At 34.5% G+C, this 60948-nt stretch overlaps 3 protein-coding genes across 10 annotated transcripts; all 3 read left to right on the top strand.

Moving 5' to 3' along the window:
- The first annotated feature begins 2719 nt into the window (after window positions 1-2719).
- LOC122297810 (transmembrane 9 superfamily member 3) lies at window positions 2720-8848 on the top strand. 3 transcript variants are annotated; one of them, XM_043108003.1, is made up of 8 exons: window positions 2720-3008; window positions 4182-4222; window positions 4315-4897; window positions 5025-5162; window positions 5288-5444; window positions 5547-6031; window positions 7564-7813; window positions 8388-8848. In XM_043108003.1, the coding sequence occupies exons 1-7, from the start codon at window positions 2857-2859 to the stop codon at window positions 7781-7783; spliced, it is 1776 nt and encodes a 591-aa protein (XP_042963937.1). In that variant the 5' UTR covers window positions 2720-2856; the 3' UTR covers window positions 7784-7813; window positions 8388-8848. The 3 variants fall into 3 exon arrangements, with proteins under 3 accessions (XP_042963937.1, XP_042963936.1, XP_042963935.1); XM_043108002.1 differs by lacking the exon at window positions 8388-8848 and adding an exon at window positions 7898-8037; XM_043108001.1 differs by lacking the exon at window positions 8388-8848 and having other exon boundaries at window positions 7564-8037.
- A 502-nt stretch (window positions 8849-9350) lies between these two features.
- On the top strand, window positions 9351-16808 carry LOC122297811. Of its 6 annotated transcripts, none has more exons than XR_006238899.1 (13): window positions 9352-9725; window positions 9915-9993; window positions 10118-10205; window positions 10560-10709; window positions 10979-11110; window positions 13683-13821; window positions 13920-13958; window positions 14035-14109; window positions 14483-14542; window positions 14753-14817; window positions 14902-15007; window positions 16086-16176; window positions 16513-16808. XR_006238899.1 is itself a non-coding variant. In XM_043108005.1 (13 exons), exons 1-12 carry the CDS (start codon window positions 9630-9632, stop codon window positions 16134-16136), a joined length of 1020 nt encoding a protein of 339 aa, XP_042963939.1. In that variant the 5' UTR covers window positions 9352-9629; the 3' UTR covers window positions 16137-16176; window positions 16513-16808. The 6 variants fall into 6 exon arrangements, 4 of the variants coding, with proteins under 4 accessions (XP_042963942.1, XP_042963939.1, XP_042963940.1 ...); XR_006238900.1 differs by lacking the exon at window positions 16513-16808 and adding an exon at window positions 15849-15894; XM_043108005.1 differs by lacking the exon at window positions 14902-15007 and adding an exon at window positions 15849-15894.
- Window positions 16809-35290: 18482 nt separating this feature from the next.
- LOC122297274 (zinc finger protein SHOOT GRAVITROPISM 5-like) lies at window positions 35291-38380 on the top strand. Its single transcript, XM_043107293.1, has 3 exons — window positions 35291-35844; window positions 35965-36364; window positions 37304-38380. The coding sequence occupies exons 1-3, from the start codon at window positions 35739-35741 to the stop codon at window positions 38157-38159; spliced, it is 1362 nt and encodes a 453-aa protein (XP_042963227.1). The 5' UTR covers window positions 35291-35738; the 3' UTR covers window positions 38160-38380.
- The last annotated feature ends 22568 nt before the right edge of the window (window positions 38381-60948 follow it).

The raw sequence follows: 60948 nt of genomic DNA, 5'->3' as shown, positions 1-60948 counted from the left end.
CGGTCCAGTCCAGAGTGGGAAAACCCTAGACTGAACTCCCTGAACTGAATAGGTCCGGTTCGGTCCAGTCCACAAAACCTCTCCAAACTAGACCGGACGTGGCCGAACTCCCCCTAACCATATGAATGCCGAAACCATTATCGTAAGCCATCTGACCAAATTGTTGGGCTTCAGTCACACCAAAAAGTTACATCAACAGATTTAAATACTAAGTTTGTTAACTATTTTAATTAAACCAAGATGAAGGCCACAAGAAGGAGTGTTAGATTCATAATGAAATTTCATAAAAGTAAAATTCACAAATTAATATAGCTAGGTATAATACGTTAATTTACTTTATCATATTTTTTTTTTTACAATTTGACGTATCACACTAAATTATATCAATTTGTAAATTTTATTTCGTGAGATGTTTCATGTCTCAACCTTCCAAAAATTTAATTGTAAAAATAAGAGGAACACAACATCACAATGCAATTTTCAATTGTACCTATACAATGGCAGCCTAACTAGTTTGAAGAGTGGAAAGGCCATTACAATAAATTAAAAAAACTCAATAATATTTTTTAATTTATTTTTTTTACTTAATGATTAAAGAAGTGACTATTAATAAAGAATAATTTTACATACAACTGTAAAGTACATAAACGTCACATAATCATTTTAAAAAAACGTGAGGTATATTATTAAAAAATTAATTTTTTTATTATTTTTAATGATCAATAATGTTAAAAATATATTTTATAAAAATAAAAATAAAAACTTTTGGAGTAACGATTCCATTTCCATCACAAAAGATAAAAATAAAAAATAAAAAATAAATAAAAATTTTTGAATTGCAAGTAGATTTTGTAAAAGCAAAAAAAATGTCATATTAAAATATTATTAAATGTGAATTCAATACTCTTTCTTTGTGGTCATATATACACTGCATTGGTCATTTGTTTGACCTTTATCACCTCCAAGAATTTATGATTGTTTGTTTTTATTCTCCTCCTCCTTTTTCTTCGGAATTGAATTCAAATTCTCTCATTTTAAATCCACATCTTTGCAGTTAGCCATCAAATTCCGATCCACGTCGGAAAGATGGAAGGTAGTGATCATCCCCCAATGCGTTTGACTGCCCATATCACACCGGATCTCACAATATCGCCACCATTCACGTGGCTCCACTTATACATAATTATAAATGTTTTAATAATAAAAAATATTTTATAAAAATATACTCACGAATCGATGTAGATTAATATGATAAGTTAGATTATAAAATAGATATAACATGTTCAATGACAAAACTACGATAGATTTTAATACGTAAATCTATAAATACTCTAAAATTTATACATAATTATACAAATATATAAAATGGTCCTCTCAAAAATTTATAATTTTCATATGCTCACTAAAATTTTTAAAATTTTCAATATACTAGAAATACCTCTCTCCAATGTTTTTTTTTATTTTTTATTTTTTATTTTTTTATAGTCCCAAAATTTTATTTAATTTCTATATATTATCTATTTTCAAGAATGTGGCCTCTTCAAAATCAAGATTAAAACTAGTTTAAGATAAATAATAAACTTCTTAATATAATTCTAAAATTTTTTGATATATAATATTGAACTTCTTAATATAGAATTTAAAGTAAAAATATAAGAAAAATTATTTAAAATTGATGATCAATATGAAAAATAGTAAAAAATTTTATCATCTAGATTTTATTGAATAAAAAAATAATTTATTTGAACTCTCAATATAGCATTATATGTTTAATGTGACATAAAAATATCTAAATTTTGCATTAAATATGATAAAGTAACTTCCATAATAGAATAAAAGATGACATTCTGAAATTTCCTTGATAGTTTATATGAAAAAAATAAATTTTAAATATTTTATTATAAAAATAATAATAGATGAATATTATTATCAGAAATATGAAACATATATTAAGTTGGGTTTTTAAAATTTTATTTTTATGTATATATAGCAAATTACCGAGAGATAATTTAAATATAGTTATGTTTGTATGATATTTCAATCTTTATTTAGTTTACATAAGTGAAATGATATTTTTAGTCCTAAAAAGTACAAACTCCACATATTTTATTTGAAAAAAAAAAGGTAAATTTAGGAACAGCATGAAAAACTTATTTTTTAACAATAGACCCAATTTTTTTTTTTTTTTTTTCAAATGGAGTGCATAGAGCTTGTATACTATAAGATTGTTTTAGCATTACTATTTATACAAATATGTCACACAATAGAAAAGTTAACCTTCCTCAACACAATTGCTCGTTTCGCCGTTGAAAGTGATATATAAAAATATGTCAGTTTGTGAATTTATTTTTGTAAAATTTTTTTGAGATTGTAACACTTCTTATATGGAAAAAGCGGATTATTAAAAAAGTTAAAAAAAAGAAGTGTTAGTTTGATAAAGAAATATTATGAAAGCAAGTCTACAAACTTATATTTACAATCTAACCTACTATCAATTTATAAACTTTACTAAAAAAAAAAAAAAGAGTAAAATTATTCAGTAGTAACTCTCTCTCTCAAGACACGGTATATACGGTGGGCAGGAGAAAGTGAAAACAAAGAAACGGCCCCGTTTAGGTGAGATATCACACATCCGAGTGAGGCACTACGTGTCTTTCAGTGTGTTTTCAAAGACTTCTTTTTTTAATTTTTTTCCGAACGCTTTATTATTTATCTCCTACCGTTTTCGCTTCAGAAGAGGTGCCCCAACTACTCATTTTCACACCCAGATCTCTCTCTCTCTCTCCCTCTATCAATCTCTCTCTCTCTCTGGTTTTCTCTGTAGATTTGGTTTTTAGGGTTTGGGTTCGGGGAGAAATGGAGAAGACTCTGGCGATGGTGGTGGTCATCGCCTTGCTGGTGTTGTTTGCTGCGGATCAGGTCAGGTCTGATGCATCGGATCACCGGTATAAAGATGGAGATCCAGTGCCTCTCTACGCCAATAAGGTCGGCCCTTTTCACAATCCCAGGTAAGCTCTTCTTTGCAAAGCCTTACGAGCTCGATCTGCGAGCTCCTATGCCTGTCGTTTAGTCATGGACTCGTACATTATTGGCTGTTGTTTCAGCTGGATCTGAGCTGATTATTACTGGCACTGTTTCACCGTGAATTGTCACCTGGAATCCCTTTTTTCCAGAGGGACAAGAAATTAAGTTGTAACGTGAGAAAGTTTTGTTTTTAATGCTTTATGGCATTAAGATATGGTTTTCAAAGCTTAGTCTTACTATAATGCTTTAGCTCCGACGATGTTTGAGATTTGAATTACGTTCTTCTGGTAAAATACGTTTTTGCGGGTTACCAAACGGAGTATAATGTCAGATGGGGGGGGAGACATTGTGGGCCTGGGAATGTTGATGTGGAACGCGGGTTTCTTTCTTTTTTTACAATAATATTTGTCTTTTATTTGATCCATAACTGGATCTAGTCTTTAATAGTTTGTGATGGTCCCACACATTTGAGAGAAGCCTCTTTTTTTCTAGTTATAATTCTATAGCTCCGTAAATCTTTTGAGATGTGAATTCAGGTTTTTCTGCAAAAATTCATTTTTTGTGCGGTTCCAAACACAGTATAATGTAAGAAAGGGAGAAATTGCGGGTTTGGGAATGTTGATGTGGATCACGGACTTGTATTTTTTTCCTTCTGAAAATATTATTCGTCTGTTATTTGATCCCAGAGCCGGATCTAGTCTTTAAAAATTTGTGGTGCTTCTACACATTTCAGAGAAGCCTCTGTTTTTCTTTGCGCAAATGACATCCTTTGTTTCGTTTTCAAGAACCATATAGGTTTTCTCCTACATAGATGGGAAAAACGAATATAACCCTGCTCCTGATCTTACTTTGGTAAAGACGATAGTCTGATCCTAAAATAAGCTATTTGTATTTTCATTTTCATTTATAGTTCAAGAGGAACAAAGCAGCAGATAGTTATGATAAGATAAACTGTTTTTGCCATCTTTTCTGATGTAAATTTAGAAGTTCAATTGTGTTTTTCATTCATTGAATAGGAGTTATAAGTTTTCCACAGGTCGTTCATGGTAGAATCTGCTGAATCGAACTGTGGCTAGTTTAATGTTTGATTCTTTGAACATGGGGAAAATTTCTGTTCTAATTTTGCTAATAATATATATTTTGTTTTCTCTTTGCAGTGAAACATACCGCTATTTTGATCTTCCATTCTGTATACCAGGTTTGTATCAGTTCAGTAAGGTATTTTTGTTCCATTGGCACATAAATTAATTTTCTGGAGAAACTTGTTTAATTAACTGGATCCAATTGCAGATCATCTGAAAGAGAAAAAGGAAGCTCTTGGTGAAGTGCTAAATGGTGATCGTTTAGTTGATGCCCCCTACAAACTTGATTTCCGGAGTGAGAAAGATTCTGAGGTTGTTTGCCGTAAAAAACTCAAAAAGGAAGATGTGGCCCAGTTCCGAGCTGCCGTTATCAAGGATTACTACTTTCAGATGTATTATGATGACTTACCCATTTGGGGTTTCATAGGGAAGGTCGACAAGGAGGGCAAAGACCCAAGCGAGTACAGATATTATCTTTATAAGCATATTCATTTCGATATCTTTTATAACAAGGACCGTGTGATTGAAATCAATGTCCGAACAGACCCACGTGCCCTTGTAGACCTTACAGAGGATAAAGCAGTTGATGTGGAATTTTTGTATACTGTGAAATGGAAGGAAACAAATACCCCGTTTGACAAGAGGATGGATAAGTACTCACATTCTTCTTCGCTTCCTCATCATCTGGAGATCCATTGGTTCTCCATTATAAATTCATGTGTAACAGTGCTTCTTCTAACTGGGTTTCTTGCCACAATTCTCATGCGAGTCCTTAAGAATGATTTTGTCAAGTAAGAATCATTTATAATTTACCTGTGTATTGGATCTGCCTGTTTGCTTTGAGTGTACTAGCTTAGTAGGTTTTATCTTGTCTTTCTTCACTCATTGCTAAGTTATACTTTTGGTTCTCTATAAAAGATATGCCCATGATGAGGAATCAGCTGAAGACCAGGAAGAGACTGGGTGGAAATACATCCATGGAGATGTATTCAGGTACCCCAAGTACAAGTCTCTATTCGCAGCTGCCCTGGGTTCTGGTACCCAACTATTTGCCCTGTAAGTTACTTTTTGATCTAACTGTTTAATAGCGCCAAAGCTAAATTTTAGGACATTCCCCATACGAATAAACATATTCGTGTTGTTTAATATTTACTTAGTGTGGGTTTTTGCTTCCCATGCAGTACGGTGTTCATTTTTATTCTGGCACTTGTTGGTGTATTTTATCCCTACAACCGTGGGGCTCTATTTACGGCACTGGTTGTCATATATGCACTCACATCAGGAATTGCAGGCTATATTGCAACCTCCTTTTATTGTCAGCTAGAGGGAACAAACTGGGTATGTGCATGAATTCGTTCTTCAAACAATTTGATTATGAGCTGAAATCTGTTAAATTTTATGCAATTCATTAATCTGATATTCAATCTTTTGACATGACAGGTTAGGAACCTATTGTTGACTGGATGCCTCTTTTGCGGACCTCTGTTTCTAATGTTCTGCTTTCTGAACACTGTTGCAATTGCATATAATGCTACTGCTGCTCTTCCATTTGGCACAATTGTGGTGATAGTTCTTATATGGACACTAGTAACATCACCTTTGCTGGTCTTGGGTGGGATTGCTGGGAAGAATAGCAAGGCTGAATTCCAAGCTCCTTGCCGCACTACCAAATATCCCAGAGAGATTCCACCTTTGCCATGGTACCGGGGAGCAATTCCACAGATGGCAATGGCAGGCTTTCTGCCTTTCAGTGCTATATACATAGAACTTTACTATATATTTGCTAGTGTCTGGGGTCACAGGATATATACGATTTACAGCATCTTGTTTATTGTCTTTATTATTCTACTAATAGTTACTGCTTTCATTACCGTGGCACTGACATACTTCCAACTTGCTGCTGAGGATCACGAGTGGTGGTGGAGGTAAGCATCCATTGTCATTTTTCTGTGTTGATGTTTTACTGACTTTTAGAATTTTGTCAGCGGGTTCATCTAGTTTTGGATCCATTTGATTTTGCTCACTACTCTACCTTGAGTTCTTACCATTACTGCTTTATTTACTATTTTTCTTATTGTTTTAATGGCATTTCATATAATCACGTGTCTGTATTCTTCTTGCTCATTATGCATTTTGAAGCCTGAAAATGAAGCATTGATGTGTGATGTTTGCTCAAAATTCATGAAATTATATTGAGATGAAATTGAATAATCAAGCAGCTCCATATGCTGGTGTTTTGCAATTATGTAGAGACTGATTAGATAAGTATGGCTGGAAAAATTTGGATAAATTTTCCTACACATGATCTTAGCCACAAGGTCAAGAAAGGTACATTTGGATGACTTTTTCTACACCTTTTTTAGCACTTAATTATCTTCAATAAATTCAGATTGTCCAAAAGATGCGAGTGGTAAATATAATCACAATTCGCCATCTCTCAAGTGCCCAAATCTTTATAGAGTAATATTGGAAAATACCTTTGTGGCTGGTTTTTCCCCATCAAGAGCACTTGGTAATGAAATATGTTGCTTTTTTTTTCCTATACTCCATTTTTCAGTTGTTTCTCATCGCTTTGGAATTTCTAAGCTGTTCTTGACTTCAAGAAAATCTTAACGTTTCTTTGGACTTTGGATTGTTTTTCTTTTGTTAAGCTTGGGTAGTTAATATGGAAGGATTTTGCCCATTGCTTATTTATTATTTCTTCCTCTGTGTACTCACTTTTGAGCAACTTACTTGGGGTTGGGTGTTACAACTGCAAAATCTTTTTCAGTCAGGGATTTGGTTTTTAAATTGTAAGAATGTGAAACACATCCTGAGATTTAGAGAGCTAGTAAATAAATTTGAAATATAGGTTTTGAAGGAAGAAGAGTTCACAGTTGTAATGTTGGTGGTACATCAAAGCTCGAAAGCAATTGCTAATGAAAAATTACTATGTGAAACCCCGTTGAAGTTCTGCTAATTTTATAATTACTTTTTTTGCTATGTCAATATTGTTTAATTTATTACCATGTGAAGCCTTTCCTAAATTTTGTAGCAATTGAAGATAAGAGGTCAAAGTTTCTATTTAGATTGGTAGTGGCAAAAAATTGCTGAGCAGTCGTGTTTGCTGAAGTTGTTTTGAGTTATAAATACATGTAGGTATGATAATTTTGCAGTCTCGATGATTTTTGATTGGCTTGTATAGCTATTGGTCAATCTGTAAAGGCTTATGTGTACGAGAATGATTTGACTCTTGGCTTGAATTTTGAGAGATGGATCGCATGGTAGTTGGATAATTTATCTTCCATTTTTTTTTTCTCTGAATTTTCCTGTGAATAGAGTTGGCCTTGCTTGAATTTTTAAAATATTAAATTCTTCCATGCCTTCATTAAAATTAAAGATTTTGTATGCCTAGAGTGGAGTCTCTGATTCATTGTTTCCAAGATTGATCCTTTTAATGCTTGATTTTGTTACACAGGTCTTTTCTATGCGGTGGATCAACTGGCATATTTATCTATGCCTATTGCCTATATTACTACTATGCACGCTCCGATATGTCCGGGTTTATGCAAACCTCATTTTTCTTTGGTTACATGGGTTGCATCTGCTATGGTTTCTTCCTCATGCTTGGAACTGTAGGTTTTCGAGCGGCTTTGCTGTTTGTCCGCCACATTTATCAGTCGATCAAGTGCGAGTAGTTAGTTGACCCCCTTGTCAAGTGTCATCTGGTATTGCCTTTCTTTCTCCTCTTTCATAGGTGTTGTGTAGAGAAGTTATCAACCGTAATTTTGTAGTGCCTGTACTGAAAACAGGAGCAGGGTTCATCAGATATCTTGCTTCAAGAGCAGCATGTTAAAAAAACGATATGCTCCACAGTGCAGCGAAAAAGTTTGTATCATTCTCAAATCAAAACTCAAATACAATATTCAGCATCTTCTATGGTTTCTCTTTATTCTAATAATCTGCCAGTGTGTGCGCCTGTGGAAAAGATCTAGAGTCAGCATTTGTTGCACTTTTATTGACTACCAATGTCGATTCTCTTCAACTTCTTAATCAAATTTGGATGGTATGATGTAGAAGTGATACATTAAATGCTCATGTAGTGCTAAATATCGTAGAGATCACACGATATGCTTATTTTTCTCTCTAGAATTGGACCATCCAATTTGATCTGCAAATTGAAGAGGATCTCTATTGGGGCTGATGAATATCATTGTGGATGACACTATCAATGAGATACATCTTCTGCCCCTTTCCTTTTTCATGCCTCATCTCAGTATGTTCTTCCTATCCTTACTGCAGACACATTGGTTATTGTTGTCCTGAACCCTCGATTCATTGTGCAAGAAAGCGATCATTGAAATTTGCTACATTTAAAAGGAGAATATTCTGATGATCAAGGCAGTGAGGACTCACAGATAAATCAGATGATCAAGAGAGTAGAGGGGGTTTGGATGGTGAATTGAGATAATATGAGATAAAAGTTGAGTAAAATAGTCTTGTTTTGAGATTTGAAAAAGTTAATTGTTAATTCTATTTTGTACAAAAGCTGTGAAAGTTATAATGATTAGAGATAAGATGAGATTAGTTGGGGATGAATTTTGAATCCAAAACTCTCTTGAAAGGGAGCCTAGATGTTTTTCTTTGTATACTCTCTTGAGAAGTGGTTCCTCGATGGATATTCTCAAGAGGCTAGCTTTTTACCATTCTATTTTTATGAGTTTTGTTATGTATAGTTATTTTTACATATTTTTTGAGCATAACTGATGTGTTGGCCTAAATAGTTATTTTTTTATAATATTACAAAAAAATAAAATAATCAATCATATTAGTAGAGTGTACAGTTATTATACCCTCACCATCCTTAAGCAAATGGGCTAAGACATATAATCTCTATCAGGTATCCCACCATCATACTTACGGCAAGTTTTTAATTTTTAATTTTTAGCTAAATTGATGATTAATGGGACCAAAGATTATGAGAAAACAAAAATCTCTTAAAGAAAACAAAAACCAAGCATTTGGGCATGGAAGATTTGGTTTAGCAAAAGAAAATAATAAGACTTTCAAAATCTCCAATAGAAATAAATTACTGCTATGGATTTAATTTGCAACTTAAATTATATCGAACTTAATACCCATTAAAATAATATTTTAGATGATAAAAAATAACAAAGATTTTAGAGAGATTTTTAATTAAATTATTTTACATTTCCATAATAATAAATTCTATCATATTATATATATTTATAGAGAGAGAGAGAGAGAGAGAGAGAGAGAGAGAGCAAATTTATCTACAAAGCTGCACTGCGATCTAATTCAGTGGCCAGCTGATGCGGAGCAGAGTACATACGGAAGGGTGGCATACGGGATTTCATACAGAAATTCACCGGGCGAAACACAGCGAAATCAAAAAGCCAAAACTTGGATCTCGATTTCATACCGCCATCGAGCTCGTTTCCGGTCTTCTTCAATCGTCATTTTTCGAGAGTGAAAAAATAGGGAGTATCTTAGCTATCAATTACGAACACTCGGGGAAGGCGAATGACTAGTGCAGCAGCAGCATCAGCAGCAGCTCTGCCACTCATTTTCTCCTCCGCTTCTCCAATTACAAACACCACCGCGAAATTCACATACCCAGTAAGTTTCTTTTGCTTCTCATAATTCTATCTTGATCACGAATAGCTGTTGGTTTGGTTTCGGCCTAGTGGAGAGGTTCTTTTTTTCTTTTGGGTCCTCTATAATGTGCAATCTTAAGCACCACAAGTGCCATAGTTTGAAGACTTTCGTACGCTTTCTTAGCTGCCAAATGGGGTCTTGATTTTTCAGGGTTTTGGTTCACCCAGACATAGAAATGGTCTGAGACTTGTGGCTTGTGCTTATACTGCCATTTCAAGAAGAGGGCAAGGTGCTTCTCTCTCTCTCTCTCTCTCTCTCTCTCTCTCTCTCTCTCTCTCTCTCTCTCTCTCTCTCGGGGTTATGTTGTCCAGTTTGGATTTTGTTATTTTAAAACTGCGCGGTGAATTATACAGGTGCATCTGACCCAGAGCTTCGGAGAGTTCTTGAACTTGCCTCGGACTCTGAGTTATATGAGCTTGAAAGGATCCTTTTTGGCCCCAGGTAAATCCCTTTTTTTCTAATTAAAATTTCTACGTTTTTCACCTGTGAGTAGTGAGTACGCTCTGTTTGGCTACTGAGAAACAGTTTGAGACAGATCTTTTTTATTTTTATTTTTAAGTGTTAATTTGTACTCTTCCAATAAATGAAGGTATATTTCAATCGAATCAAAGACTTTGCGTTAGTCTATTTTTAGATGCTGTTATTTGTTTCCAGGATTTTAAATAATGGAAATAAAAGTAATTTTCACTCATTTTCTTGGTGAACAAACGTAGAGTTATGTTTTAACAATCTGAATTCACCATATGATGCTGATACATTAAGTCTTTAATGGTTTTGAATATTGTTGACGGTCAGCTACTTCAGCCCTTTAATAAAATCAATAACAAGTAGAGCTGATGTGGACCATGTCATGATTGAAGAAGATCTTGAAGAGCGAGAAGACTTTATAGCAGAACTAGAGTCGCGATTTTTATTCCTTGCTGCTGATGCCCGTTCTACATTAAGGTAATTTGGTGCTGGCACCTGAAGTTGACTATGTTGGTGTGTTGCTAGCATTGATATTTAAAAACTCAACGAGTTGGCTAACTTATTGGAGTCATTTGCAGCTTGTGTTGATATGAATTAAGATGCTGAACTTTTGCTTGGTCATGGTTGTGGAAAGTGGTCATTGAATCTATATGCTTGTAGTTTAAATCATACTGTACATAATTATTGCAAGAGGAGCTTCATTTGAGTATCTGCTTGATTTCACTTCATTTGGTGCTATTTTGTAGGGGGTGGAGACCATCATACAGAAATGTCTTGCTCTCTGTGAGAAAAAAGTTAAACATTCGTTGCTCAAGCAAATTGTCAACTGAAGACCTTGAAATCGAAATTTTTCTTCATCTATTGCAGAATTACTCAAGGTAATTTTCCTACTTAATTCTCCAGCCTTTCAAAATCATAATTGTAGTAGAATGATTATCCCATTTGATATCTTAATCCCATTTATCTTTAGGAGGTAGGGATTGAAAAAAACTTTACGGATGGAACTTGAGCAAGAAGACTGAAATATGCTTGCAAGTGACTTGTGATCTTCAAAAACCTAGACTGCCACATATTTTAAGTTTTTGTATTAAAATAATTTTTTTAATTTTTAGATGAAATGTGTCTCGTGGTATTCCTCACTGGTGATGGTGTGGAATTTTAATGCATTTGTAAAGGTTTTTTAATGGAGGGATCGATTTGATCAAAGTTAATAGTTTGGGGATTATAAAGTTCAAAATTAAACCCTCATGAGCAGTAGGTTAAAAGGCTCCCCAGAAACCCCAATCTGGGCGAGGAAGGCATCGAAAGGAGACCCTACAGGTGGGTTGCTCCTGGTTGATCTCTGGTCCTTGCGAACAAGGCACCGTGGTGAAGGTGACAAATTTGTTGGCGGAGACGTCTTTTACCTCGGGATTAGTCGAGAACCAGAGCTTTATCTAGGGCAATGAAAGTTCTTGGATACCTCGTCATCAAAAAAAGTTCAAAATTAAAGTTCTGGGATTAATTTGTCTTAGGAGCAAAGCGCGGGGACTAAAATAGTAATTAACCCAAAAGAAAAATAAAATCTGCCCAAAAAAATTATATTCAAGAACCACTTCCACAAACCCCAATGCAAAACAGATTTCAATTTTTTTATTCAGATTTTCCTATCTATCACAAATCCCAGTAAACAACGCATCTTAAAAAAAAATTCTAAAAAATTATCAATGATTCTCAAAATCTCTCTTAACCAAACATACCCTTTGGGCCTTTGTGTTCAATGTTTTCAACATTACTTGGGTGATGCCCCAAAGGGTTGTGATTACTTTGTTGTTTGGAGAAATTAGGATGAGGGTCACTGTAGGGTGGAAGCTTGGAGGCTGGTAGCTTGGAGGCTGGTTCCTTGATGTTGAATGTGGTGTCTATGGATAAAATGAAATGAAGAACTTTCAAGTTTGGTAGAAAACGTGGTGGTGCTAAAAATGTTGCATGTCATTTTGGAGTAATTATGGCTTCTGTATATTTTTCCCCCTCCTTGGATGGTGAACTAGGAAATCTTTATGAAAGGAGACGGGGACCGCCTGAGGCAATACTGAAGCTGCAATCCGGAACTTCTACATTTTCTGACCATTGGTTATCTTTGGAGATCGTCAATAATGGAGGTGAGAGAACCAGATAGTGATTGCCATGGCAAGGAGGTTATGCATAAGCTCCACACACCTAACAAAATGGTGGTGAGATTGCAGGGGGTGGAGGATTGGCTCGTGAAGCAATGCTGAAGCTGCAATCTGGAACTTCTACATTTTCTGATCATTGGTTATCTCTGGAGATTGTCAATAATGGATGTGAGAGAACCAGATAGACTGGTGGTTGCCATGGAAAGGAGGTTGTGAATAAGCTCCACACACCTAACATAATGGTGGTGAAATTGAAGGGGGTGGAGGACTGGCTTGTGGGGGAGAGAGGCAGAGTGGCACTTGGCTTCTAGAAATGAAATAAAACGGTCAGATCTGAGGCAGGGTGGAGGAAAACAAGATAATAATTAGAAAAAAGGGGGGGAGGTTAGGAGATCAGGTGGTTGCCTTGCTTTGGAGGTGGGCGAACCTTAGACCACGGGTAAATGACAATGAGAGAAAATGGAGGGAATCAAGAGTCTGAGTTGTCGAAAAGGAAGGAGAGGTGACAATGATGCTGGGGAGGGGGGAAGAAGGGGCTCATCTCTCCCTGTAGCAGCTGGAAGGTGTGCTGAAGGAGGAGGCTTCACAGTTTGCAAACCAGAGCAACTAGAGAGAAAGGTATCCTTACAGATATTTCATTGTTCAAGTAACATAGCACGCCACTAAATGGCTCCATGCTGATTAGGGGGGAAAAGGGCTGCCTCCCCTCTGGATCAGCTGGAAGGTGCACTGAAGGAGGAGGCTTCATGGTTTGCCAACCAGAGCAACTAGAGAGAAATGTCTTTTAACAGATAGTTGATTGTTCAAGTATTTTTTTTTTATCAGTGATTGTTCAAGTAACATAGGATGCCATTAAATGGCTCCAGGCTAATGCAATGTATTATGCACTGTGTGCCAGTCTTCATGACTGCTGAAACAATGCTTTGTATAGATTTCCCAGTTCAAACTAGCACTGTGCTGATAGCCTTTAGTTAACCTTCTTTTGTAATTTTGTTTCAGTTCTATAATTTCATGAATGGAGCTTGTTTCTTTGCCATTTATCATGATATTATGAAGTATTAGAGGACAATTAGTTCTAAGAAAGTTTCAAGTGAGCTGTAACTCAAATGGTATCTCACCCTCCATCATGTTTTATAGGTGAAGAGATTCTTCCACCTGTGAGAACAGGAGGAAGTTGAGGTTGTGGGTTCAAGACCGCCGGCTTACATTCTTACAATAAAAAACTAATTAATTTGAAAATTAATTTTTGTACTGTACTTTCATAATTTAAAACTTTTAATTGCCCCTCTTGTAGTGAAGAACTGGGATATTTTCCGAGCTCATTGGAACCCTCTAAGACATCTAATGATAAAGGAAGTCTAGAACTTGGACTTGATCGGGGGAAGGTGCACACCCTTGATGCTGTGAAAGAGCTTTGGTCAATGATTTTGAAGGTACTGTCTGATTTACTAGACTGCCTCATTTATTGTTGAACTCTCTGCCTATTTGATCTTGATCCCCTTTTGCCCTTTTTTTTTTTTTTATTGTGAAGGGTGGTGGTATGCTTACTTTGGCAAAGATCTATGAATTGGTAAGTGAAGGGTATGTCAGTTTATTTAGTTGGGTCTCCTGGTTGAATCTCTGAACTGGTCTTCTCTTTTTGATAGTTAGCAAGGAGATTATCGGGGAAGGTGTTTGTAGAAGCTGCCAACTATCAGATTAAAAAGGAATTCATTAAAAAGGTACAAATTTGACATCATAGATATGTAGTTGTGCATGCAACCATAATAAAGTTTTGTCCGATATTAATATGTGTGGATGGAACCAATATATCTGTTTAGTTTGATTGATGATCCGGTTCTGTTTCTGCTGCAAAATATGATTCAGTGGTCTCTCTCTCAACTTTACTTAAATGTGAGAAACTTCATGTGATAATACAATTTTTATCAATTATACTCATTTATTGTGTTCCTTTAGTCATTTGGACTATGATTAACTTTGGCATGCTACTGATCAATCAGCTCTGTTTAACTTGTCTATGACTCTTCTACATGTCTGAATTCTGGAGTAATCAATTTATGGAGATTACTGGATGATCTTCTTCTTTGTTTTTAGGGTGGACAATTAGCTGTGATTAACCTAGAGTCAAGAGCAGCCTTGCTTGCAGCAAAACAGGTCAATAGTTTTTTCTAATCATCGACAACAATTTTTTGAAAACTTTGTAGTAATTTTTAGATGATAATTATAGCAGCTCAATTTGAAAAAATAATCATGGTAATTTATGTCTTTTTATTTGTATGTTTATATATAGGACAACTAGATGGACGCATTTTGCATTTTTTTTTTTCCTGAATCAGAACTTCTTCTTTCTGTTACTGTGGACAGGGCCTTTCTGGTGCTGCATCAAGATATCTGGGTTTTAGAAGCATGATGGCTTTACTTGGCCCAGTGTATTGACTCTTTCTGCTCTGACTTCTCTGATAAATTGTCCTCATGTGTTGTTTAATTATTATTATTTTGTTTCTTGAATGAAGGAGATTTGGTTACTTCAAAGAACATGCAAGATTCATTGCAACTGAAGTTTCAAATTGGGGTGTGAAGTGTTGAAACTGATAATTCAAATGTCACATTGAAAAAGAGGTAGTACTTTTGGAGGGGAGGTTGGGGGGACAGAAAAAAGGGGTTTTGGGGGGGGGGGGGGGGGGGGGGGGGGGGGGGGGGCGGCTAGGTGTGATTTTCCCTTTATTTTGTTTTAATTATTAATTCTTTAAGAGACTGTAGTAGCGTTATAATATGAACTAGGCCCATTAAGTGTGAAGGCCGCCTGGAGCTGAGGCACAAAGTGCAAAGCATGGGCCTGACAAGAATAAAATGTACATTCTTTAAATATAGGTATAATATATTCTAAAGAGAAATAATATATAAAAAAAGGTTTTGTTCTTTTTATTTATTTGTTTTATTTTATTTTTTAAACATTTAGACTATGAACTCAACTTGTCGAGAGCCTTGTGCTTGTGCTAAAGAAGTTTGTGCCATTAATTAAACAACTAAACAATGAGTACAATATTCTGTATTTAGGTGTTTTCTTTTGCATACTCCCTTTATACTTGGGCAACACCTATTTCATTCTCATTAATAGTTATTTTTACCTATAAAAAAAATATTCAGTATGATTAAAGTTCTCATTAATAAAGTTATTTTTACCCATAAAAAAAATATTCTGTATGGTTAACGTTGCTTATCTGCTCAAGTATTTAACATGTTCTTTAACAAAAGAGAACTAAACCTGCTACCTTCTTGGGTTAAAAAGTGCTCTGCTTTTGGGTTTCAGAGAGCAAAGAGAGATGAAGACAATAGTTTGAGGGCAAAATAATAAAAGATACTACTCTTGTTTTATTTATTTATTTATTTTTTATTTATTTATTTTATTTTTATTTTTTTTATTGGGTTTTTTCTTTGCCACGACGGGGTGGAGGACCAGGGACAGATTTTTGGCTTTTTTGAGTAGTGCAGGAAATGTGTCTCAGGTGCGCTTCAATAAATGCACTTCAGTCTTGAGGCTTTTGTGCTTTATGCACATTTTAAACACTGGAATGTAGCCTTGAAATTTGAATCAAGTACTGTTGACTGCTTGCCTGCTCATGAAGTCCCCCCCTTTCTTTTTCTCTCTTCTTTTGGGATATTGTCATAAAATTTTATCCGTTGATGTCTAATGCAGGCTTTGGGGGACACTTCTGGCAGACGTTGTCATTCAAATGCTTGGAACTGATTATGCTAGAATCTTGCGAGCAATTTATGCTTTTGCACAGGTAATATGTTATTAGATCATCTTCATACCTTAGTTATGGACTTGGATTATCTAGTTTGTTAGTGTTTTGGCCATCAGCATGCTCTTAACTTCAGTTGCACGCTCTGTTGTATGTAAGTTGCAAGATCTCTGTCTTGGTGTTGCTATCAGGTTTATACTGCAACAGAAGAAAAGCATTTGTACAAATGAACATCATTAATGTCAAAACATTTATTTTTTGCTTAGAATTGATTTCTGACTTGCAAATTGGCGTGAAGCCAAACAAGAAAAAAAAGAGCTTAGAGAATCTTTTTGGTTTTGGTCTTCTAACAACTATTAAATCATTGTTTTGCTCCAGATCCGCATCACCCGCACCTATGGATAACCGTCTGAGGCTGACTGAAATTTGGGTTTTTGGAGAGTTGCTTTTTACTATTTTCAGATGGTAGATTGAGAGCTTAGGTTGGTCTTTGAGCTGCTTTAAAATGAAGGTATATTCTGGTTTGGCAGACAAATTCACTGCGTGACAACCAGCTTTTTGGACATTTGTTCATAATTTTTGAAACTGTGTATATATTGTTAGACTTAGATACATCTCTGCGGCTTCAGACTATTATTATATGGTGCAAATGAACTCTGAATTCCCATTTTTTATGGTCTGCTCTTGCACATTGGGGCCGACTTTTCTTCCATGGCTTCAAAACCAGACCGTCACATCTCGATATGTCTAATGTAGGAATCTCAAACACCATCCCCAACTATTTTGAGAACCTCTCTTCTAACATGAAGTTAACAAATCTCTCCTGCAACCAGATCAAGGGTATCATACCTCTTCAATCATTTTCATCAAGCTTCATTATCTTAGTGGAATGTTGCCACTACTTTACGGTGAAATAATTTTTGTACCCAAAGGATTTATTTCATCTATCTGTGACACAAATGATTCTCTTGAATTAGAGGGATCTGAATAACCTTAATCTTTTTGGTAACTTGTTATATGGAGAACTCCCTGACTCTTGGGAAAATATGTCCACTAATCGTTCTTAATATTGCCAACAACTCCAGGGGAAGTTGCCTGAATCCTGATTTTAGCAGAACCTTGAGTTTTGGTTGAATGCCATAGATTAAAAGTGAGCTGAGACTACAAAGCCATCTGTCAAGGTTAGGCATAGTCCAGTTTTAAGGCCAGCCAGCCAAGACAGTCACAAAGGGGATGGGCCCTGTGAACAATCTCATAACCTCTCACGCTCTGAGTAAGCCATACAGCAGGCTTTTGTTGGGTATCTGAAATTATAAGTAGTATGCTTTCCTTTCATTTGGGCCACTATACAGTAAAGCTCGGCTCATCTGGATTATGTGCTATTCAAAGAAGGTAGTGACGATAAGCAACACGAGATTTAGAATTTTAGATGAAACCCTATATCTTATTTTGCCAGCTTGACTGACAATAAGCACCACGAGATTTGGGGTGACTCGTCCCATGCATGCATGCATGCATTGAGAGTGGCACTAGAAATAGGCACCCTGCAGGAAAGAGAGAGATGCCTGTGTATTCAAGAGAGCCTGTTTTGGTAGGGTTTTTTTTTTGGATTGATGAAGATGACAGCAGCAAAAGGTATACATAGTAATATAAGCTAATATATAGGCCCTTAAAAATTAAATTGTTCAATCGTGTTTTGGCAGAATATATACATCTTTCATGGCCGCCCTTACTGCATATTTTTCTTCTCGAGCCTTAAAAATTAGATCCGGCCGGCAACTACTGCTCAATTCTAATAGCTATACCTATCCGTGACTGTTCTTATTTTTCAAGATCAAGTAAGAAATACTACCCCCCACATGATGAACTAAAAGAGAATCATGAACACATAACCATTAATTCAAACAGGTTGATCAGCAAGCAAAATCATCACAGACAGCAGCAATTAATATTTAGCCTGCTGGCAGGTTCTGTACGTCGTAAAATAAAACGTAGAGATCCATATATAGCATTTTTGCTTCCATTTAAGGAAAGTAACAAAACTTCAGCAAATTTATGAACATGTCCTCCTGATCGATCCTAACCCAAGTACGAACGGATCCAAACTCGATCTATAATTAATTAAGGGAGCTAGCTAGCTAGCTAGGGATATGAGATGGAGAGATGCATGCATCATGTAACACAAGAGAGTACTAGAACAAAAAGTTGGGCACGAAACTTCGATCTCTCTTTTCTTTTGCATGCTTTCTCTCTCCCTCTCGTTTTAAATGTTGTCCACAGGACCACAAGGCTGCTTCTTCGAAGACGTGTTGCACTTAACAAAGTAGAATCGCATTCTCTTTGGACGTACAGACTATAGTTCTTGCCTGATCTCTCCATCACAAGTACTCATGAACATGCATGAACCGATCGAGATCATGACGAGTCCAATATTAGGACAAGAAAATCATATTTCTATATATATAAATGATCCACTTGATCCATATATATATATATATTCTTTTGCCATCTAACATTAATAAAAGTACAAGCTAGCTAGCTAGGAGACAATATTATCTAATATTACAACCCTATATAGTACTACTTCAACATGAACAAGTAAACGCATATTAATGTCCATATCTCAGTTTCTCCGTTCCTTCTGAGCCTGCAAAAACAAAAGTGTGGGTAGTGTAAATTAAGGTCCTACGTACCAGTTTTTGTTTTTGTTGGTTGGCAATCTGTTGTTATATATTATCACGTTATCATATTAAGAAGCATCGAGATGATCAGATCATGAAAGACTAAGCCGCAAAGATCATCTTTATTTGTTCTTTGTTTGATCTTGGAAATATCTTTTTTATTTTTCTTATGACCACATTTACAGACTAGAGAGAGAGAGAGAGTAGGTTATGAAAGTTATTCATGGTCAACATGAAGCTGTTTGCTGAAGTAGTGGTCCTTAAAATGAGGAGTAATAATTAGAAGGCCAGGAGGTGGGACAAAGGTTTAAATCAGGGCTTCATGATTCATATGGGAAGTGCTAGAGATTTGGTATTGCTATAATATCTCTGGTAGCTATCACACCTATCCTCCCCCCCACCACACCATCAAATAAAGTAGTTTACGATCACTATACGCAAAAAATACCCGTTTCATGAATTATCTGTACGAATCTCTGATCCAGTGAGCTCTGACAATATATGCAATACACTCGAGGCATTGGCAAACTAGTGTTTCCATCTCTAACATGCAGTTAGAGAGAGAGAGAGAGAGAGAGAGGGTATGTATTTATCAATTGTCATGGATATGTTGTGCACGCGTGCATGATGCTCAAATTAAGCTGCCATGTAGTACGTACATGAAGCTAGCTAAACTTTGAAATCAATTCCCTGTTTGGGGATGTCAAAAAATAAATACATGTTACTCCAATGAATATAAAGAAACGACCAAAATCTCCCACGTTAATTTATGACCCTAGAACCAAGCTGTCCATGCCTGTTTCCTTCTTGTTTTTACTATTTACGTGCAACGAAGGCTGCAATGTCTAATTGGATCGATATGTGCTTGTTTGTTTTTGTTTTTTTTGTTTTTGGTTATATAAAAAAGAGGGGCTTTTTGATCTTTTGAATTTGATGCTTTGACTTTCGGACTTTGCACAGGGCATGCAAACTTCTCTTTTTGGATTTGAAGATAAGTCTCCCCCACTCACATGGTTTGTTTCTTGAGATATCACTATTCTACTTTGGAAGCTGAGAAAATTATTATGAGAGCTGTGGATAAAAGAAGGCCGGGCCCAACATCCCAATTGATGATTAGGGTTTGTTGGACAAACTTTTTCTCATTACTTAACATATATATATATATATTTTCTGAACCCAGGAAAGAGAAAAGAAAAAGAAAAAGAAAAATTAAATTAAACATGTATATATATATATGTGTGTGTGTATAACAGTTGATCCAAGCTCTTTATAGATCCTTCCCTGCAAAGCATGTGTCAATTCATGGAAGCTTTTTTGTTGTAAATAACACCTTTATTATCTTTATTCTTTCTAGTGTATGTGACATGTTAGCACTTATGGCTTCTTTTTGGACTCTTTTTGTTTTTTACTTTCTTTAAAATGCCTCACGACCATAGAAAGCATGCAAGTTTTATGCTTTTGGCACTGAGGAGCGACACGTGTGATCTCAAAGAGATGTATAACATATTCTCTCAACCTCCATTTTATCTGAGTGTTTCGTGCACTCCTTGGGGAAGTTATCTCCATACTTTTTAGGTACTGTTTGTCTTTCATGTGAGATGATCCACTACCTTGTGTTATGAAGGTGATGGAGAGGCACATGGAGACTAAAAAGGTCGTCATCTCTCTCCCGTAAAAGGGTACCAAAAAGATAAAGAGAAAAGGGATGAAAAGAAGAGAGAAAGAGAGGAAAATAAAGCAGAGAACAACCCACGCTGCCCTGTCCTACTACATACATATATAATTCATGTAGTACTTTAACGTCCCAACATTTATTTTTTTAGTGTTCCTCATTGGAGAAGATCAATATAATATAGGCCGGGAATCTTGTGGGTGCATGTGTGAGAGATCATCAGCATGCAAGATAATCAAAGAGATCATGGATTTTCATGTGTATATATCAGCTTTGGCATGGAAAAAAGCAAAGTTTTTAAGGAACCAAATTACTCATGACCAAAACCATGCACTTCTGCATGATATATGATCATCTGGTTTGGTTAGGAAATGACAAACCTTTCCAAAGAATTCACGAAATCTTTTTGATTGATATCTCGGTCTCTTTCTTGTTTGGCTCATCTCCATCATTAAGGGTGAATTTACTGATATTCATTTTATATATATAAGCTTATCTTTGTAACCCTAGTGTGTGTTTATACCTATATGGATGATCTGTTTGCACTCAATCTCCTTCTGCTTGTCTGCATGCCCCATGCCAGTTCCCCGCAGTAGTGCTATATAGTACTGTGAGTATGTGGGTCTTGGCTGGGGAACGTACATAACATTTTAGAATCAATATGGCCTACTAATTATGTATGCACTACTAGCATATATATATATATATATATATTTAAGAATTATATATAAATCTCGTGTGTGTGTGTGTGTTCATGTTCTTATTAAATGAGAGTTATTCACAAAATTCCACTTTCAAAAGCAACTTTTTTTTTAAAAATTTTTTTTTTTGTACATTAATTAATGTTGGTCATGGTGACTTGGTATGGCAAGGATATTGGTGCATATTCAAAGTACCTACCAGATCAAACCCCTTAAACAACTTTCATACCAAAATCATGATCCTTTTTGCAGTTCTTTGAGAACATTACTATTGTTTTTGTCATTAGAGAAAAATTATTTCATTTATTGTGGACAAAATATTTCCATAACTGCATGCAAATTGATAATTCGTGCAGGCAATAACAAATAAATATAGGTAGCTAGGGCTTGGCCGGACAGTTTCCGCTCATTATCAGATTATTTGTGATAAGAATAGACTTATTTTGATAAAAAGAAAAAGAAAAAGGGACTACAAATAAACAGTTTCCTTGTAGTACCGACATGCATTCTTACTAATCACTCTCTCTTATCGATCTCTCTCACACACACAACAATATTATTGTTCTCCATATAATCTATTAATTGAATACAATTCAAAAGAGACCCCCCAAGAAAAGTTTTTCTTAACAAGTAAATTAACCAGATTGACAAGTACACACGTACATATATATGTACATTCGCGCGCGGCTCCTATGATCAAAGTTCAGACAAAAAAATATCTGATCGATTGATCAATAATAATGTTGGGTGTTTTAAAATAATTCTACTTATCATCATCACACAACGCACATTATATTTATTTTTTCTTCATTTTTCTTATAACAAATATCACGTGATGTATAGATGATAAATAGAACAACTCAATTAGTTTAACAAGAATAAAATTAAATTTAAATTAAAAAACATAAAAATAACTTTTTAACATGTAAAGTGTCATGTGGTGTGGGATCCCTCTAGGCTCTAATGAGTTTGGAACCCCATGATGTGGATTGTGAAATGGGGCACGCCATCTTCTTCAGATCAGTACCAACATAATTATGATATCTTTTCAATTTCCTTAGTACGTTTCCTTGTACCTAGTACTGGTAATTAATATTCTTGGTCTTTGTTAATTTGCTAGTTCACCTTTTCTAATGAGAAATGATATTTAAAAAAAGGAAGATATATATATATATATATATATATATATATATATATATGTGTGTGTGTGTGTGTATTGAGTAGTGCTAGCTATGTGCTGGCATTACAAAATAAGGATTTACATAAAATTAATAAATTTATAAATTAATACGAGTTGTTAGATCTAATTTACCGTCTAATATATTGTATTAAGTTACGTCAATTTATAAGTTTATTTTGATTAATTAATATACTAAAATATTTCTCACATCAGATCAAGGATCCTGATCTCATAACATTATTCATGGAATGCAAAACATGCAGCATGAGATATTTTGATGATTTAATTATCAATCTAGTACTAAGAAATTTAATAACCCTAATAGCTCATTTTTATGCTAAATAAGAATGGGTATTAATTTTCCATTTCAAATGAAATGCCAAATATCCTAACGTCAACTTCAGCAAATTCCAAGGGAATTAATTAATGGGATATATATTAATTTCTCCATTTGAAAGAGAACAAAAAAGAAAAAGAAAAATTGAATGCAACTAGCCAACTAGTTTCCACATGACTCCGGGAAAGTCATGAAGGTTCCTTGAACCTTCCATGTTGAGTGCAATGCAAGGATTTATAATATATATATATGTTCCAACTTCCAGCAGCTCGTATCTGCTCTTGATCATATATATATATACCTTCACTCAATAAAGAAATAATTTAAGAAATATCATTAATTATATGTACAATTACTGGGTAAAAAACAAAAAAACATGTACAAAAAATAATTAAAATAAAAAGGGAAAAGAAAGCTGGCTAATTAAAGGGAAACAAACCGGCCTACTCGTGATCAGTCTTAATTAGCTAGCTTTTGTACGTCGTGCTTTCCATCATCATCATGTGTGCATGGTTGTAATGTGTAATAAGTACTATTCTATTGATCTACCCGCAGGTAATGGCATCAAGTGATCATATATATATATATGACATATATATACAGAACATGATCAAGTACATGATGGCCATACCCAACATCTCACACCTCCTTTCCTATAGCCACTGTCGACATAGGTTGTTCGATATAATAATGAACGAGAGATGTTTAATTGTCCTGTGGAATATATAATATATATAATCTGTTCAAAGACATTGATATGTTGAAGGGTTATTGACAAGAGAATAATCAGAGAGAGAGAGAGAGATCTTATATTTGTCCATGATTTAATAATACAAGTACTAAGATACAAACAAAGAGCAGGGAAAAGCTAGGAGAAGGCCAGCAAGCAGAGAAGGCAGAGGATTTAATTATCAACATGACAACATGAGAAAGACACATATATATGGCTTCAATCAGGACATACTTCCAAGAGAAAACAATGATATCATACACATATATACCTGAATTAATAATGTTTAAGACTCATGTAGATCTAGGGCCCTTTGAGACAAGACAATTTAAGAATATTTATGTTCTGGACTACTACTGTACGTTATTTCAATATTCCACAAGCTTCTGTGATCCCTCTGATCTCCCGGACCTACCCCACCAAACTCCATACCCCACCCATCCCCATATTTCTCCATGCGTATATTTTCTGGTCTTATCTTTTAGCCAGTGATTATATTTATATGATGATCAAGAATATACAACCATACTCTCAATTAATTATTGTGTAAATTAAAAAGAAGATCTCTGAATATATATTCTTGATCTATATATCATGATGAGGATGTAATATTCCTTTCAGCGTCCATCTTAATTATTCCCTGATGGGGTTCGAGTCTTTTTGAGTCTTTTATTTCAATATCTTAGTTCTATCAGCATACCATAGATCATCTCTAAATTCCATTAATTGTCTGTAGATCAAAGGCATGCTAAGGTGAAATTAATATATCCATTTCCCAACATCGATCGATCATTAGCTCCTAATAATTGGTTGTGGGGGAGAAAAAGGAAGCCAAAATATCCTTAAATTAATCTACTCCCTAACTCATGATCAGCATAGACATGTCCATATATAATATGTAACAGGGTACGTATATGATCGATTTCCATAAGCAGTACTGATTACTCATTGGGGGGGGGTCTACCTCTCCTATATATTGAGATGAACAACACAAAAAGCTTGAAAAAGTATTCATTATTTATTGTTTCTGAATAACAGTAACCTGCAGCAATATTAGTCGGTCACAAAGTTAGGGAATCACATCCAAGTGCGTGCATGCATTATCATGATGACTAGCTAGGCCAGCCGCTAACCCTTGTTTGTTACCGAAATGAAAGCTACACTTCAGCAAGAGTCTTCATCAACCCTATTGGCAGCCAAGAAATTATTGCCAAAAGAATGTAGAAGCTGGACAAATGAAACGAATGAAAAAGAGGGTAAAGGAATGGGGAACTTGAAAGCATATATGCAATTAATAATGCAATGTCACGAATAGTACGTACTAGTTTTAATCTCTATCATTTTCTTAGCAAATCAATGACTTTTGTAGTTTTTCCTTTGGATTTGTTGGATCAACAACTCATGCATGCATGCAGTCATGTGTTTAATCCCAAGCCAAATAAAAAATGTTAGGACGAAAATGACAAGGGAAACTTCTAAATGCATAAGAAGACGCCAAGGAAGTAAAGGTTTCGTGAGTGAAAATATAAGAAATCGGACGGTGGGGTCCTTGGAAGACTCTTGTGGGCTATCTTGACTGTGCTTAATTGATTAGTCGGATCACCCTACGTATAGCCAAGAGTGAGGGCGAGAAAACTCTTTGGCCTACTCAAGATGTCCTTCTCTATGATGCTGACAGCTGGACACAGTAACCCTTGTACGTGGGTCCCAAGTATATAGTGGTTCAGATGCCTAGTGTTTTTGACGGCTGTTACGTGGAAGGAATCTAGTGGCTTTTGTCTCTATATATGTTAGCGAAAATGGGACAATACCAGCCCATGATGACAGTCTTTTCAATTCGTCCATGATCATGATGTCAAGAACCAAAATTCTGTCTATTAAATCATATCTAAATTGAATATATATCGATCCAAATATATATATATATATATATATATATATATATATATATTAATTCATGAACCAAATATTTGTTTTTCATGATTACTACTAATTTGGATGATCTCCTTATCATTTAGAGATTTATTTGGTCAATTTTTCATTAATGTACATGTGTATCACACAAGTAGTACTCATGTGAAGTTATATGGAATATTTTATACAAGTCATGAAAATATAACCTATTCAATAGTGACTATATTTCATGCATTTCGATTATTTAAATATCATATATATATACACTATATATGTTGCAAGATAATCCCCAATATTATCTATATATCATGAATCTCAAAAGCAAATTTAAGATAATTGAGGGGAAATACACACAATTAACTCGAAACGATATGGATGTAATGCGGGGAAAATATTGAATTATGAGTTTTTGATACAAAGAAAAGAGAGGGCTATGGACTCAAAATCATGTAAGAGATCATACATAAACAATGGGACTAACATGAAAAAAAAAGTAATAATAAGCAAGGAACAATTCATAGCATTATCATATTGGAAATGAACTTAATTGAGCAATGTTTAATAATGCACTTGATTAATATTTAGGAAGCATATCAACATACCTAAATGGTCGATAAAATCAGGATATTGTCATTTTCCTTCAAAAAAATCCTTGTAACCAAGTTATTAATCTCTAGCAATGATAATGTAGCCATATTTTAAGAAAATGTGCGTTCAGTCATATGTGATCGAGCTTCTTACTTGTACTAAAAGAACTAGTCAAAGTTTTAATTGGAGTTCTTAGTTAAAGTGTATCATTATGTTTGTAACCTAATTAAGGCCAAAAAATGAGATAGGTCTTTTTAATTTAGAAATAATTAGATATGTCTCAATATAAAAAAATCATTTTTTAAAGCACATCTTAATATAAAAAGAGTCATTTTTTTTTTCTTGATCATGGCTTGCATCGAGATCACTACACTCAAGAATAATGGAAAATAATTTTATTTGAACAATTATTATTAAGTTTCATTATGTTGAATTGATAGGCCAATATGTTTTTGCATTTGATCTCAATCGAATTCCATGCACGATCACTTGAGCCAATTAGACTTAATTCCAATATTTCAATTAGAACTTGGGGCGAAGAATAAGAATATCCAACATGGAATTGAAAAAAGATCTTCCCAAGTGATACAAAGAAATAAAATAAAGAAGATAATATTATAAGGGATCTAAAAGAAAAAAAGATAGAATAAAATTATAATTGTGAGTGAAATATAAATTTCAAAGAAAATAAGCAATAAAGGGTATATGCAGATTAGAATTAGTGCATGGGATTAACTTCTTGTCTTTCTATCTCATAGTTCTTTATTAGCAATATTAGTATTCGAGTTTTGTTATATACAATCATTTTTGCGTACTCTTTGTCCATTCTATTTATGTGATTGATCAGAAAAATTATTTTATATTAAAAAAAGTGACAACCAATTATCACATTAGTGAAGTACGCAAAGAATATACAAAAGTGATTAACATAAAATTTTTATTAGTATTTATCTTATATCTTGTAATTAACTAATTAAAATTATATATTGTTGATCATACATATATATATATATATATCTGATCGATCTCTTTAATTTCCAAGGATCTAATATTTCATGATCATGTTGTCCTCCCCCAACACTAGTCAAAGGCATGATAGCATCAAAGCATGTGGACTCTGGCACCTGCAGCACCACAACAAAAGTGCATCATTATTATTATTATTATTTTCAAAAGAAAAAACAAAAGTGGGTATTGATTTTCTGTGTGATTTGATATTCACTTGAACGGACTCAAAAACTTCTTAAGATCTGCTATCATTCTAATCTTCAGATCATTCACTCATTTCATCATGAATTTTTCTGCACATGATCACACCACTATGAAGAATTTCGAGCGAGAGATCAGAATGATCTTAACCTCTTCGTAATTCTTTGATCTCCATGATATATATCAATCTCCAGATCATAATTATATATATATACACACACTTTCTTTTCTGCAGATGAACACATAATCTATCCTACATGATGAGTCATTCGTTACTGCAAAAGAAAATCCAAGACATGAATACATGATTTTCTATACTAATTAATGCAGAAGACGTCATACATATAAACAAGTTATAAAAAGCAAATATTTGAAGATCGTTCATGGAAATTTATCTTATATGGTTAGCAAAACAAGATTATTAATGCTATATATTTATGGAGGATGAAAAAAGCGAGCAGTACTATTTCTGCTATCGATCTGCTTAGCTTATAATACAGCAAAAGCAATAAATATTCTTGATTATATATATATGTATGGCTGGTGGCTAGCTAGCTAGCTAGGTAGCGTGATGTAATGATTTTCACACGAGGCTTTGTATATATATATATATATACGTATGTCTATAATAATAATGATAATAATATGCAGACTGAAACTTTTTTGGGATCAAGTGGTCTGAGAAGGTGTGAGAAAAAGTAAGCTCGGAAAGCTCAAATATCCCCACCCCTCCCCCAGTTTCCATGCACCCTTAAAAAAGATCCATTAATGGTGTCGGTAATCCAAGCTACAGTCTCACGTGTGACATTAATTAATTAATTAAAAAAAGAGTTTTCATTTTTATCAATTACAGGTTAATTAATGTGAAAACAGCTAGCTTTTGGAGATCACACTGCACACAGATAAAGATCATTGATAATGAGTCGATCGGATCCATACATATATATATCATATTATATATATATATATATATGTATGTATGCAGTAAATGCAAGCTCCTCCTCCTAACTTTATAATAACAATATCAAAAGTCGTCAAAACCTAGCTAGCTGCTTTTACAGACTGTGACTCTGGCTAAATATATTGTTGTCCACGGCCGGACAAATTAAAGCTGCAACATTATTAATACCTTGTAAATATGTTTGGAAGATTCGAGTTTTGTCTCTCCTTTTTCTTAATTTTTTATATGCTTTTTTTTATATCATATATTCATGGAATGATGAAAAAGGGAGATGCCAGGACAAGAAAATCCAGTCCATATATGCATGCGAGCTACCAAGCCAGCTTCGATCGAGTAGTACCACAAGTTTTGTTGTTTTTTTTGCTTTTTTTTTTTTCTTCTTGTTTTTTTGTTATCGTGGCACCACAATTAAACATTAAGGTGCTACTTGCATGGGTGGGATGGGATCGATCCTTATTCACACCCGGCCCGGTCCCGCCCATGCAGGGATAGGGTGGACGAGGGCGGGATAGCTGGGTGCGGGTCCTACTGACCATCCCTATTAAGTATATATATATAGATAGTTTTTTTTTTTTATTTAATTTGTGTGATTATCAGAGCTAGAGCTCATGCGCCACAAGTACTATTGAAAATCTTAACAGGTTATGATTTAATAAGTTAGGAATTATATCAGAATATTAGACCTGAAAATTAATTATTAATAAAATCATGTTAAACTTTGCATGCATGAAATCGAAAACATATATATATATATATCTATGTGTGTGAGAACGTGTTTGATATTTTGATCTTCTATATGATATTCATCGATCGGCTTGCCTATGACCGACGAGCTGGAGGCGACGATGGATGGATCGGCCGCCAGCTCCAATATTTCACCGACTAGATATTTTTATAATTTCCTCTTGGAACAAAAACAAGTCTATTATTCCACCTAACATCCTCGTGTGGCCTTCATAATTAATATATTTGTCGACATATGATCCTGATCCGGTCGTCATGTATATATATATATAGTTTTTCGATGTAAACACATATACATACATCTACATATATCTAAATCATGTACAGTACTACTACTATATATACACGTTCCCATAAACAAACAAATGTTTTTATTTTTATTTTTTAATTTTCTTACCTTGACTAAATTAGACTCGTGTGTGGTAATGTTTTTGATCTAAATCATTCATGTTAGAGAGAGACAGGGAGAGAGAGAGAGAGACAGGGAGCTAAGAGGTTCCGTGCAGTATGATGTTTGTTTGTTTGTTTCATAATAGCCATATATGAGCCATATAAATACGAATATATAGAAACAAAATTAATTAAAAAAATAATTAAAAAATAAAAAGGACATGGACAAGGGCATCGGGGAATAGTGTGATGTCAATGCTGGGGCCCCATGACCTATGCCCTATCTACAATGAAATTATTTGGCTGCCAGAAATACCATTATTCACCCAACATTCATACCCTATCTCCATGGTCCATATCCGTATATCTGATCATGCAGTAGCCAATATATATTTTATATATATATATATATATATATATATATATATTACTTTTTATTTATAAGAATAATATTAAAAACAGTCTTAAAATTTACCAGTTTTAACTGCAAATTATTTAAAAAAAAAGTGAAGCTCATCATTAAAAATAATAATTACATTTTTTTTAAAAAATAAATAATTTACATATTCTAAAATTATGAATATATATCATTTCTATATTTATATAAATATATATATTGTTTTATTTATATAAAACCTGGCCGGGTATTATTTTGAAAACATGCGGGCTCCATGCATGCAGTAGTACTTCTGTCCGATAAAAACTCGTACTTTTATTTAAGAGAGGATCAGAAGCTAGCAAGCTCCTCCTCGTGATCATCATCATCATCGATCGGCCTAACTTAATTATCAAATATTGCATGCATGGCAACTTGACGTATTTGTTGAAGAGATAGATCAGGATCAGCATGAGTGCTGGAGAGCTTTACCAGTCACATTTAAGTACTGCATATATGTATATATGTATATATATACGACAGACATGATTAAAAAAAAAAAAGGATTAGGTGTTAAGATATTAATTAAGGGTATGTTTGGTAAATATGAAAATATTTCATAACTTTAATTTATTCTTGAAGATCACACAAATACATTATAACACTTTCTAATTTTTAATTTATTTAAATCTAATTGTTACCTAATCATTATTTAAATACAAAATCCAATACAATATATATGTACCGATCGATTTTTCTGGTTCAACTTTTTCAGAACTAGAAAAATCGTTGTAACCATTCGATATTTTGTTAGCACTGATCGATCCCCACTATATAATATGTACATGATATGTATATATTAATGGAATGTCAATATTAGGTCATGATATTAGTACTCTTCCCGCATTACTTGTAAATTATTTTAACCAAGGTACATATGTAACTACGATGACAAATAAGTGAAAGTAAAACACAAGCAAATCAATTACATGATATAAGATTAACGTGTTTTGAAAATGTGTTTATGTCCACAAAGTTACAGATGATTTTATTATATTGAGAAATCACAAAAGACGTTTTAGGGGCAAAATCTCGTTGTATAGAACACTTATAACGTACTAAATTGTTCATTAAATATATATTTATAGTATCACAAGGCAGAAATCTTAATTTTTACTTTTAACTTATAATAAAATTAATATTATGAACCCAACAATAACAAATATGAACATATGTTGAAAATTACAATCCCAATAATTAGAACATAAGTATATAAAAGAATACCAGAATTACAACCCAACAATAATAAAATTGTTAGCTTGAAATAAAATTTAAATAAATTAATTTAAAGGTAAGCAGATTAATCCGTTATTGATCAGTTATTAATCGTAATTTAACTAATCAACTTGTTTTGAGTCGAACCTATTTATATCATTATCAAACTTAAACTTAACTATGATTAAAACATATATTTAAGGGGCTTGACATGCACTTGTCAGCTTAATTCTAAGCCATTATTTTCATCCTCTAAAAGCTCAAGGAGGGAGATATTATATCTAAAGTACTTAAAAAGAGTAATGAATATTTAAAGAAGATCAAAATATTAAGAGAGAGAGAGAAAAAAACAAAGAAAAACCAGCTGCCTGCCTAGCCAGTTAATTAAGTAGGTATTAAATGTTAATTAATATGTAGCAAGAATATTGCATGGGGCCGGCCGGGGATGATGGGATCAGTCGGATTCTCAAACACAACATCTGATCATCAAGTGACTTAATAAATGAAAATATGTCCTTTGCCATCATCATGGTCATCTTCCCCAAGTACTTCTGTCTTCAAACTTGACCTAATAACTTCGACATATATATAATATTTATAACCATTTATTATGATCTGAATCATCATCATCATCAACCTAACTACATCAAAACCTATCAAAGTATTGCATCCATGGGGCCGCCTGCAGATCGATCATCGATCATCGATCATCGATAACAAGAGCTAGCTAGCTTTCATCTTAATTAATCTTAAAAATAATAATATATTATAGATTAGATCATTATAATAAATATAAGGGTGGTGAAAATTATGGTAAGGGGGGTCCCATCATGTTCTTTTTTACTTTTTTGAATCCGGCAGCCACCAAACTGGAGGAGCTAGGTCAGATGTTTGAAGTAATGTCGTCGATCGGGAGTTTAATTATTAATATTTCTCTATCTCCTTCGTATATCGATCTTAGATTCTTCAGCTGATCTCCTCATTACTTTGAATATCTATCGTCAGCATTAATATTAATGGCAAATAATGTTTCATGAGCCTGATGGATATTGCTGCAGCCCAGCATTCATCATGTAGCTGCTAGCTAGGAATCGGCCGGTACTGCGTACTACTTGATCTGCATTACATCAAGTACAAAGTACGTAATTAATCTTTTAAGCGGTGCCAATTAATTACACATGACGTACGTACGTATAATAGCTGACGAATTTTGGTATCCGATTGTTTAAGTACTTTGCAAACATATATATATATATATAATATTATATATAGTTATAAAGTATGTAAATATCAAATAATTATTTAAAAAAAAATAAAATTTATGATTAAAAAATTAATTTTATTTTCATGTGACTGAGTTTCATATTAATTTATTTTTTTTAAAAAGATTGTATGGGTATAATTACGACTGTAAATATCATTTTTCATATATATATATATATAAAATATAAAAAAAATTTGAAAAAAATAAAAAAATTTCTTATTATTTTATATGTCAATATCTGTACGTTAATTTGTGCATAAAATATATTTATAAGAAGATTTTTTCTATATATATATACATGTATACGTATGTATGATACATATAATAAATTAAGTTGATTTAATTTATGATTATCTGGCCACAATTAATGCAGATGTAATTAGATGTACAAAGAGATCAGTACGTACTACCCACCCATTGCATCTTAATTAATTACAAGTTTCAATAATAATGAATTATAACCTGCAGCTCATGCTTGGAATTATAATGGCATGCTAATATATACAGTACTACTACAGTATTACGTCATCTCATCCATGCTATAAGTATGTAAAATTAAAATATTTTAATTTATATAAAGAGAACTCATAAAAATAAATTTATAAATTAATATATTTAACTTGATGTAATATAATAATTAAATTATAAAATTATTTTTATTATAAAATAAATTTAATGTAATCTACCCATGATCTGGTACTTCTCATCTCTCTCTCTCTCTACAATTCATCGTTTCTTAATTAATTCCTTACCCTTTATTTTCTTGGCTTTCAGCTTTTTGTCCGGTAAGATTTCGAGATTTATATTTGCTTTTTATACGTTAAAAGATAAATGAGTTTTTACGGCTAAAATTTTATAATTAAAAAGACTATATTCGATAAAATTATACTTTTAGCCGCAAAAACCCGTTTACTTTATAGTGATATAAGATTTCTATGGCTTTTCGACTAATGTCAAGTACTTCAATTAACATAACTACAGATCATGTAACTTCTATACATGAAATAGGCAATAATCTTGTTTTACTTGCGTTGTCAAAACTTGTAAATCTTATATATATATGTATATATATAATTAGCTATATATTAGACAATCGTGTCGAGTTTGGGTACGTAGATCGCGTGCATCTCAAAATAGTTTACTCAACTCAGCATTGAATATAATGGGATCCATTTATATATACCTATTAATTAGGTATTAATGATGACATAGTTAATTAGTTCTAGCTGTACTTTTTTGTCTTTGGAAGTAGTACTACTGTAAATTCATTGTCCAATTGTAATTGTCACTTTTGATTTGTTCATTTTGTATACAATTCCTAGGAATAGACCAATCTCCATTTCATCTTTGAAAGGAAAAAAAAAAAACACATCAGAAACTAAGTACCAACCCAAGGGGACCCCCTCTAGCAAGAAAAAAGAACGACAAGAAAAAAAGCCTAATATAAGGCAACAAGCATCTAGCTAGCTAGATAGCTAGCTAAGTTTTGGTGCCCTTAATTTGGTTTATAATACTATTTGTTGTAAATAAGATAGATGGTATAAGATTGTTTTATGAGTAATATTAGATACAGTTATCGAATATGTAAGTGCTGTACAGTCGTTTTGAAAAAGAATAAGATTTATTATTAAAAAATTAATTTTTTTCATATAGATTTCATATTTATTCATTTTTTTTAAAATGATTATGTAGCGCTTGCGTATTCACGATTATATAATTATCATTTATCTTGTTTTTATTTCATTGTTAAATTGAAAAAAAGAAACATATTTAAAAAATCTTCACGATGAACATGTGCATATATATATATATATATGCCCAAATAATCTTGGGTTTATCTTTTAGTTTATGGAAGAAAGCCTTTTGCTAATAATTATGCAAAGATTAGATGGTTGTGGGAGCCATTTAATTTTGTGGAACCCCTGATCTTGATCTCTATCGAAAAGTTTTTTCTCAATGTCCTTATATATTATGATCCCCAGGCATAGGACCTTTACCAAACTTCATATATATCTCATTTGTGTATTTTGCAGTTGTGTTAATTATTATTATATATATATATATATATATATATATATATATATTTATATAATGAAATTATTGTTCTTTACAAATCTTCCACACATGCAACATAACATGATCTAATTCTTATATTGTATGCTTTAACTTATATAGAGTAAATATTTTTTATAATTAAATGTTGATATTTATATTATATATTTAATATGAAAAAAAATGAGTATTTGTTATGAATTATTTGCAAAGAAAATATAAGAGATGAAAGTTTTTTTATCGTTGCTTTGAGCGAAAAAGAAGTGATAATTGTGGCGAACGTGCAATGAAGTTAAAATATCTAGAAATGAGTATAGTTTAAATGTTTTTTTGCAACGATTTTAAGCAAAATTGCTATAAATAACCTGATTTCTTGTAGTACATTTTGATAATATATATAACTGGTCATAGATGAACGGCTTTTTGTAGTGATATTTATTATTATTTTTTTACATGTGATATAAACTTTATTTACCTTTAAGCTTGAAATTAAGACACTAATGATGCCACTTTTATCTGGCTGTTAAGCTATCTTTCTCACCCTAACTTCCCCCAACTTTCAAAAATAAACAAGAAAAAGAAAAGGGGGAAGAAAAACATCGATCAGTACTGGTGTAAGTGTTGATGCAACTAGTTTACCAAAAAGCAAGCATCTTTTGCACACAGAGAGTTATGATTTCTTTGACCACTCTACCCTTGAAGGTGACTTTACATCCACAGTTTTACCTTTATAAAGGCTGCTTCAAATTTAATTAATCAGCCTCTGTACATAAGTTCCGGAGTAAGGGGTAGTTTGGTCAGTGAATTAATTAGATCTTCGACCCCTCACTGTTTTAGAAGATCTTTTTAGAAGATTAGAGAGAGAGAGAGAGAGAGAGAGAGAGAGAGAGAGAGAGAACGGTGGTGTTAGAGATCAGGGAGACTTGCACGTACGTGTGTACACTGTGGAAGGTTGGCCTTGTATTTTTTTTTTTTTTGCATGCAAAAACCTATATATTTTTTTTACTGTGTAATGAATTATGAGAGTGCTTTTGTTTCTTTGTGGCTTTTTTGTTTTTCTTCTTCTGGAGCCCATTGCTTGCTGCTTGTGGGATCAAGTTAGAAGCATCGTGATTGGCTCTCTCTCTCTCTCTCTCTCTTCTGAAGAACCTTAATAAGGATGGCTCTACAAGAATACCTGCTGAAGAAGAGAGTTGGGAAGAAAGCAGAGAGAGAGAGAGAGAAAGAGCTGAATGAAAAAAAGCTGAAAGTTTAAAAGCCAATTTAAAAGGAAAGCTGATGAGGTAAACCGAAAGAAGGAGCTTTTCTTCTTCCTCTCTCTCTCTCTCTCTCTGTGTCCTAGCCTAGGGAAGCCTTTTAGCAGTATCTTCTCTCTCCCCACCGCCACCTCTCTAACCCAATCTCTCTCGTTTGGTTTTTGCCTATCATTAATCTTTATTTAGAAAGTGATCAGAGGATCGGTTTCCTTCTTAGTCTTACATATATTATTGAAGCAATCACACAAAGAAGAGAAGTGCGAATTCCCCACCCATGTTAGGAAACAACACTCCTTCCTCAGTTCCTTCTTCTGATCCATTTTCTTGCTTAGAAAACGGTAGTAACAACAAGAGGAAAAGAAGGCCGGCAGGAACTCCAGGTATAGAAAATATTCTCAGCTTCTTCCCCATACTTGTTTGTTTTAATCTGTGTGTCTGTGCGTGTGTGTGTGTATATATATATATATATGATGATTTTCTATCCTTGCAATATATAATAGATCCAGATGCAGAAGTGGTTTCTCTATCACCCAAAACACTGTTGGAATCGGATCGGTATGTCTGCGAGATCTGTAACCAGGGATTTCAGAGAGACCAGAACCTTCAGATGCACCGGCGAAGGCACAAAGTGCCATGGAAGTTGCTGAAGAGAGAGAATCCAGTGGTTAGGAAGCGAGTTTTCGTGTGCCCCGAGCCAAGCTGCCTGCACCATGATCCGTGCCATGCTCTGGGTGATCTTGTTGGGATAAAGAAACATTTCAGGAGGAAGCATAGCAATCACAAGCAATGGGTCTGTGAGAAATGCTCCAAAGGTTATGCAGTTCAATCGGATTACAAAGCTCACCTCAAAACCTGTGGCACCAGAGGTCATTCTTGTGATTGCGGTCGTGTTTTCTCAAGGTTTTCTTCCAAAATCCCAAAAACACATCATCATGTCTCTCGATCTCTAATTACCTAGCTTCCGGTACTGGTTTTTGAATTAATAAAACTCATTCTTTCAGAACAAAAAAGAAAACAGAAGGTTTATATCCAAATTCGTCTCTCCTTTATCATGATCAGGCCGTCTAAGCAAAATAACAAAAAAATAAATTCGATCTGTGTTTTGATTTTGGATTTTCTGGGTTATGTTTTGGCTAGCTAGCTTCTCACTCCATACTTCGGATATAATTATAAAACCATGATCATGAGCTGAACCTCACGGGTTTCATTGATCGCTCCAGTTAACTTGGGTTTGACCAAGGAAAAATATTATTAAATAAAGTTTTGGATTTGACTGATAGAACCTTAATCCAATTTTTATCAACTGTTCTTGACAGTTGAACACATTTCCCAAAGATCAGTTTCTGTTGGTCACACGGGCGCTGTTGGGTTTCAAATCCTTTTGGTTCCACGACACCCAAAACAGTAGTTCCATATTTGTTAACTATTTTACTTTATATATACACTGTATATCCAGCTTCCCATTTGTCTAAGCAACATTGGATCGCTCCAGTACAGATGGTATGGACCATATGGAATGTATCTCAAATGATTAACGAGGTTTAATATCATTATTTAATTCAATCTCTCCTCCTCTAGCTAGCTACCATTTTCAATCCCAGTCAGTTATTTGTCCAAGTATTTATTTATGCATGTTTTATGTTCTTTATTTATTATTCTCTAGCGTGCTAATGCTCATGACTTTATCTCTTCCTTCCCTTGATTTCGATATGTATTCATCATCTTAATCAATTTATAAGTCTTTCAGAACAAATCCTTTGAATATTTCCATGCACCCTTTTACGTGTAGGATCACAGAAATCTATTCTACTATTTGAATGATTCTTTTAACGCTTTTAGGGTGGAAAGTTTCATTGAACACCAAGATGCTTGTAGCATGGGGCCTCTCCGGCCGGATTCACAACCACTGCAGGCAGCTGCTTGCTTGTCTCGAACGGCCTCAAGTCCGAGCCCATCCAGTGAGACCAATTTCAGCACAGGTCCTTGGCCTAGTGCTTTAGCAGTGCCAAAGCCAACAGTACCACCAGATCAAACCACGTTCTTGAACCCTACTACTGCAGGAGGGAACTCATCATCGAAGAATCCCAGCTACCACAATCTAGAGCTTCAGCTCTCGACGACATCGAATCCCATGATTGATTCCTCGGTTTCCCCAAAACGGGATGATCACAATCACTCTACTCAACTCCAGCTCTCAATTGGGTCATGTGAATTTGGAGAGAAGAATGAATCCAACAACATCAATAATAGAAACTCGTTCAAGGAGAGCATTAATATTGTTACTAGTGATAAATCTGTGGTGGCTGCTTCAAGGCTCAAAGAACATGCGCGAGAGCAGTTAAGGCTAGCCATGGCAGAAAAGGCGTATGCCGAAGAGGCTAGACAGCAAGCAAAACGACAGATTGAACTTGCAGTGCAGGAGTTTGATAATGCAAAGAAACTTAGGCAACAAGCGCAGGGTGAATTAGACAAGGCGCAGGCCCTGAAAAATCATGCAATCAAGCAAGTTAACTCGGCAATTCTCCAAATCACTTGCCATTCCTGCAAGCTGCAATTTCAAGCCCGAGCTGCAATGGTGCCTCCCGATGAGAACTCTTTGGTGTTGAGTTACATGTCGTCTGCCATAACAACAGATCAAGGAGAAGTAGAGAACGACAATCGAACTCATGATCATGCAAAATCATCTAACCCATAAATGATCTCTCTCTCTCTCTCTACTTCCATATAATCTCTGTTAACTTTTTTCCTCCTATCTTCCAATATACCAAGTGAGTTGTGGTTGTCTCAGGTTGATTAGAAGAGTGTACGTTGTATCTTGAAATTCATCTGTTGTTATTTGTTCATTAATTTGGTAAATGCAGACTATTATATATATAAATATATATGTATATATAATGTGTTTCCTTGATTAAACTATATTCGATCCCACGATAATTATTATATATATATATAGCTGGTTTCAAAGCTCGAGATGATCATTTAGTCGATATCTTCACTACTACCTAGGTTAACTCAAACTGCGACTATTTCATTGAATTAAATGACCTGAGACACATTCATTTTTGCTTGCCTGGGCTTTTGGTTGTGTTAGATTTTGTCTTTGGACTATATGGTGGTCCTTGCTGGCCGAGATGTCAGATAACGGGGATGACACTTCCTCCCTCAAAGCATTAAAGATTTGTCTCGACAATAAATAATAACATGTATATATATATATATAGAGAGAGAGAGAGAGGGGGGGGGGGGGGGGGGAGGCGAAATCGGATAGTCCTTTTCCACTGCATTTCTCTGGGATTCTTATAAATGTGAAAAAAAAAAGCGCCATGTTTTTCAGTGCCACGATTGTAAGAGGGTTAAAGACAGACTCAGTCGTCCCTCTCAAACGTCTCCTAGCTAGCTAGAGCACAGACACAAACAAACCCTATTCATGATTTCATTCACTCACACCTCTCGCTCTCACATAAGAATCAGCGCCATCGGCATGCAGCGTGTACAGAGGAACCGCAGCATCTTTTCCAAATATGCAGAGACCATTCAAAGCTTAATACGGAGTTGAGGGAAAAATTACCGTAGAATAGAGAAACTACTACTGGGTGTGTTTTCTGTTTTCTTTCATGGCTTGAGCCAAAACAAAAAGGCCAACAGATCGAGAGCCACTGTCATGACTCGTGAGCATGTTTAAAGGCTCTTTCTCTCTTTTTCTTTGCCTTTTTCTTGGACCATGTGCAGTTTCTTTCTTCTTTTTAACCTTCAATGCTACTGCGGCAGTACTACTGCTTAAGCCAACCCCCCCAGCTCCCCCTCCCCCAACTTTTTTCCCTCCTTTCTGACGTATAAATATTGTACAATTATTTATGCCTTTTATTAAGTGGAGCTTAGCTGTGAACCTTAGCTCATTGATGGGCCTTGTGAGTTCAGGTTCAGACCCATCTACCTTCATCATGATCTAGTCCTTCTCCCTAACATCTCATCTCAACCAAAAAAAAAAAAAAAAACAAAAAAAAAAAAAAAAAAGGAAGAAAAGAATAGAAGAGAAAATGGAAGGAAAAAGAAAGCAGACTCTTAAAAGTATATGGATATATATATATAAACAAGGATAAAAGTTGTTACTCATTTGGAGTTAATTAATTTGTGTGCTGCATTTTAATTCACTTATGAAATAATGCTACTTCTAATCTTTTTTTTTTTTTTTTTTTTTTTATCATTATCTTATCATCTTATGATGTAACATTCGATGATTGAAGATTATTTATTATGTTTTATTTATGAACCTATAATTTAATTCTATATCATGAAATGCTGAGAAAAATGATGATGAATAGATATTTTCTATATCTTAACTTCAATTTCAATTATATGTGCGGCTATTATGACGATTGTAGATATTTGCTATCTGAGAGTGGTGCCAATCTAGTTCATTAATATAATAGTGCAAAGTTGAGAGTGCCCTATTCCTACATATATAATTAGACCAAGGTATAATACCTTTTACTAACCCTAAAGATAGTAGAAGACTCATGTGACAAATTTGTTAGTTTTCAGTGCTTTTAAGGTCATTTCCTATGGAAATTGAAGCACAACATGCAGAACATGATAAATATAGAAACAAAAAGAACAAAGGAAGAGAAACCCTCAAAATCTGCAATTAAATAATGCAGTTATCTTCTGAGCCCTATACCCCTAAGAGTCTATGTATCTATTGTCTAGACTAACTTGCCTGCATGCAGCAGAAGTATCTACGAAAACTGGAATTAGCTTGGTTTTAGAAATTCATCACTCCTATGTCATCCCTCCCTCATGGGCTAGCTAGCTTGACGAGGATTAGATCAGTCAACCCCCTGCAGTTTTGAGGAAGAATATAAGCCACTAATCATGAGCGGCATATCCTACGTCCTTGCCAAAATAGAAGGATCGATGTTTTTTGGTACTAAAACGACAAGAACATTTTTAATGTACCTGATGTGTGATATTTTATTTTATGTCGTCTCCCATATGTCATCTCGGGTTGGATGGACAGTCTAGGGCTCAGAGAGTTCCCCCAACCCCGCTCCCCTACACCATTAGGCTATATTGCTGTGGGCTTTTCTGTATGTGTGGCTTTGAACCAGTAATCTTCTTGACTTTTGGTTTCTGTAGAAGGCTATTAAACAAATAAAAAATCAGAAAATGGCATAAGTTCGCTTCAATTCCTGCTAATTTTGGTACCACTATATGCATGAGACATTCTTGTTCTTCATGAGATGCAATTTAGGTTCTATTTTTGTCTTTTTATTAGTCATGACTTCCTTAATGAAGTGATTAAAGCTTCTTGATCCGATAATAGAGCCAATATTTCATTTGAAGTAATTAATAGTAGACATGATATAATCTGTTTTCCATGTAGAAATAAAATCCAAGCACAAAATCATATAGTTGCTTCAAAGTTCAAACGCTCCCCACCCCCCAAAGTCCCAAGGGGCCGTTTATGGGGCTATCTAATTCACTGTGTTCTGTGACTCCCACTCAAGTAACCCAAACGTTCAGAATATATATATAAATATAAACTGGATTTTTTGGGCAGGAAGTGGTCCATAAAGTACATATATGTGTATGTTCATCCTCTCAAGTCAGTGCACCCTATCACTAATAAACCAAAAGTTTGTGGCAAGGAGGAAAACTGGGAAATGGCAGAGAAGTCACCTATATATATCTGTCTCTATATACATCCTCTTGCACTCCCCCAGTGGTCCCTTTACAAGTCTCCATATACTTCACAGTGGAGATATATTTGAAATCTGGAAAATTACCCTAAACCTAAGCTCTACGATTTATTGCAGCGGCTAGCTGCTCTATAGTTACTTTATTGTTTTTGCTGTTGTCTTGAAACTGGCTCTAAAATAAAGATAATTCTCCTGAACTCTACTATTCAAATGATGACGTGAATGTGAATACACTCCAGTACTGGTGTGTTGAGGGCGCGCAATTCATCGAGTTTTAGCTTCTTCTTCGTTTTATTTTTACTTTTTTTTAATGCCCCTTTTTCTAGAACGGTCTAGGTTTAGGAACTAGATTTATATGATTGTGGTATATTTTGTAAAAGACCCAAGTATCAAATGGTCATGTTTACAAAAATTTCCCAGGTCTGACAGTAAGCCAAGCATTAGAGTCAGTTGTAAACAACATATGAGTGAAAGTGCATTTTGGGTGCCGCAGCTATGTCAAAGTAAAAGATCACAACTGCAATATAGTGACAAACATTGAAAATCCGAGAACAATGGAATGCGTCAACTCATCCTGTGAATAAAGATAAAGAAAGTAACACCACAACTGGATCAAGAAAAGATTGTTCGAAAACTTGTGAACTAACACAGCACAAACTATATATATATATATATGAAATATATTATGTGTATTACTCACAGATATCACAACCGTAAAAAAGGATTGCAACAATGACATGGCCTATTAGGTCCATGTTACCCAACTAGTATTGCATGCGAACATGCTTTGTGACGCCCTCAACTCTACGATTGGATACGTGGAAATCAAGGCATTTGGGATGATGACAACACAGGTCACACATTTCATTGCCAAATGTCAAGTGTGTGTACATGCAATACGTGAATAATCAAAATACAGCTAAATAAATTAAGGTTAGTAAACTAAGTACCATAATTGTTTAAATAGAAACTCGCTTAAACATAAGTATACAAAAAATATTACAAATTAAAATAACAAGTCATAAACCAAAATATATAATATGAAAGCTGAAAATAATTTCCAACAATTACAGGTAGAGAACGTACTCCAAACTACTCTTCCAGCGGAGCCTCCTCCTCGGGCTCATCCTTTTAGTCATTTGTATCGAAATATACGATACCAAGAAACAGTACCCCAGGTAAGTAATAATTTAAGCAACCCACAAGATGAAAATACATTAAAGTCACAACAATATACATTAACGTGATGCCATATGCTTGAGATCTGAAAATAAACTTTTCTAAAAAAAATAATTCTTTTCCAACGCACGCCAAAAATCACATTTGGCCCATAAATTCAATCCATTAAAGCATAACTGCCATTTTCCTAGAAAATGGCCCAATATCCATTATCAAAACTAATTTCCAATTCTAATACATATGCACCATGATCTCCTCTAGGGACCATCCGCACAACCTAGCTCCCTTCGTCACACTATGAGTAACGACCATGCATGTGATTTCGTAACGAGCGATGTCCAGTTCTGCTTCCAGCGCGTACATACCTAAGCATTCTTTAGCCCCTGCCAGCAAAGGGGCCATGAAGTTGGCACGAGAGCATTACCATCCCGTCTGATCCCGTTGTCGTCCATCGACAACTCAGGAGACGTTACTAAGTATATTTCACTCTCGAGTGACCAAAGGAGTTCCACCGAGATAATACCCAATCTCGACTTGGGGTTGTGATACACACGCACTCTAAAAATCCATTAATACTTAAAAATCTAATTTTCAATTTCCAACACATGTATATACATGCACCATGCAATGCAAATGGTATGTCACAAAATACCCAACAATCCCAATCATCTAAACATAAATAACTCTATCCTCAAATCCATCCAACCCCCGACTTATCGGACTCAGTTCAGTACAACCAACCAATCACAAATTATTGTTAAAGTAAAAATATATTTTAATCTTAAAATAAGTTTAAAAAATACTTCCAGTGCTATAAAATATTTTTTGAAGGATCATGGAGGTACAAAAAGAGGCAGCAAAGCAACGTAACAGTGCAAATTGTACTAAGGCTGTGGGTCTCAAAATACCTAGTTTTGAATGGGGATAAACTAAAGTTTGGAATTGATAGAGAAGAGTTTAGAGGTGTTATGAAACTAATGGAAGTGAGAGTTGGCCATGGGTAGCGGTGGAAGTAAAAAATAACCCAAACGGATTTTAGCTTGTGGTGGTTGCTCCAGCGATAGATCGGAGCTGGAAATGGATGCGTTATGTCGGCAAGAAGCCGGTGATGAAATGGTGGCCAGAGATGGAGCGATGACGAGGCTAGAGCAAAAGGAAGCTGCGGCTTAGAGGGGCTCGTGGTGGCTATCAGCGACACGGTTGGGGCTGAGAATGGAGGGGTGAGTTCACTTGCTGGAGAGGAAGCAACTGGGGTGGGCGGTGAGATGCACGGCGGCTGGGGCGGAAGAAGGAAAACGGCGTGGAGAGGGAGAGAGAGAGAGAGACGTCGCACGGGCTGGGGAGAAATAAGGAGGAAGAAAGAAAAAAGAAAGAAGAAAAAGAAAGAAGAAATAGAAAGGAAAAAGAAAAAGATAAAAGAAAAAAGAAGGGAAAGAAATAAGATCCAACTCTTACAACTTCGGTCACTAAATTGATCTAATGAAAATTATTTTCAAAATAGTAAGTTAAATAAAATAATTTAAACACATTGATTAAATAAAATAAAATAATAAAATCTAAAAATAAAATAATTTTAAAGCCCAAAAATAACTAATTTAAATTAAAAAGCAATTTAAATACAAAACAATAACAAATAACAAGAAAGCATATTAAAATAATTTCACAACTTAAAAATCATAAAATAAATCCAACGAAAATCTGATAAATTTAAAATAAGAGAACCAATTCTTTAAATCATTTGAAATATTCATTCAATAAAAATACACGTAAAAATGGGATATCGCATACTTTACCTACACAATATTGAGATATGACTTCAGAATAATGAGCCTAAATATCGTATGAAATAATAAAAGAAATGATATTGGCAATCTTAGGGTGTGCAAGCCTTATGCACTCTAGTAATTGAAAAAAAGTTGAAAAACATGATCAAAGACCCATGTGAAAAATTTATTTTTTAATAGTATATTGCACCCTTTTTAATTTGAAGGAGTAATTATGCTGAATACAGTCCTAGCTAGGTTGTGCAAAGTCGTGCACTCATTTTGAAAAGAAGTGCATACAGTCCACCATGAAAAAAATAATTTTTTTCTTGTGAGTATTTTATCTACTTTTTTCAAAAGAAATGCACGAAGCTTGAAGACCCTTAGACTACAAATATCATTTCTTTTTTTAAAGAGTGTGTAAAGCTTCTGCATGACCTTAAGATTGTATTTCTTAGATTATGATTAATGAAATCTACTTCATAAGATTGCAGAATGAAATTGGGAAAACGAGTATGCCACATGTAAACTACAAAGGACAGAGACAAAGGCAGTTTGAGGAAGGGTTAGATCAATCTCTCCAGGTGGGCCGGGGGTCATATGCAAAATCTCAATTATATGTTCATCTATAAGAAAAGGGTAGCATAAAGATCGTACGAAATCAAAATAAAAAAAGAGACAAATATTCCCAATTAAAATCTGAAACCATAAGATCAGAATGAGTTTTTAATTACCTCCAAGCAACGTTCAATAAATACTAAGGGGCCGGGCATATTGTAGTACCGTTGCTAGTGGACATGCAGGACCACTGTCTGAATCAGGAAAAGCATAAAGTCACTTGAAGAATACAAGTGATCAAACATGAAGAAAAGAAGCTGACTTGGTCAAAAGAGCAGTGCCGTACCTAGCTGCTGTGTGGCCATCATGCCATTAATATAGACATTTCGGATGTTGGGAATGCCCTAGCTGATCGATTATATAGGGATCGAATACATATAATTTTAACCAATAATTTTTATTAGGTCAATTCCAAAAGGGCATTGTTCAAAATACTGCAAAATGCATTAATATGAATGGGCCTAATACCTAAACCTCTTAAAGTACTACCCCTGAATGCTCTTTTCTTTGTCTCATGGTTAGAAAGATAAATCGGTATGCTATAAAACTTTCGTATTATCAAGACTATAAGCTGGATCCACATGAAATACCAGCTCATTCCCCAAAAAGGAAATCCAATTTGATGAAGATGTTGATTTGGGAAATCTTCATCTTTTCAAAAAACTCCATGAAGTCCTACCAAAAACGTTCATGAGTTTCTCATTCACAAGTTGATCTGTTGATTCGAGTTCCATATATATCAAATTCTAAAAACATAAAAAAATGAATACTGCCTCTAGATCTTCGAGCTCTAGCAGTTCCTTCTCTTCGCTAAAATTACCATTAACACCTCCACCAAACTATAGCTACATGTGCAAATGCCAATCACTATCATCCCCAATGTTTCACTGCATTACTTCAGAACTTCACCCTTCACCACCACAAAACATTACCGCCTCATCATCCAGTATGTCAAACGCCCCACCAAGTGATAATCATCATCCTGCATGCATGCCTACATGATACCAAAGCTGATCATGTCAACACATTTGTCATATTACCATTTCTAAGATTCGATTCCAAGACGCAAGCAAACAAAAAATTTCATTCATTTTTGGCGCTTGCAAATCCTTAAATACTGATAAGTTCATGAATACTTGTGTCCAATGGAAGGAGTGGGACCAAATGAAAGAGAGGGGGGGGGGGGGGGGGGGACCAAAGGAAGGATCTAAAGTAATAATTTCGATATGAACTTTCTATGGTGAATTGATTTTCCACGTAAAGCTTTTGGAGTAAATGTTAACTTTTGCTTTCTTAGCAAAAAGCCTAGAAACTGATCGGTTGAACTTTACATTCCATGATCAGATTTTTGGTGGAAAAACCCTTCACGTTTTCATAATAGCAATTGTTTCTGCAAAAATAATATCCCTGTGTGTAAATTAACTCTCTATTAACAAATGCTGGTGAGTAGAAATAACTATTAAGTATGTAATGAAAAATAAGGAACCATAATGAGTATTTCAATTCACAGAAGGTCAATTGTTATCAGCTTCAAATGATGACCAAAGAACGTGCATAAATGGAAGTAAAACCTGATTGAAGCATAATGTATTACATGAATAAGATGAAAAGAGCTTCAGGATAGATGGAGGAAGCAAACATGGGCTTACAGTCTAGTCGAATACATATAATTGAGCTCTCTATGTCTTCCCTTTTTCCGTCATTTCTGTAGGTATATATCTTTGGGCCTATGGTTGATAGTAGTGTATAAACCTCGTTATTTATCCCCATTCATGGCTATAATTCAAAGCACCAAATCCAAAGTTACTGGTATTTACTTGGATCAATGGGAATTTTTATATAATTGAGACAAAATACAAGCTCATCAGAAAGTGGCTCAATCCAAGTACACAGAAATATATATATCAGAGATACACTTAAACAGTAAAAGATGGGTAAGAGTTTTTTAATATCATTGTTGGATGGTTATTTCTTGGGTGATGCCAAATTATGTGGTGAATTTACTAGCTTGTTGGAGATATTCTGAGTGGAGTATACCTATTGCAGTTATTTGGAAAATGATTCATTCGTGCTTGATCATGTGGTGTTTATGGCGGTTAAAAAGGAATGAGAGATGTTTTGAAGACAAAGATTAACCATTGATGGAAGAAATTAAGGAATTTTTCTTTAAAACTGCATGTCTATGGGCTAAGGCTAATGTGATGAATGGTGATGATCATGTGTCGGAGTTAATCTAGTTTTTTCTATCTTTTTAGTTGCTGTGTGTAGGTATTTCTTCTTGTATATTTTCTGAGTACTCGGGTTATGTCTAGTCATGGTAATAAAATTATTATTAATTATAAAAAAAATTAAAAGAGAAAGAAAATCCCGAAACCTAAGAACAATAAATTGCATGCAATAATCTAGCGGGTCAAGTCCTCCAAGTCCACAATGAGTATTGATCTGCATGGTACTCAATCAACATCCAAGGCATTCCTACGATTGGAGTCCCCTCTCCAACGGCTAAGAGCATCCATATTTCATTCCCTAAAATTTCCCTAAATGTTAGCTAACAAACCCATTTTTTTCTATTTTAGCAAAGCATTTACAAAACCATTCTATCTCATGCCCTAACTAATAAATCTTTGTGTACTCCATTTAAAATATTATTCTTTCTTTATTCCAACGGTCATTTTCCCAATGTGCCATCTTAATCTTTAGGATTATGATACACTTACCACTCATTACTAGTGGTTTACTATGCTATCCGACGCGGCTTTAATTTTTTTTTCCTTTATTTGCTGTTGACAAGTTTCTTGCTGACAATATTTCTCCCTGCCGACAAACTTCTCTGCAGTGTGATGTGATTTTCTGACGTACGTCAACACAGAACTTCACTTTTTCATTTTGAAATTCAAATCCTACCTAGCTCTTTCCTTTCATTTTCATCTAGGCTCTCCTTTCTATCTTAGTCCGAATGAAAAAAGCTCTCATTGTCATAGGCCAAGAACAGACCTCCAGGCGTCACTGTCAGAAGGGTGAACCAACCTCCTCGACGTAGTCGAAGGGCCTCCAAACCTCTCTCGACTGTCAGAAGGGTGAACCAACCTCCTTGGCCTCGTCGATGGTGAGACACACCATACCATTCCCAAACCTCTGTCCCACACTAACTCTCTCTCTCTCTCTCTCTCTCTCTCTCTCTGAGGAACCTTGGTGTCGCTACCTAGCCTGGCCGAACCTCCTCTATCATTCAATTCGTGCCTCCTGCAGTGTGGCCACCGTACAACGTCGCCTTCGAAGGTAAGGGTGCTTCTCTCTCCCTCTCAATCAACTCTTTCTCTGTCTCTCTATCTCTCTTGCGTTTGGGCGATTTGGACAAAATCGCACCAGCGTCTGCTACTGTTGCGGCTGCCACGCACAGCCCACCCCACCCTTTTAGTTGTCAGGTAACCTCACAAAAGTTATTCCCTCTGCAATTTGGGTGGTTGGTTATCTGATGATTAATTTGACTTGTGAAACAAGTTATGCAATGTATATGAAATATTATTGTGTTTATTTGTTTTATTTAGACCACAAAACCTAGTCTTTGATTTTGCTTATAAATGTTTCTCTCCTTTGGCCATTTTGGGACATTCATTAGGGTATGGTTTAAAATAAAAAATTATCATAATCAAAATATTTGCTCGAAAACAAGATTAACATTGTTCCAAGAGTAAATAAAAGGAAGCCATATGATCGTTAAGCTTGAATGAATCTAAGTAATGTATTTTGGAGAAGCTGCATGCAACTTCTATTGTCATAAGCTGGAATGAATGAGTCAAGTAAGAGCTCTGGCCTGCATATATATGATGATTGAATGAACACGAAAGATTGCTCAAATATCTTAATTCACAGTACCTGGTAAGTTTAGGAAATCTCCTTTTTTGTAAATGCATAATTAATTATTATTTTTTTTTAAATTTAGCTTTGGCCATTGCCCACCCTTTATGGAGGTGTGTGTATCATGAGGTTGTCACACTAGAGGTGTAAATCTCACTCACCATGACACATGCCATTGTTTCACACGAACAAGATCAGCCTTAGTGAAACCTTAATAAACCTCTAGCACCAGAATTGTGTTGAGTGATTTTGCTTTGGTATTTCATATTTTTGTTATATAGCACAACCAACCATTCCACCACTCGACCTTTGATGCTGCCAACAACACACGCTAGACTATAGGTAGTGTTTGCCTCTCCCTATCTCTGTCATTGATATGGCCACCAAGGAGTCTATTGTGATTAATTCTTGCATAGGCATTTTTTCTGTCCCTGAGTGGAATCTTTCTCTTATTTTGGTTAAGTTTAGTTGTGATTCATTCGGTATATGCCAATTTTTCCCCTGATTTGGTTGTGATTGTTGCATATTTGGTGGCTAGTTGTGATTACTAAGTATTTTCTCTCCGAGTTGGTTGTGTCTTTGGCCCTCACTTCTTCACACTTGAAGCTTTCAACTGAATCCATTTCCACAGATAATTCTAACTGACAAAAAAAAAAAAAAAAAAACCAAAACCAAATTGGATTAATCAATGTCTAAGAAAAGGATATAGAGATATTTGAAATGGAAAAACGAAAGGACTTGGGGATTTAATCAAACCCCATAGTGTTTGGGCCTGAATTTGATTTGGTGGGTTGAGATTTTTATGCAGTTGTTTGTGTTCTTGACTTTGCCTAGACATTTTTTTTTGGAGTGAGTATTAATCATCTCATCTTGTTATCCTTGAGGTTTATTTTTCTTTGAGATTTTAGTTTATCAAAAGACCTTTATTTTTTGAATTCTTCAAGCAAAATGGGAGGCCCTTATTTTTACTCCTCTAGTTTTGGTGTCGACTCTTGAATCCAGGTACTTTATATGTGATCTTCACATTCTAGAAAAAAAATTTAGATCTTCAGCATGATTTTAAGGTACATGAAATGTTGTTGGGATTTATAGCATTCATTCACTACCTTTTTTCACGTACACTACAAATGATATGAATTCATAAAACTCACAGCAAAACATTGTTGAATGTGTTTACTATAAAGAGTTGGTAGCCCCTTGAATACTGCCTTAGGTCCAAATCTGTTTATGGTTCTGATTTGTTGGTTTGGCCACACATTGCTTTGTATGGGATTAAGCATAGACTATGGCATGTATTTGTTCAGGGAGTCACAGTTTTCATGTTTGTTTCTTTATTTATTTATTCATTGTATTTGTGTAAGAAAGATAAGGCGCATGGATTATTTATTTATTTAGGCTTTTATTTATGGACAATTTAGTTATCGTAATAATTGGCTCAAAACTCAATCAAATCCACCATAGATTGTGTAAAGTTGTAATATTAATTGGGATTCATTATCTTTGGCTAGATTGATGTGCCTGCTATAAAGAAAGATGGAAATAAACGTTGTGGATTTTACAGATCGATGACAATAGTTTTATCACAAATGACAGGAATGGAAATATGGATCTCAAATTATCAAAAGATGGACTAACTTTTTTATTGGAAGAAGAAAAAAGAGCAGGTGATTAAGTGGATTGTGTATCTGTCATTTATAACATCTACTGGATTAGGATATACGTGAGTGTGGTGGACTAGTAAGGGGTAATCAGATTGTAATGGATTAAAAATAGGTTTATTTTTATTTTTATTCATTTTTTCTCCAGATTGTAATGGTGTTAATGCATCTGTCATGAGAAATGTATTTGTGAAATTAAGAGCTTGAGAAATGTATTTGTCAAGTTTTAGTTGAATCAGTAATATACTGGTCTGGATAGATTGTAATGATGATATTGCTACCATATCACTTATTGATATGTGAGTTCTTGAAATGTTATAATGGTGTTATTCTATATGTAAGATGGTATGAGGTTTGGCCTAAGAAAATGGCAGGATCCTTGGTGCTAATAGGCAATGCTCCAATAAATACCCAACCTTCTAAATTGATGGCAATGATGCCATGCTAAAGAAAATAGAAGGAAACTATGACTTCCAAAACTTCTATCTGAGCTATGTGAGTTCACGTCATGTTGACAAAAAGGTGCAATAATTTATGTAGAAGTCCAAACAAAAGATCTCATTAACAACAGGCATGGTATTTATATCATAACATCTTGGCTTTGTTCATATATCTATGGTGCCAACCACACCCAATATTGTTGCAATTGAGCACAGGAAAGACTAAAGCGAAAGCCATGAAAAATAAAAGTACAAGTAACCCACACACGATGCCATATTGTGCCATTTTTAACATAGCATGATTACAACTAAAGTACCCATGTTCCAACATTTGCAATCTAAATTTACATATTCAAATCTTTACACAAAAATACAAATTTTGATTTTGACTACCATCAGCTTCAACTTTACAAAATGATTCACATTACAGTATGATATGTTTTGGTAGCATTACTTGATCTCAATGCCTAGATACCTCGTGCTCATGCATTAAATGATGCCGCATAGCTTCTGCCTTTAATTGTTCATTAACTCCCGCAATCATTCTCTCATAGTCATAACATATTCGTTGATTTCTAGATCAAACCCAAGAACAAAACTTGCTCTACTGCTCAAGTTGCATAACAAAATAGACCAATACAACCAATACGATTATTTAATCTAATTATGCTATTTAATTGCTCAAAATCCATAACTAATTAGTTGAATATTGTTCTTATTAACCTTCTTAAACTTGTCAAAACAAAAAATTGAAAAAATAAAATCTAGCAATAAAGGAACCTTCTCCTTAACAATCTCAAAACAACTTTGAATTAACACGAAAAATAACTATGTAAATGCATAATGGTAAGTTTTAATCATTCAAAATGTTTGAAGACATTCCCCGAAGAGGGAAAAAAGTAGAATTAAAATGTGATTGTATGCACTTCAAATATAAACTTCCAAAGCAAACCACTCAACACATATTAGAGTTGTACTTGATTGAGCATGTTTACAAATCATACCCATCAAATTAAGAGAGCTTGATGGTTGCAAAAATAAGTACACCTGTGGCTACTTTAATTCAACACTTTCCTTGCAAAATGATGCTAAAGAATATATCTATAATCCCAAACTTGCAGTATGTTGTTACATTAGTAATTGTACTATCTTGAGTAAAATTTAATTTCAGCATAATTAATATCAGATACATAAGAATGTCGATGTCTAAATCTTGATATGTAGGAGTAACACAAAAGTTAACATCGTCCAAGAGTTGGAAAGATGGTTTTATCTATCAAGAGAAGACAAGATACCCACAATTAATATACTCAAAGAATCAATATTATAAAATTAGAAAAGAAATGAACAATACCACAGTTGATTGGGCAATAGAGGGTATAGGAAAATCACGCTCAAGCAAGCAAGCGAATTACCAACATCTGAAACAACGGTTCTATCTAGGCATGGTCCATTCTTCTGTTAAAAATTTCAAGATAGATAGTTAATATCGATGATTACAAAATATTATTAAAAACACAAACTACATAAACTACCTGACTTAGCCTTTGAGTCTTCCTTGCTTTCAATCTATTCATTACCTTCTCAGTTGATGATTTTTCCCTCTTAGAAACTGGCATCCCTTTACTGCGGGAAGCAACATGACTTTTTAATTTGTCAGACCCCTTTGTCACCCCTAATGACTCAATAGAACGGTTATCACACACTGGTTGGAGCTCAACCCACTCCAGTTTCAATTTACTTAATTGAGTTACTAACTTCTCACAACCTTCATCTGAGGTGCCTGCGATTGAAAAAATCTCGTAAAAAGTTTTGTTCAATTTATTCATTCGGTGTGCGTTTAGACTATAACTAAGATCATCGCGGCTACTTTGGATAAGTGTGTAATCTCGTTTCAAATCCTTCCTCCACCTATCAAGTATGTATGTTACTGGCAACTCTTTCTTGTCATGGAGTGTCAACACACGGATGATATGTCTACACAAAATGCCCTTAAAAGCAAACAACGAACATGTACAGCTTGCTTTGCACTCTTCCTCGTTAAACTCAACAACATATTTTACTTTTTCTAAACCCATCCATAACTTGGACTTGATTAGCCACATGATATGTAAAAATCCCCTCTTCACTTTGAACCATTGATACACAACAATAAATCAAACCTCTCAACTCTTCTTGAACTTCTTTAAATTTTACATTTGTATAAACTGCTTGGAACTGCCTCTCAATGCCATAAAAAGTAATGCATAGAATTTGTGTGTGGAATGAATTAAAGTTAGTTGCAAGTTCATTTTCAATCTTGCTTCTAAGTGCATTATCATATTGATCTACAAACTGCTTTAAAGTTGTCTTTGAATTTACATAATCATCAAAGAACGCATTCATACCCTCACTTCCACCCACAGATGACGCTCAGAATATAACCACTTAAGCCATGAATGATCATGCAGGTCAAAATTGTCAAGAAGTTGCAGCCAGCACTTGTCGAATTCATCATGACTCAAGTGTCATGAACACATCTGTGTGAACAATCCAAAAATCAGTAGTTGAATTACCCATAATATGCCAAAAGGAGATAACACAAAATTAAATAAATAATAGAGGAAAACAAATATCTATGTAGTTGATTTTTGATATCATCATATTGACTGTATGCTCCAAATTTCTCAAAAACTTTTTTCATTATATGTCACAAGCAAAATCGGTGTCGAGACTTTGGAAACACCTTTGCAATTGCATTTTTCATAGCTTTATATTGGTATGTTATTATGGCTTGTGGCACACGGTTATTTATACACTTAAGCCATGATTCAAATAACCAAACGAATGTGTCTGTATCCTCCCCATAAATCAAGCCACATCCAAATAGAATCGATTGACCATGATGATTAACTCCCACAAAAGGAGCAAATGGAATTTTGTATGCATTGATCAAGTACGATGTGTCAAAAGTTATTATATCATTGAACGATTCATACGTAGCTCTACTATGGGCATCTGCCCAAAACACATTCCTCAATCTGGTTTTATTATCAACATCCATGACATAATATAAACTATTATTTTGTGATTGCATACGAATGAAGTAGTTTTATAGTGCTTTGACACCTCCTAACCCAAGCCAAAGTAATCTCATCTCATGTATGTAATTACGTGCATCTCTCTCTCCAAATGTGAGATTCTGATCATATCCTCCTGCCTCGGCGATATAAGAACTGTAGTTTTTGCTCAATTGAATGCCAACCATATCATTGTATTCTAATCTTCTCTTGCTCAACTAATCTAACCTCTTATGACATCTAATATATCTTACTTTTCCAGGACTGAGAGCATGATTGTGCTTAAGGACAACATGAGTCAAACAAAGCTATCCCCCGGAACCTAATATGGCATTAATCTTTGCCTTGCACCCATTATGCTCCATCGGCGTCAGTTTAAGAATATTAGACGTTGTGCTCATAGACGTGCCTTGGCGGACACAAGCAAGGGCGAAATACCTTATTTTCCCATCATCTCCAATTTTAGAACTTTGCTTTGTCACTCCAAACCCAACTTATTTTGCATACTTGGTGTAGTATTCCCTTACTTCCTCAACTATTGAAAATGACATCCTTGCCCTTAGCTCTTCAATAACATCCTTATCTCCATTATTTTGTTTCATTCCTACATAGACATAACATAACAAATGAAGACAAAAATAATAATAATAATAACCATGCAAAGAAAACAAAACCAATGAAGCATGTAAAAAAAAAGGGTCAATAATGCATCAAATACGGCATACATGTAGCAAAAATACACACATCACAAATCCAATGCATTTTCATATATATATCATCATTGAACTTCATAAGAGGCAAATTGGAAGTTGTGAATTTATCATTTGTATTAATTTTGATTTAACTTTAATTATGGGTGAAAACATCTTGTTCATTGTGCAAAGTTAAAAAAGTCCTATTTAACTCTGTTTGGTTTCACTTGTAAATTAAATACACATACTTGGTTTCCAAGAAAAATATGTATTAAAAAATATGCTTGTAAACATAATTATCATATAATTAAATTAGGACATGTATTAAGGTTAGGATTACTCTGTTTGGTTTCACTTGTACTTACGTAAAAAAGTCCTATTTAACTTACAAGTGAACTAGCTATGTATTTTTTTACCCATACTTAATTTAACATTGGTATTAATTTTGGTTTAATTTTAATTATGCTTGTATTTTCTTATATAGCATTCACTTGTATTGATAGAAAATACACATATAGTTCATTGTATAAAAATATTCAACTAATTACACTAGCAAAAATGAGAATTACAATAATAAATTAAATTTACTTGTGAATACTCATCCAATTATACAAACAAAAATGATTAAATTCAATTTACTTGTTAATGAATCAAATTAAATTTACACAAGTGGAAAATACTCCAGAAAGGTCATTGTGAATATTCAATTGATTACATGAACAAATTCTAACTATCACATTCTTGTCCAAAAGTCACAGTTTCAAACAAATTGTAAATGCTTAAACAATCGAGTACGTGATAGTTGATAGGTAGTAAATTAGTAATTGCAATTTTACAGGAAGAATTAACTGATTACAACATACACAATGGAGGTGAGTCAGTTATCCCCACCGCAGACGACTTGTCGTCTAGGCTTTAGAGGTGGACTGCATGTCGTTTGGGCTTGATGTGTTTGGGCTCCCGAGATGGGCTTGCGTCGTCTGGGGTCTTATCGTTTGGGCTCATCGGTGGCAATCCACGAAAAAACAAACTGAAACAAACGACCTATACTAATGCAATGAGAGAGAGAGAGAGAGAGAGAGAGAGAGAGAGAGAGAGAGAGAGAGAGAGAGAGAGAGAGAGAGAGAGAGAGAGAGAGAGAGAGAGAGAGAGAGAGAGAGCTTGGTTTTGTTTTGGTGTCTTCCTAAAAATTCTTTTCATGCTTTACAGCATGCAATTTCTTTTCATGCTGGTAAGAGTACGGCTGGGAGCAGCAAAAATCAATAAATTTAAGTAAGAGGCGTCAGTAAAGAGAGAGAAACACAAGAAACCTATCAACAACAAATAAAGAAAAAAAATTAAAGCCACGTCGGATAGCGTAGTACACTAGTAGTAGTGAGTGGTAAGTGTATCATAATCCTAATCTCTATATATCTACAACATCAATAATTACAACCATGAAATTCTGGATAGGATGCACAAAATGACTAAAGTGCTGTCACTAAAAGTACGTTTTTTGCTAATTAAGGAATGCTGTCATTTAAATTGTTTAGGGATGGAATTAGAAATTAGTAATTTTCACAAATGAAATGTGAATCCATGTAATATTTGAGAGGCAAACGGTGTACTTTAGCTAAAAAATTTAACTTGAAGCAAATTACAAATAATTCAGATGAGAAAAAAAAGGATGCTTCCCTTTCATGTAAAATCTTGTTTCAGAGACTATGGGAAGGTTTAATTGTAAAGTGATATGAGATGAGAATTTTGTAAATAGTAATAAGATAGTTTGTAAATAGTAATGAGATAGTTTGAATTGAGTATTTTTTAAAATTTGGGAAATGAGAGAGAGAAAATTAAATAAAAAATATTATAAAATTAAAATATTGTAAGAATATAATTTTATAATATTATTTTTGTTTGGAGATTTGAAAAAGTTATAATTATTTTTTATTTGAAAGTTTGAAAAAGTTGTAATGATTAGTTTGAAAATTTTATATTTGAATTATGTTTAGAAATAAAATGAAATGAGATTAAATGAGAATTTTTTGTCTCATCTGAGACCCCAAACTTGCCCAATGAGCTTTTATGTTCAACTAGTTTAAGTTTTTTGAATAAGTGATGATTTTATATGGTATGAGAGTAGAAGTCCTAAGTTCAAACACTGACTCTACATTTTAACTTATTTAATTAAATATTCCATGTGTTGGGTTATGTATTGAGGGAGAGTTTGACCCATACTTAAATGAGAGTGTTAAGATATAAAATAAATAATAAAATCTACCTATTCCAATCAACTTAAGCTTTTGGGACAAGTGGCGATTTCACATAAATATAAATCAAATTTTAAAAAACCCACATTCCATACTAAAAATAACGAAATATGACTTCTCAGCATATATGTCAAAGGCACAGAATACAGATGAGTCAATGACAAACAAACCTCCTAATAGCATTCCCTTCCGCTTCCCTAAATGCCCATTATCTCTGAAATTTCCAACGTACCCCTGTAAAACCACGAAATTGTCTACCAATTTCCTTGAACAAATAGGTTAGATCTCAATTATCAAGATTATGAAACGAATCAAATACTTTAAAATAAATAATCAAACTTGCAAGACACAACGATTGGTTACGAAGGGAAACCCTTTAAAGAACTCTTTAAAGGTAAAACCCTACGGGGCAGCTAAACCCAGGAAAGTCAATCTTATTATTTGAAGAACAATTACAAGCAATAATCAATTACAAAACCTTTGCAATTCGACTCTCTTACTTGCCTAGACAAACGACCCGTTTGTCTTCGAACCTCTGGCAATCTTCAAATGTTGACTTCCCTTCTGGAATTCCAGAGGCTGAAATCCAATCGATATTCCTTCACCCTCAAAGCACGATCACACTCAAGAAGATATAAAAAATCTCATGAAAATTCTCAAGTGAATTTTCTCTCATAAATGCTCAGAATATTCTCTCTGAAATTCGTGGCTCAAAGTCTTTTTTAGAGATACAAAACCAAATTCCTTTAAATAGAAGGTCTGAAAAGAGTTCCAGTTGCAGTAGGACTCTATTAACGGTTAGCAACAGACGCGAAAACGCATCTTGACGGACTGCTAACATTTCGTGATAACTTGTTCTAATATAGACTAAACTCTGTTCAGATTTCTTCTGGATAAGTGCAATGCTATCAGAACTCGATTTTGATTTCAGAGACTTATCTAAACAACTCCTAACACTTCTAGATAGACTCAGCATTGTTTAGATACAAATCAATAATTATTTTTACATTCATCCAACAATAATAAATAATATGATAAGATAAGCCTTATCATTTACTCATCTAATCCTAGCCAACTAGATTGATGACAAAACCAGTTTGATGAATGCAAATTTCCTGAAAATATGTCAACTATCAAATCACAAAAAATATAGAAGATTATAAAGAGTTGTGATTTAATAAAAACAGAATTGACAGTTTAGCCTAATCAAAACACATGCCAAATTGTATATGTATTACAGCCTCAAAAAAAAAAAAAAAAAAAAAACTAAACTGGAAAACAGAAAAAATAAGAGTAACATGATAAGTTTTTCAATTTTTTTCAGTTGTGTCATTGTACTCCCCCTTTGATGCTGCTCCCCCTTAAACTTTTCTCCCCTTTTTTGTCAACAATCAGCCATGGAGGTCTATATTTCATCGTTAGAATCAGCTACACTTGCCATAATGTGTTGGACATCTAAGAAAAGTTGAACCAGTTGATCATTTGTCTGTACACAATCAAAGTGTACTGCAGCCAATTGTTGCTCCAACTTGGACTGACTGGCCTCCCACTTAGCTGTGAAGCTATCAATTTTCTGAGATAACAAAGAGATTTGCTCAAGAAATTGAGAGGTGGGGATGAACGGTTCAGGTGGAGAGGATGCTGACTCAGTAGTGAGGGGGCACTTCTTGGTGATGACAGCTGTTGATTTAACCACGGTTAAGGCTGAAATAGGCCCTGGCAGCTTCATGGTAGGTTCATTTGCTCGAAGTGGAACTTTTGCAATCATGGCCAATTTAGTAATTAGACTTCCAAAGGGGAGATTTAACTCTTTTTCCACATGTGAACGATGAATAATATCAATGACATGCCATGAAAAATCAATAGACACACCAGTAGCAAGAGCATGCATAAAATAAGCTCTCTCTAGAGAAATTTCGGTGTGACGACTAATAGGCCAGAGATTGGTCAATACTATTTTGGCCAGGACCCGATACTGAGGGAGCATATTGTGAAGAGGCAGTCTGTGTGTCTTGGCAATCCATTTGGGGCCAGTGGGACCAACAAATAGATTGCGCATCGCAGTCTTGGTTGGGGCTCCCATGCCCTTATATGGGTATAGAGGGGATTCCACCTCAGGAAGAGTAAATAGATTGCGGAGAATAGCAGGAGATACCTCAATTTGAATCCCTCGAACAGTAGAGATGATGCTATGATCATCTAAATTGAAGTGGGCTATATTGGAATAAAATTCCCGGACAAGCTCGACACAAGGTGTAGGAAGGGCATGAGTGAGCTTCTCCCATCCTCTTTCAATGAATATATGGCGGATAATTTGGAAGTCATCCGAAGGAAAGTCATGTATGCTTACCTCCCGTTCACCCAAGACGGGTCTCTTGGAAAAGGTATTTCTATAGGCATTCTCGGCTTCAATGGATGTGAAGCGATCAGGAGGTGCGTCTGTGGGCACAGGCACAGATGATGATGGAGATGGGGGAGGGGCGGAAGTGTCGCCTAATTGCATTGGTTCAAGTGAAGGGACATCCTCACTTGAAGAGTGCTCGGATTGTACAGGAGGAGTGATCTTTTTGCACTTTGCCCGTTCTTTGAATCTCATCTGAATCAGTACAATAATCAAGTTTAGAAAAGAAATTTTCAAACTTTTTAGAAGATAAGGATAGATTGAGATTAAAAACCCATGATATTAAAGGTTTGTTTTTGTTGTTGTTGTTTTTTTTTTTTTTTTTTTTAAAGTTTGAATGTCGAGAACAACCCAAAAACGATATGTGCATAAAACCTGACTATGTATAGATAAGAAAGAACCATCCTAACAATTGCCCAAAACAAAATAGAGATGAGTCAGGAAAAAACACAAACACTTGGTGTGCACCCGTGGAGAACAAAAACAGAGAATCCGTGTGCAATGGAGCTTTGTCCTCAATACATGTATATAGTGGGAAGAATCAATACAACCAACCCATTGACGAGTAGTGCAGCTCAACCAAACAACCAAGATTTAAAAAAAATAAAACCCTTCACAAAAACTGTAGATATCAACATACCGAAACTTGAGAGAAGAAAAGAAGAGAAAAAAAAAAATAGAGGATCCGAGAATACTTACCTTGAAGATGGAATGAGGAGCAACGAGAGTGAAAAGAGCACCGTGTATGGAGGATTGCGGGAAGAAAGCAAGCTGCCGTGAAAATGGGTAAAGAGGATGCTTATGAGGGTCGGGCTGAGTGTAGGAGACGAAGGCAGGAGGTATGCTAAAAGGTTTTAAAAGAAGACCCCCCCTCCCTGTGCACGTGCTGGACCAAAGAGTCTCATTAGGACTTCTACACTTAGACATAAAAGACCTGATATATGTATGCAACACACTGGGAAACCGTTTGTTTTTTTTCTTTTTTTTTTTAATAAAAAGGAACAACAGAACAAAAAACCGAAAAAAAAAACTCTATATTTTTAGTAAATGTTTTTTGTTTTGTTTTGTTTTGTTTAATAGAAAAAAAAAACAAGATAACATGCCTAAAAACACTTTAGTTTAATCAAGTTAGAATATACAAAAAAAAATTCAATAATCCTTAGCACACTCATGTTTGCAACAGTCCCTTTTTGGATGTTCACTCCTCATAGAATCAGTAATGCCAAAGTAGGTTATGAACTTCCCTTTTTTTTTTTTTTTTGTTGCTTTCTTTTGTTTTATATTTTTGATACCTTTGTTCAAAGAAAGATAATTTTTTTTTATAAAGATGCTCTCAAGAGTTTGTTTCTTGACCTTAAAAGTCAAACTTTATGCTAGGGCCTAGATACATAAGCATCTCCTCCAAACACTAGTTTGTACACCCCTTTTGTTCATGTTGGTTGCTCATCTTTTTCCATAATGATTGGAGCAACGATTTTTTCTGTAAGAACAAGGTAATAGATCCGTGTAGGGTGTTTGTCTTTTTCCGCAATGAATAGACACCGACTTTTTCTATATGGATCACTCTTTGTGTTTGGCAAGAAGAGAGCTCTTTAAAGATGTACTAGGTTCAACTAGTATTAGTCAATTCAAGGCATGAACTCCCTTTTTGATGAGCATCTAAAAAAAAAACATATTAATTATAGGATGCTTACATATAGGTTCCTCACAGTGCATTATAAATGAACTTTGCCAAAAAGACCTATAGGGTTAGTATACTTAAAGAGAACTGCACAAAGAGGAGCAGTACATAAGATCAAAAATTTTTTAAGGCAATTCCATACATACTCAAACTGTGATGTAACAAACATGTACCTTAAAGAAAATAC

Source organism: Carya illinoinensis, chromosome 15 (assembly GCF_018687715.1).
Source record: "Carya illinoinensis cultivar Pawnee chromosome 15, C.illinoinensisPawnee_v1, whole genome shotgun sequence".
NCBI lineage: Eukaryota > Viridiplantae > Streptophyta > Magnoliopsida > Fagales > Juglandaceae > Carya > Carya illinoinensis.
This window is presented reverse-complemented; position numbering and strand designations above follow the sequence as displayed.

Excerpts from the sequence above, each read along its gene's own strand:
- LOC122297811 (XM_043108004.1), top strand. The coding sequence starts at position 9,630 with ATGACTAGTGCAGCAGCAGCATCAGCAGCAGCTCTGCCACTCATTTTC. Across the intron at positions 11,111-13,682 it reads CTATTGCAGAATTACTCAAG|TGAAGAACTGGGATATTTTC; the intron begins GTAATTTTCCTA and ends CCCCTCTTGTAG. Across the intron at positions 14,110-14,482 it reads AAAAGGAATTCATTAAAAAG|GGTGGACAATTAGCTGTGAT; the intron begins GTACAAATTTGA and ends CTTTGTTTTTAG.
- LOC122297810 (XM_043108003.1), top strand. The coding sequence starts at position 2,857 with ATGGAGAAGACTCTGGCGATGGTGGTGGTCATCGCCTTGCTGGTGTTG. Across the intron at positions 4,223-4,314 it reads TCTTCCATTCTGTATACCAG|ATCATCTGAAAGAGAAAAAG; the intron begins GTTTGTATCAGT and ends ATCCAATTGCAG. Across the intron at positions 6,032-7,563 it reads GATCACGAGTGGTGGTGGAG|GTCTTTTCTATGCGGTGGAT; the intron begins GTAAGCATCCAT and ends TTTGTTACACAG.
- LOC122297274 (XM_043107293.1), top strand. The coding sequence starts at position 35,739 with ATGTTAGGAAACAACACTCCTTCCTCAGTTCCTTCTTCTGATCCATTT. Across the intron at positions 35,845-35,964 it reads AAGGCCGGCAGGAACTCCAG|ATCCAGATGCAGAAGTGGTT; the intron begins GTATAGAAAATA and ends AATATATAATAG. Across the intron at positions 36,365-37,303 it reads TGCGGTCGTGTTTTCTCAAG|GGTGGAAAGTTTCATTGAAC; the intron begins GTTTTCTTCCAA and ends TAACGCTTTTAG.